The sequence below is a fragment of the Medicago truncatula genome, chromosome 7 (assembly GCF_003473485.1).
Source record: "Medicago truncatula cultivar Jemalong A17 chromosome 7, MtrunA17r5.0-ANR, whole genome shotgun sequence".
In the NCBI taxonomy this organism is placed as follows: domain Eukaryota; kingdom Viridiplantae; phylum Streptophyta; class Magnoliopsida; order Fabales; family Fabaceae; genus Medicago; species Medicago truncatula.
The window spans coordinates 43,248,378-43,309,325 of record NC_053048.1 but is presented as its reverse complement, the minus strand read 5'-3'; the positions used below and the strand labels follow the sequence as shown (position 1 = coordinate 43,309,325).

Sequence of the window (60,948 nt, the reverse complement as noted above, 5' to 3'; positions counted from 1 at the left end):
ACTCCAAATACTTATTTTTCGAGCCGGGTAGAAATATAATGGAAGAAAAAATTATCCATCAAGAAATATAAAAGTGTTGCATTTTCATGATTGAATATTTGAATTCAAATCTTAGACTTTTGATTAAACTGAAAGATATTTCTTATAATATTATTCAAGTGTTCTTAAGTCATTTGTTTCATGTATAAAATAAGTTTTAAATCAAAGGACAATACATGACCTTAAAAATATATATTAATTATGTCTCAGTTGTAAAAAATAAAAATAAAAATAAAATATTAACAAACTTGGAGAAACGTCACGGGCTTGCTTGAGTTAATAAACTACTCAGAGTAATCCGTATATTAATTTAGGCCCTTTCATTGTTGCCTGCCTCTCACGTTGCATTCCAAAAAGGGATAGCTTTCTTCACAATATTATTATTAGATCAATTTTCTGTCACTTTTTAATTTTGACAACAAATTTTCTGCTACTTAAGATAGTAACATATATTAAACTTCATATGAACGTGAATAATTACCAGTGGGTCCATTCTGTAAATGAGAATTCGAGCAAGGGAAAAGGCCACTTTATCATTGCATTGCATGCCTTTTCACACATAGTTTAAAATTATGAATTCTTTTAATAGAAAGTGGAGAGATCAAAAGAGAATCTCCCTACTGTATTTGCTTTTGTATCTCCTAAAAGAATATTTCATTGTTTGCTTTAGACATAAACTTATATTTTGCTTTTGTTAATAATTTAGAGTGTGACTTCTATCTTTGTACTATGATTCTAGTTAGGGTTTCGCTAGTCAATATCATAGGGTTAATTTGTTTGTAAATTCTTAGATATCCTAAAATTTGGTTAGGTATTGATACGTTGTTGTAGACAAATTTCATTTTATTTTATTGCTTTAAATAAATTAATATAAAATAATGACATGCAACTGAATAATTGGATGATGAGTATATACTCAATCAAATTTTATAGGTATCATTGTGTTCATCTAATTTTTATTTTTAAAAAATGTTGATCTAATGTACTTTCATATGGGTAGGAATGTTATTCCTTGGAATATTATTCCTAGAAATATCATTTCAAGGAATATAATTTCTTACCTTGAAACAAACCAACCCTTAGTTAAATTTGTATAAAAATATAATTGAAAATGAAAAAGTCAGCTCAAAATCATGTATATTTTCCTTTTTTTACATCATAGATTTAATGAATGATTTGTATTCTAAAATGTCTAACAAATAAGTTTTAAACAAAGAGTTAACAATTTTTCTAAAAGAAGATTATGGATCTGACAAATACCTCATATTAATATTTATTTTTGGTCAAAATATTAAAGTTTATTTTTTTATGCTTGTTAAAAATAGAAAAGAAATTAGAACACGATATGTGTTGGGCCTAATTTTAGCCTACTAGGACAAACTTCAAAATTGCAAGGAATTGTGTCTATGAGATTTGATTTTAAAATTTAATTCAAGTGAGGTCGTCGGAAGGTTAAACTGTTAAAGGACCATATTCTTCAAGCTTTTTGCCACTATTTTGAGTTTTAAAATTAAAAAAATGTAGAGTTTATGGATGTTTTTAAAACACTTTTTCACCTTTTAGATATAATTTGAAATATTGTAGGACGTGCGATAAAAAGTAGGATGAAATAAAAATTTCTCCTTTATGAATGGATAATTGGGATCAATTATTATGGATTATGATAAAGGTTCGACTTTGTGTTTGTTTGGTTTGTCGTGTAGGAATAATTGACATTGTTGTGGTCAATGAGCTTGCAAACTTGCTAATAATCTCACAAAGTTTGAATTGAATTTTTTTCGGTCTAGGTCAAAGGATATCCATGACCGGATATGGATATCCTCTTTTGCAGGTTCAGAGGAACCATCACATGAGTGCTTCCCTAAACCTCTTATCATAATCATCTGATTATAGTCGTCCCTTAAGGACAACTGTTGAGGTAAATGTTCAAGTACCAAAACCCTAAACCCACTTTATAAATACTAACTCATGGCCATTGATTCATGTACTCACACATATGACCCTAAATTATCTTATAGATCTACAACGCTCACTGACTTGAGCATTGCAATATCTTCGCAAATATCACTCTCCTCCATCCAAAAAGAAGGTTGTTGGCTAAAGTCTTATACTCAAAAGTCATTCACCATCAGATTTTAGACCCGACACAATAAAAAGAAGGCCACGTAAATGGCTTATATGTCACCTTGCCCAAAAAACTTATAAATCGCCTGTTTTGATGAACGAATGATGAGTAAATGTGCTAGGTTTTGATCTGTTGTATAAAAATATATGTTGGTATTATGTTTTCCTAAATCTTCTTTTGAGGGATGTTTTCGAAATTCTATCACACACATATTGGTGTTATCAATTACGTTAAAAATAAAAAGGTATGTACTCGTATGATCAAAGGCCGACGATAAAACTTGATCGATGACTTGTCGTGGGCTCGTAATTTAACACGTAGTGAAATTGAAAACCACCAAATACTTGTGTTTTTTCCCCATATAAATAACATTTGTATTTTGCTAAAAGAAGTATTCCACGTGATATCAATTCTATGAAATATGAAGTAGGTGATTTAAGAGAGATATAGTGTGTCCAAAATAGTTTTTTACAAACTAAATTGCTAACATTCTTCTCAAGTGATTGATATAGTGTGTATTTATATAATGGTTTTTTTTTCTTCTAGATTACCTTATATAATGGCACCAAATGAGGAATTATTCATAAGAATTTGAGTTTAATTTTTAGATCGAATAATTTTATATCAGATATTATTTATCTTTCGATCGAACTTTGAATTAGCAGAGCCTCCTTCTTTATAAATTGGAGGGTGAGAAAAAAATTGTGTGGATGAATATTATAAATTGTAGGATTTTTAATTGAATTCCTAAACCATAAAAAAAAAAAAAAAAAATCTAATGTAACATTAGATGCTTTGAAATATTCATTCAAAATATTAAAGCACCACTCCATTTGTCCATTTCATGCTTGCTTAGTGTTACTCCTCGTGATGGCTCAATCATTTGGTCCATGGACGAAGAATTTGGGTGGACTGAAGAGGCGGGTTACTGCTTGGAAAAGGAATCAAATTTCAAGTATAAGCAACATCCACAAATTATTTGGTGTGCCAAGATGAGTGTCTGTTCAAGTATATCTAATGAACTAGTCATTTGAATTGAGATCTCGTCATGTGCTTAAAATATAGCAATTGATGTTTTTGTTGAGTTGAAAACATGAAAACACTACCTTTAGCTTGGATTAAGATTCATAGTTGAATAGTGATAGATTAGCGAAACCTCAAAAGAGAGAAATGACTACCACCCCGATGAGCCTGATAAAGTAAAATCCGCAAAGGATGCTTACTCTTAAATAGAGTGGAAATGTTACGAGTTTCACATTGAGTAGAAAACAGAAAGTAGTATTTGATTTATGAGACTATCCTATTTATACGACTGATATTTTAGGTTGAACCCTCCTCATGGACCTATGTCGTAACAAACTCAAATTAGAACAATCAATGGTCAAATTTTTATAAATAGTATATTAGATTTGATTTTGACACTTATAAATTGTTTGTTGAATTTCGTATTAAGTATAATATGATATGATCATACACAAACATTTGAAAACTAATAAATATCATATTAGAATTTTAAGTGTGAGTGTCTCCGTGAACTTAATTCAATTGATATAGATTAATATGGATAATTCATTATTTATATAGGATCAGAGTTCGAACTTCAAACACCTTACTTAATCACCTTAAGAAAAGATGAATATTTAAGTGTGAATGATAACCTTACGCGGACTATAATTGTGTTAAATAAAAGATATAAAATAAGTGAATCATATACTTCATCTCCTACAAATTTTGGTGGATATGCGGTGGCAATGACCCTTAAGAGATCTCATAGATCTTTTTTAGTAGGAAAATGTCAGGAATTGATATGTTTAAGGAGGTGGACATACACGTGCGCGCGCGAATGTTTTAAGGATTTTTCGTGGTCAAGAACGTTCTCATTATCAAATGTTGGAGGCTATTAAACTTCTCTCTTTTTGGTGGTTTAAGGCTAAATTTACTGTATTTCCTTATTGTTTTCATGATTGGTTTGTGCGGGCATTGGTTGATTTTTGATTGTTCTCTTTGAACTTGTTTGTAACTTTTGGGCGGTCTTCAATGGTACACCTTGTGTCGTGAAGATTGACTGTCGTTTATATTATATTTCATTTTGATTTCTTCAAAAAAAAAAAATGATGAATTTGATTAGAAAAACAAAATATTCGTATTATTGTCAATATTAAAATATATATTTTTTTAAATATAATATTTCAGCTGTCACAAAAAAAAAATTTTTTTTACAATAATTGTTGTAACAATATTTAAAATTGCTCAAAAAACATTTTTAGTCACAAAAAAATTACTGGGTTACGTTGGAGCAGGGCCGGACCTTGGAGAGTGTAAGAGGCTCTACCGAATCGGGCCTTTAAAAAATATGGGCCTAAAAAAAAATTATAATACCCACCCTCACTTAAATTAAAAAATTACATTTTACTCTCTTTTTTCTTCAGTACAGGTATGAGTTTTTTCTAGGCTCTAGTTCTACTTTCTGGACATAAATTTGATGCTATCAAACCACTATCAATTTGTATAATCACTTAATCAGTCAATTTGAAAAACCATTTCATTGAAAGAATCACAACAATAATTTATTTTTCACATAAACCATTCGTTTTCCCTTTTCCTACGACGTAGGAGTGACATTCCAAATGACACCGTTAGGTAAATTTCACCTATCTTTCACTTAATTTTATTTTGTTTTGTTTCATGTTTAAAAGTTCTTCTGATTCTGATTTTTTAATGAAGCTTAGCTACACACAAAAATTGCATTTTTATTTTACTGAGGCCTATTTTAAAAATAGAACCGAGCCTCCTATTTCGTAGGTACGGCCCAACGTTGGAGACTAGACCGTTCTCTTTACAGTGTGACACATTTATAAAAAAAGTGTTTGGTATTATGCTTTGTATCACAACCCAAATTTGTGCAAGAAGACCGAGAGTAACAATATTATGAGGACAAAACAATCAAACTCGAGCACTCTAACTTCTGAATGAGACAATGTAATTGAAGCCAATTTTTCCGAATGGACATAAAAAGGTCAATGTTGGCTCGAAAATGCGTCAAATAGAAAAAGGGAGAAGATAGAAAACTCATCGATTTCTGATTTTTGGTGTGAGCAAAAAGTGATACCAGACACTCCTTTTATAAACGAGGATCCAAGATCAGTTATAAAATGAATGACTCTGATTATGTGACCGTTAAAAAATGGTTAAGGAGAGACATGGGGTGTGAGCTAGATTGTGGAGGGCCCATGCGTTGTCGTGTGCCAAACGCATGCTGGCGCATGAAAAAATCGAACATGACGATGGAGTGTACCAAAACCAAAATTAAAAAATAATTAATTAATTAAAGGTTTTGAGTTATTTAAAAAATAGGGTCATGCTAACCGGTGCCCATGGGACAGGGTTAAGGATACTAAAAAAAGAAGTTATTATCATAAAAGAAAACTATTTTTGACTTTTTATAAATTAATTAAACAATTTCAATGAATTACCTACTATATAATTACCTTTTTAGTATCCTTAACCAGTACCCTGTGGATACCGATTTACATTTCCCTAATAAACAACACACCACACAGTCTTATCTAGACCATTCGGTGTCGACGCACGTGTGGTAGTCATGTTGATTGTGTCGTCATTTATTTACAAAATCATGCACCCTCGTAATGGACATCCGGAGAGACCTACCTGCACTATATAAACACTTGTTTTGTATAAAGTCTCTCTTATGTGGGACTTTTAGGATTTTTTCAATTCACACACAAACACGCTTTTGTTCCAATAATCCGCTACTTCAATTTAAAAACGACTTGAAAGTTTTTTTTTTTCCTTTTGAAATTGTGCATAAGTAGAGGTGTCTTACGACTTAGACCTTTGCATGTGAATAAGATTCAATTTTTACAAGAGTGACTTATATTCTTCGATTCTTTCTGACATCAAAACACACACACACCCTTTCTTAAGTGTATTATAAAAGAAATATGCATTAAGGCCTTACAAATTTTGAATTTAGGCTCTGTTTGGTAAAAATAGCGGATAGCTGATAGCTTTTAGCTGATAAGCTAACTGAAGTGTTTGGTAAAAATAGCGGTTCAACTAGCTGATAAATGTAAAATGACATAAAGGGTATTCTTAATTCATAATAAAAATTATATCATTAATTTAAGTATTTGTAATTTTGTAAACTAATTTTTCTTTAAAAAAATACTTTAAATTTATTAATTTAATATATCCTATGTATTATTAATTAAATTAAATTTTATTCACTAAAATTTTATCTTATATTTATTATCATTTAATTGTTTCCACTTTATAAAAAAAAAAATAACATTTACCTCAAAAACAAAAAAAAAGGTAGCACTAATAGAGTAATACTAATAACAGAGAATAAAGAAAATAACACTTACCTCAAAAAAAAAAAAAAGTAACACTAATAGAATAATAGTATTTTGTTTCGTAAAAAAAAAAACGAAGGTATATATTTTTTCAAAAAAAAAAAAAAGGCCAGTTGATATATATACAAAAATTGAAATAAAGGGATAGTAGTCTTTATTACGTAGCTTATTATAAAAATTATAATGGATAAAAATACAATTTAAATGAAATAATAAGGGTAAAATTGGAAGAAAAAGTGAGAAGTTATAAGCTCAAACGCTATTTGGAATAGCTTCTGAAAAATAGCTTATAAGCTCGTGAAATAAGCTATAAGCTCATGGTGAAAAAGTGTTACCAAACATAGCTTTTTTGTCAAACGAGCTTATAAGATATAAGCTAAAAGCTAAAAGCTCTTTTTTGGGGTTAACCAAACAGACCCTTAGCGACTTTATATCTCTCTTCTAACTAATCATTCTCTCTCATCAAAATGATTTATTTTAATAATTCATTTATCAATTAGATGCACTTAAATTATCAATATCACCTGGTTAAATGTCACCTAAGTATTTTCCTTAACTTTAACTATGATCTTAGAAAATGTATACTTAATTTATGTAGGTACTTATACTCTGTGTGTAAGTGCCATATAACTTCATATACAAATGGTTCTTTTTACATTTTAAAGATATTTTGAATGCAACTAACTTTTTATGAGTTGCGACTAATTTTTCTTTTAATAGACAGAACCTTACATATATTACTCCGTATAGTGTCCTTATCAATTCAACCAAGTTCATAGAGACAAAAAAAACATCTAATTTAAGACGGAGAGTGGAGGTTATATCAAAGCAAAAGTTAAAGAAGAATATTTACTTCTTTTCAATTCAATAGTAGTAGAAGGATCCGGTGTTAAATCCAGTAATTAATTACAAAAAAGTTTTTTTCGGAAAGAGAATTACAATAGAGTAAAATCCAAAAAAACTAATAAAAATAACAATAAAGTAAAAAATTTCCTCTAAAAAATAAATGTAAAATTCCTTAAAAATTCTTTACCATTGTCTTCCTTTTTGTTTTTTTCACTTTTTCTTCATCTTCTTCCTCTCCTTTTCCTTCTTCACCCTATCAACTCTCTCTCTCTCTCTCTCTCTCTCTCTCTCTCTCTCCAACACATTGCTTCCTTTCTTCTCACCATTTCCTCGAAAAACCTTCACAATTTTCATTCTATTTTTCATCCTTCAAATCTAAACCCAACAAGCTTCAAAACAACACCATCAAACCCACCCCATTTTCACTTCTTCAACCCATACACTCTTCAACTTCGTCTTCATTCCCAACCAACCATCACACTTCAGAAAAAAAAAAAAACTTTTTCTTCATTTCTCAGTGTTCAGGTCTTATCTCCGTTACCCTTTTCATCCTGGGTGCTAAGAAAAGCAAGTACATGAAAAAGGAAGAAACTTTCCATCTGGGTCATGAGATTTGGTATGTTCAAGTTCAACATTCCTAAGCTCTTAGCTTATGCTTTTAATTTCCACTGTTTCCTATTTACCTAGATCTTTCTAACTAAGAAAATGTCAAGATTACTCTTTTCAGATGTAAGCAACATTATGCTAATTTGTTAAATTTCAGTTTTCATTTATAGTTAGTTTCATATTATAGTCCTGTTATTGAAATCAATTTGTGATAAATAACATTTTGGTCTAATTTGGGTCCCATCTTTGTATAAAGTTTCATTTTTTAGTACTCATATTCATCTCTCTACTGTTGTTTTAGACAATAATCAAAAGGGTCACAACACTGTTCAATTTGAAGTTCCTTTGTCAAATTCATGGTGGTAGCTTCCTAATTTGTTGCAAGATTCTGTGATATTCATGGTGGCAGTGTGTGTTGTGGCTTATTGAGTTTCTGAGCTTTGGACTAAGGTACCAAACTTGCTCATTGTCTTCTACTTTTGTTTCTATTTGGAAGTTTCTTTCAACCCCTTCAAATTTGACTTTATAGTTTACCTATTATTCTAAGAAAATGTGCGTGCTTTTGCCTTTTGAGCTGTTATCTTTGACAAAATCCTCTAACTTACCTTACCTCTTCACAGGTTTTTGGTGCAAATGTGAGTTGACTATTGGACTCATTATAACATATCTTAATTTGTCTCTCTGAGCTTATATAGATATGCTTCAACTGGAGTGTTTCCTTAGATTAGTACTGTTGCTGTATGTTTCATTTGGCTTCTTGCTACATCCTGTTGTAACAACTGTGATACCATTAGGTTCAAAACTTTCTGTTGTTGATAATAATTGTTGGGTTTCCACCAATGGCGATTTTGCCTTCGGGTTCTTTAACATTTCCGATGAACCTAACCAGTATAGTGTCGGCATTCGGTTCAATTCAAAGTCCATTCCTTATAGCCTACAAGAACTTGTATGGATTGCTGGTGCTCATGACAAAGTAAGCAACCTGTCCTATTTCCAACTCACTCCACAAGGGGAACTTATATTGTTTGATTCCTTACATGGAGTCACTGTGTGGACCAGTCACACAGGAAATCGATCTGTTGTTTCGGCTGCTCTTCACGACAACGGAAATCTTATTCTGATAGATGCAAAACAAAACATTATTTGGCAAAGTTTTAATAATCCTTCTGATACACTTCTCCCAGGACAGAGTTTAGCTGTTTACGATACGCTTCGTGCTTCAACAACACATCCCGAGACTAGTTACTATAGTCTTTACATGAATGCTTCTGGTCGGTTGCAGCTTCGTTGGCGGAGTAGTATTGTATACTGGACGAGTGAAAGCCTCTCTTCTACTGGAAATCTCACTGCATTCCTTACAACTGATGGATCTTTGCAACTTCGAGACCAAAATTCGAAAGCTGTATGGAGTGTGTTTGGAGAAGACCACAATGATTCTGTGAGTTATCGGTTTCTTAGGCTAGATTTGGATGGCAATCTCCGGTTATACTCATGGATGGAAGCTTCACAATCATGGAGATCTGTTTGGCAAGCTGTGGAGAATCAATGCAAAGTCTTTGCTACTTGTGGCCAACGTGGTGTCTGTGTCTTCACTGCTTCAGGTTCTGCCGAGTGCCGGTGCCCTTTTAAGGTAACTGAGACTGACAATTGTTTGGTTCCGTATGAACAAGGTTGCACATCTGGCACCAACATGCAACAATACAAGAATGTACATCTCTATGGAATTTATTCTTCAGATGATTCAGTTGTCACAACTAGTCTGCAGCAATGCAAACAGTTGTGCCTGAATGACTCTCGGTGCACAGTCGCAACTTTTTCCAACAATGGGGGTCCACAATGCTCCTTAAAGAAAACCAAGTACATAACTGGCTATGAAGATCCATCTCTAAGCTCAATATCATTTGTTAAGAGCTGCTCAGATCCATTTGCCGTAAATCCTGGTATCATGAAGTCGCCTCCATCTAAACCTTCTCCTCCAAGGATCTGTGTTCCTTGCTTGATTGGGGCAGCCTCAGGAACATTTGTCATCTTTGCTTTTGTCCAGCTGGGAATTGTTTTCTTCATCTGTAGAAGAAAAAAATCTGCTATGAGAAGAGTTACATTAGCTTTCACATTCCCGAATTCTAAAGGTTTAATGGTGTTATCCTTCTCAGAAATTAAGAGCATCACTAGCGATTTCAAGAATCGAGTAGGGCCAAATATGTTCAAGGGTGTGCTACCGAGCAACCGTCTGATGGCGATCAAAGACCTGAATGCAACCATAGAAGAAAGGAAATTCCGGAGTGCTGTTCTGAAGATAGGGAGCATCCACCACAAGAACCTAGTGAAGCTGGAAGGTTATTGCTGTGAGTTCAATCACAGATATTTGGTGTATGAATATGCCAAAAATGGTTCGCTGGAAAAGCATTTAGATGACTCTAGTCTATGCAAGAGGCTAACTTGGAGAAAGAGAGTTGAAATATGCTCAAGTGTTGCGAAAGCCATCTGTTATTTGCACTCAGGGTGTAGGGAGTTCTTAAGCCATGGGAATTTGAAATGTGAAAATGTGATGTTGGATGAAGATTCAATTGCTAAGCTGTCTGAATATGGATTTGCAATAGTTGATGGTGAGGCTACATATTGCGGCTTTTCAGCTGGAAAAGATGTAGGAGATTTTGGCAAACTAGTATTAACCTTATTGACCGGGCGTCGAGATGACGAACAAGTTTGTGAATGGGCATACAAAGAATGGATGGAAGGGAGGGTAGCTAATGTGGTTGATAAAAGAATTGTCGGTGGTGCTGATTTGGAGGAACTTGAACGCTCATTAAGAATCGCATTCTGGTGCGTTCAAGTCAATGAACATAAAAGACCTCCAATGGAAGAGGTAGTGAGAGTACTAGATGGTACGTTGAATGTTGATCCACCACCACCTCCATTTCATTTGCCATTTGATCCACAAGAAAATGGTTCAGAAACAGAATCAGTGGTTTACTAGTGTTTATTATGCTAGTTTAATTTTTAGGAGGCACTTTTCATTAAGTTTACATTTTCAGTTGCCTTCAGATTGAACATGTATAGTAGGACTAACATGTAGGGGAAAAATATGCCCTTTAATTTTTGTCCCTCAGACTATAAGGGGCACTGATTGTAAAGTTTGAATACCATGTTTATTTGAGATTTGTGGCATCTTACTTATTTAAGTCTCCATTTGAGCACTGACATGCTGAGCATTGTCTTTCATTTGGTGATGTGCAAATATTGCTTTATTTAGATGTAAACAATATGTTTAAAGTTAGATTAAAAAACAATACATGTTTAAATTGAATAGATAATAGGAAAGTATGGTAACTGGTTTCATTCAAAGAACATCAATGTGGGCTCCTATGAGGAAAGTTGGAACAAAATTGTCTATTACAAAATCTTGGTTGCAAAATAGATGGGGTAAGCAATAAATTCTAGTATCTTTTTGGTTGAACACAAATTCAATTGTCGGCCTAGACATACAAAACTCTCTATTTTTACAAGTTAAAAGTGATTTTACTTTTATCTTCCAAATGTAATCAATTATTCTATACTCTTTTTAAAAATATCATTACAAGATAAAGGTCAGGTGTTTTTTTTAACACCAATTATTTAAAAGTCAATTTTATTTAATGAAAATCTAAAATAGAAGTCCAGTTTCCAATTCTGGGACTGGTTTGTTCCATTCCGTGTTTACATTGAGAAAAATGTTGGGAACATTTTCTTTTTAATACTTTCTCTAATATTCACTTTTATATTGACTGAAGTTTATGAGTTTTATCACTTTATGTGAGATCTATATTCAAAATGTAAAACCCACACACGTTTTGTCTAATAAAAGAGTGTTAGAAAGAGAATCTTCTTAACACTTCTCATACCATACCATGATTGATGATTCCTAACTGAGGTAATACTATCTCCATAAATAAAAGATTCCACCGATTAAAACACAAGAATGAATTATTTTTAAAGGGTGAAATTCACGTTAATTTCTTTTTCTTTGACATTAACCCTTCAATTCTTAAAGAAAGAGGACCTTAGTAATTTCATGTTCAGCTTCACGAGGAAAATAAAATCTAGCCAATTAGACTTTTGATAAAGCTCAGTAATCATTTAATTTCAATTACTTGAATTAATTCACATTAATTTCAAATTTATTAGAGTTGGTCTGGCGATGTTATCTTGAGAACTTGGAGTGTATTCCTCCTCGATAAAGGAATGAATGTTTTTACCATTTACAAGATTTTTGTAGTTGGTAGCTTGCCTAGAATTTTTTAGTCACACTAGCTAGTTTCTGAAACGAGGTGAATAGGCGCATTCTCTTTCGTTTGGATCCAATGTCGGTAGTTGACTCCAAGGTATATTAACTGAACGTTTATTAAAATATATAAATATGCTTTTGAGTTAACATTACAACAAGCCCGTCTAGCTCAGTTGGTAGAGCGCAAGGCTCTTAACCTTGTGGTCGTGGGTTCGAGCCCCACGGTGGGCGAAAATTTATTTTTTATATTTATTTTTTGTAACATTTCAAAAGCATATGGATGATGATGATGATGATTCTAAAAGGACATGTTCATGCAACGTCAATATGACTTTTTTGACTTCAAATCTTAGTGGAGCAGATATTCTAATTCTACTGTCTTGAGACTACAATGCTAAGCTCTTACGTTTGAGTTAACACCTCAATTGTAAGAAGTTGATTTAATTTATTAATATACATTTTTTGATCAATGTGTTAATTGATGTTATCTAACAAAAGTTAAACTTCTGATATCACTTTTCTATGCTTGATAGTTACCTAGGATAGTGTCATCTCTACACAACATATAGACAAGAAAGGGTAAAAACAACTTTTGAATGTGGATCGAAGTGAATGCTTTTGAATATATACCATCTTCTGGCCTTTCATCATTTTAAATCCCTCCTTCTTTTAGTCACTATGATTTGATACATGAAATGCACTCTAGTCCACATATAATGCAGCTATAACTATAATCTTTAATTTTTATTATGATATGTACTATTTATCACTGCAAATACTCAGAAGCATCTAGACCACTTTGAAGGAATAATTAAAGTTACGTCTATCACACACATATATAATACACGAGTGATAGAGATTAAAATGAGGGCTATCATTATTATTGTCACCCTTAAATTTGACAATAGCTAAAAAAGAATAGAATTAAAAGTACAGCATCTACAGATGAAATATTTTGTTACCGAATATGCAACAAAAAAAGTGATATGAAAATGATGTTAGCTCTGGGTTCGTTACATGATGAGTTGATGACCAAAATGGTGTCCTACAATGAGAGGAGGGAGGGCACGTGAATAAGGAGAATCCAATGAAAACATCGTTCGTGTGGGTATTAACTTTTCCCTTTTCATACTAGACAAATTCTTATTTACCATCAACAAAATGTGTATGTAATTTACTCATGTTGTTAAACTATCAAACTAACCCAATTTAATCAACTGATACATAAGCAAAATTAGGCATAATTTTTATCAAAACCTCTTATTATATTTCACTATACAAGCAAAACGTTATCCATATTTAAATTCCCCTGACTTGTCGCATCAAACAACATTCTTTTTCTTCTTAATTTTTCACTCATTTTTACTCTATTGTTTATACTCTTGTATGACAAATACAAGACATATATGTGTCACTAGTATATAAAAAAATACAAAAATAAATATTTGTCATTTATAAATATAATAAAAAACACGAGATATGTAATTATCATTGATGCATAAAATCACACACACATAACGAGACCAATATTTATCAATGATACATAAAGTAGTTTTATTTATTTAGGTTTATGAGTCAAAAAATAATACTAATAAAGTAGTTTTATTTATGGGAATAAAGTAAGGGTTATACCATTGGACCAAAAAAACGGTAGGGTTACACATTAATATATAACCTCGAGTGAGAAGTGAGTTTCCAATTAATTGATAGATGGAAAAAGTTGGCTTAGGTTTTTCTAGAGGAAGTTGGATTAGGTTTTATTAGGATTTGGATTAAACTTTAGTTTCGTAGTGACCAAGCATAGTTGTTAATTTAATTTGCCTATATATACTCACCAATCTAAAAAATAGTGTGTTCAGTTTTCAAATTTCTTTGATAGCCGTGAGACCCTTTTAAGAAATTACCTTATGGATTCAAATTCTTCACCAAGATCTCCAATGGAAACAAAGCAGGAAAATTCACCGAAAAGGTCTAGTGAGCATGCTACTTCTCCGGGCTCGAAAGTAGAAGAAGTTGAGAGTACTACTACTAATGTTGAGGAGGTTAACGAAGAAAATATTTGTTCGAGTGATGGTTTCACTACACCAAAAGGTAAAAGATTCAAAATACCAGAAATCATTGATTGTCCACCAGCTCCAAAGAGGAAAAGAACATGGAAATGCCCACCATTTAGAACATCAAAAAGTTTTTCTTCACCAGAAATCGAGTTGTTCTTAACTACGATTAGAAAGTTTGCAAGTTGAAGTTGACGGTTGTTTAATTCCAAGGGTTTAATTTATATGAGTTTTATTTAGAGGTAACAATTTCTTTATAACTGATCTTTGAATATAGTTATGACTATTTTTGTAGTATATGCAATTCATAATCTAATTGTTAGGGATGGTATTTTTTGTTTTTCACCAGTAAATTGGTAATTTTTTATCTCCTTTAATTGCTTGTTTGAGTGTAGTGCAATTGAATATAGATTTACTAATCATTAAGGTTCGATCCAAGAAAGGTGGCTATTATTAAGGTTCAATCCGAGAAAGTATAGAGAATTTAGGGAGACATAAGGTTTGAAACATTATTTTAGTTTTCCCTCTCTCTCTCTCTCTCTCTCTTTTTGGTGTTGGTCGGGGTTCGAACCCCGACCTTGCATATTTTATACATTGTCCATACCAACTGAGTTAAGCTCACGACTCTCGAAATATGTTTCGTGGAAGTGTTTACTCTTCCGCTTAATAAAAACAAATAATATTTCTGTTTTGTTTTATAAGAGTTTTTTTTTTTTTTTTTTTGTGGTGTTCGAAGTTGGAACTTCATACCTTAGATATGTGCGACACATTAAATATTTCTACAATTTTTTAGCAATTTAAGAAAGGCTAATGAATGCCCTAAAACACTATTTAAGGATCTTAAAGTAAGTTTTTAAAGAATATCTTGGAGGCACTTGATATCAAGACCCTAGTTATATTTACGAGAAAGAAAAAAGTCATAACCAATTTTATTTTATTTTATTTTTTGTAAAAATTATACTCCATCCGTTTTTAATTATAAACAAATTTTAATTTTTAGATACATTCAATTAATGATGTATATGGTTCATGATATCTACCACATACATCAATCAAAGTATTTAGTAACATAGGGAGTACCTTAACTTTGATGTCTTTCTTGGAAATACGTGTCTTACATGTTTTAGTAAGAGTTAATATTGAACTGTTTTGAAATTTTGGTATCCTTTTTCAAAATACACTCTTTCGTCAAATTTGTACCTCTAATTATTTTACCTATTTTTTGAAATGAATAAGTAAACAATAAGAGTACACCTAAAAAAAAGTAAACAAAAAGAGTAAATATTGTCATGGGAAAGATAGATTCATTCTCTCTAATAGAGAGTAAACTTGTGAAAACAATAACAATTGTTTACAAATTTAATATGATTAATAACTTTGTTAATTTATGTGTTTTAGGCTGTGAGATCCTATATTTAGAGACAATGATAGGATTTGGCTTCATCAAAACAATATGCATTATATTATACACAGATTGGTTAATGTATATGTTATCTAACAAAAGTGAAACTTCTTTTTTTGAGGAAAATAAAAGTGAAACTTGTCTAATTTTACTTTCCTTTTGGATAATTTTTTTTTTTATAATACCATTTTTTTTTTTACAAATGATAATCCTATTTTTCATAGCTTTATTTGCTTGATAGTAACCTGGATAGTGTTATCTCTACACAACATATAGAAAAGAGAGGGGAAAAACAACTTTTGAATATTCCCTCTTCTGGTCCTTACATCTCTTTAAATCCTTCTTCCTTTTAGTCACTATGATTTGATACATCAAGTGCACTCCACACACAATGCAGCTATAAATATAAACTTTATTTATTTTTTTGTTTGAAATATAATCCTTAATTTAAAATATATAATTTTTTTATTTTTTATTCATTATATGTACTCTTTATGGATAATGGACCGCATATACATGGAAGCATCCAGTTCATTTTACAAGATTAAAGTTACATTCATCACAAAAATAATACACGAGTGATAGAGAGATTAAAATGCAGGCTATCATTATCATTGTCACCGTTATATTTGACAATAGCAAAAAAAGAATAGAACAATATAAATAAAAGTACAGCATCTGCAGCTGAAAAATGAGAATCCAAAGATAGATGCTTTATAACTTTATTTGGGTATACTTACACACAACTTAAAAAAAACAAAAACAATTTTAATAATATATATTTTGAAATAATTCAATCAAATATATTGTTATATATCTGTGTCTAAATGGTTAGTATTACTATGTAACAAAAAAAAAAGTGATATGAAAATGATGTTAGTTTTGGGTCTATATATGATGAGTTGATGACTGAAATGGTGTCCTATACACGAAGAGAGAGGAGCTAGGGCACGTGGATAAGGAGAATCCAATGACTCAAACAATGGTGGAGATTCAATTCAAGGACCAAAAATTGGTAAAATAATACCCTTTTATTTTTTATTTTTAGCAGAGGTAAATAATACTTCATCCATTTTAAATTCATGTCGCATATATTCTTATGACTTATTTTCATCATATATATTTTCATTGACATATGAAGTGGTTTCTCTCTGGACTTTTTTTTCCTTAAATTCATCAACAAAGATTGTCCTAAACTTGGTAATTAAGGCACAAGTTGCGGTGAATGTGTTTTTAGATATTCCCCGGTCTCAAAATAAAGGTAAATTTAAGATTTTTACACATTTCCTTAAAAAAAAAAAAAAAAAAATTACACATGAATCAACAAATTCAATAAAGTTGTTTAAATTGAAGGTGGAAACATGTTAGATCGTCCGACATGGGTCTACAACCTGACATGTTTAAAGTCTAGTTCGACACATTTAATAAAATAATTGAATTTAAACTTTTTTATAAACCCTATTTAATTAAATAGGTCGACTTACAAAACCGTATACTAAATCCATCAGACGAGCTTGTAATATCTCTTCCATTAGTGCTATATAAACCATATTTAATTAAATAGGTCGACTTACAAAACCACATACTAAACCCATCAAACGAGCCTGTTTATATATAATATCTCTTCCATTGTTGCTACAATTGTAGTTTTCTTTATAAACCTACACCTTTATATTATTTAGTTATTTAGTAAGAGGCCTATTGGTGATAGTAGGCCTTCACAAAATTTGGTTATATAGTACTAGATAGGATGGTGTGTTTAAACCGTCATAAGATTTTACCTATTTGGTAATAGATTTACATGTGTAATTAGATTTTAGTGTAGTGTAAAATAAACTTATAAATAGGTTTTCAGACTTTATCAGACATTTAAAAAGGTTAGTCTAATCCTTAAAAATGAGCCTATGATATGTAATTGGTCAAACTCATGTCTATAATTTTTGAAGTAGATCAAACTTACGCCTTATAAAATCCAACCCAACCTAATCCATTTTCACCCTAGTCAAAATATATGACACTTTCATCAAACTAATTTTATCAACTACTATTTGCGTGTTTCACACAATCATAAATATAATGCTTTGGAAAATAATCTAAATAATAATCTATCCGTCTCATAATAAAAGCCACTTTTGCATTTTTTTTATTTCTAAAAATAATTGTCATTTCAAAATATTAATTTAACATTTATTATTTTTTGCAATAATGTACCCTTATTTATTATACTTCAACTTCACGTAACTATTTCACTAACTACAATTAACAAGACTCTTTAGCAGATAATAATGATATAATTTTATCGATGATATCAATCCAAATAATTATTTCCTCAAGAATCACCCAAACCTAAGTAGGACACTTGATCTTCCCTCAAAAAACAAAAAATAAAGTAGGACACTTGATCTGAGATGGTGAGAGTATCAATTAGAGTTAGAGAGTATGACTGAAGAAAAAAAAATACTCCTACATGGAAAAGCGATAACATTTATTTTAAAACAAATTTCATTTGTTACAATGATAGTCATTGTTAAACACATAAAGTGTCAATGTTTAACTTTTAAGATCTCTGATAAATAAAACTGATGAGACTTTTTTTTAAACGATTCTTATGTTTAATCAATCATAAATTTTATACACTTATTTAACATTTTATTTTCTCTTTATTTCTCTTCCTATCACACCAACTACACATCATATCAAACACATCACTTTTGTTATATCATCTCTTTCAATGTGTCGATTGATTTTGTGTGTCTATCAATTTTTTTTCCTTTTCAAAAATTAACATTAAAGATATTAATAGAAATGAAAATTGGCCAAATCCAAATGAATTTGGTTTACAATGGGATCAGGAGGTTCAGATAGTAAATATCTACTAGGCTCCGAAATGGCATTCCTAGCAAGGTAATGGGCGACCGAATAACCTCTTCATCCTACAAGAAGAAATTTGCCTTTCACACATCTATGATTTTCTCTTTGGCATCCTAAACTGACGAAAATACTCTGGCGGCGGTTAACTTATGTTTGGAGAACCTTTAAGTCGGTTAAGTGTCTGTTTGGTACTGCATTTGCAAAACAGAGTTTGATGAAAATCACAGGGAAAAAAGTTAGCGTAGAAGCTACTTATTTAGAACTTCAGAAAATTATGACAAAAATGCACCAGGTAACGTGCAAATCTACTTTTGTGTGTTGTAAACGAGAAACCAAACAAACTCTAAAGTGACTTATAAAATAATCTAACAAATCTAAAAAAATATCAAACGACATTTAACTACCGTTTTATGACATAATTAAATGATACTTAAGTGTCGTTCAACCAACTGTAATTATATTTTTGAGCAATGAAAATGTATCTAAAAGCAACTCTCCTCCAAACATAACCCAAATTGAATAAAACTTTCAGCTCATTTGTAAACGAGTGAGCCACTTTCTTTGCCCAGGTAACAATTTTTATTTTTGAGAGGAAACCCAATAACTATTTTGAATAATTGTGAAACATCGATCAAGTTTATTTTTAGGCTAAATTACCTTTTTGGTCCTCTAACTATTTAATTGGTATTGGATTTGTCCTCTAACTATTTAATTGGTATCAGATTGGTCCTCTAACTAAAAATTGATTTATTTCGGTCCTCTAAGTTTCTCACCGTTATTACATTTAGTCCTTTCTGTTAGTTTTATTCAAATAAACGTTAGAGTTTGTGTTATGTGGGTACCTGATCTCCTGTTTCACACATACATATGAACCATAACAGTTACCGATAGTATCAGTCACTATTTGATCATAATACCTTAACCAGGTATAGGACCAAAATGATACTAATAAATAAAGTTAGAGGACCCACATAACACAAATCCTAACGTTTATTTGAATAAAACTAACAGAAAGAACCAAAAGTGGCAACAGTGAGAAACTTAGAGGACCAAAATAAATTAATTTTTAGTTAGAGGACCAATCTAATGCCAATTAAATAGTTAGATGATGTAATCAAGCCTTATTTTTAACTCCCAAAAATCAAAACATTATGCAAAACCCCTTGTAAAAAATGTTATCACAAAAATTATAATCAAATAATTGTAAAATTGTCATTAGTCTTTCACCAATTCATTCTCTTCAACAAAGCATGATAAGATCATTCATATGAACATGTATTGCTTGTTAACATCTCCATAAGTCCTCAACGGTCTAAAGAGTGTTTGGATCTGCGTATAAAGCTTGATTCTCATGTCCCTAGACAATTTTTTTCGTAAAAATAAAGAAGGTACAAAATGTAGCATCACTCTAAACGAACGTTTATTGACTTTCCACCGCTTCAACAAACAGAGGCTTATATATACATTGCCTCCGATTATATATATATATATATATATATATATATATATATATAATGAGTCAACAAAACTTGACTCAATTTTAGATAAATATATCAAATCTTATTGACTCAAGTTAATCTTATGTATAAGATTGGAGACCGTGTATTTTAGGAGAGAAAAGTTAATCTTATGTATATTGGAGAGTGTATTTTTTTGTTGTTGAACCAAAGCAAATTTATTGCATATTATTAATAATTAAGGGGTACATGTACCTCATAAAAAATATGGGAGTTAGTGTAGGATAAGACGGCTCTAGAAATACCATGATCTACCTTATTTACTTGCCTCCAAACAAACGAAACTACCTATTCGGGATATGTAACATCCCAGATTACTTTTAGCATTGTCGACTGACCCCACAAATCAACACGAGTCTTTTCAGTGTGTTTTGTCCTCACTCGCACACTTGCCGGGAAACTTCCTGGGAGAGGTCTGCTCTGATACCATTTGTAACATCCCAGACTGCTTTCAGCATTGTCGACTGACCCCACAAACCAACACGAGTCTTTTCAGCGTGTTTTGTCCTCACTCGCACACTTACCGGGAAACTTCCCGGTAGGTCACCCATCCCAAATTGCTCCAAGTCAAGCACGCTTAACTGTGGAGTTCTTATGAAATGAGCTACCGAAAAGAAGATGCATCTTGTTGATATAGGTAGTACCCAACAATTCTTATAAGCCTTCCTTCAACCATGTAGTCCCATACCTACAAGGCCTTAGGATCCCTCTCATTCCGGCGTGATTCGATTCCTCTAGAAGCTGTCGGGAGCCGCTCATTGTCGTGCCTTGTGCACCGGCGACCACTCCCCATCCTCGTCGGTCTTGGGTGTTACGGGATATCTACAATGAGCTGCCCCCTATGGAGAGTGTATATTTTAGGAGAGAAAGAACATATTTAAGCAAAGAATTGAATACTATATGCCTGCCTACTATATGGCACCTTATTAACCCTAGCACGTGAATTGCTGACCAATGAAACGCATCATAGTTGTAAGTGTAGGCAGAGAAGGACAACAGTGGCATGTGTCCCTAACTTGGTCCCGTGAATAAGCTCTTTCATGGTCCCCACACACAAAACAGTTTGGTGGGGAGATGGCAAGTTGCACATTACCTTGCTTTCCTCATTCATTCCCCCCTTTCTACGTTGGTTCAAATCAAAGTCACAACTACAACCACACAAGTCAAGTGCCACAAAATATTTGGTATAACCAACCAATATATACTTAAAATTAATTTCTTTTAAATTAACAAATAAAACACTAAACAAAATTTATGTATTGTTTTGCATTGTAGCTTTGTTTTCATCCCATGTTTCATTATATACTATATAACGAAGTGATTAATGAGTTTTAATTATACAATCAATCTGACTTGAATAATTGACGTTACTTCCTCCGGATACACATTGAATTTATCATTTTTCTACAAACATGAAGTTATATGTGAGTTGAGTCTTAAACGCTTAACAAGACTATTGTATATCTTAAAACTCAAACAGGTATTTACATATTACTCATCAATGAGGTCTCACGCAAAAAAACAAAAGTTGAACTCCCGTCTCTATGAAGTTTAAGTTAGCTCCTTGCAAAGTGCTCAATTGAAGAGGAAAAAGGTACTTTAATCTACCTTCCTAACTTTAGCATAATATATATGTGGAAAAATACAAACCTTGCAGTTGCAAGTGGTGCAAAAACAAGAGCAAGTTGGAATAGCATGCTCATCTACCCCACATGATGGACTAAACCAACCAGTATACATAGGATTTGATATTGATTAATGAATGAAATAGCTAACGGCTAGTTAGAGTTGAGATATGAGGGCATAGTTAAGCCAACTTTTAATTGTAACATCATCAACTCAGCAACATTCAATCCCCCTTGGTATTGGTTTTTAAATACAATTTTAATACGAAAACAATTTGTCTATTTCATAAATCTTTGAACTAGGAAGAGCCACATAAACAAAACTCTATCTCAATATTTTAACACTATAATTCTCATAGACCAGTGATCATTGTTCTTGCATTTTTTAGAGGCACATCACCAGAACAATGTGTAGGGCTAAAAGTACTCCCAACTCATCCTTAGACCTTCGGACGTTGGAGCACTGATGGCAACTGGCAAGTTAAATGTGGGGCAACCCTCAATAGTGAAAATGCGACCAACAAGGACAAATGTATAACTGTCAAACATGCATTAACAAAACATGGAACATGCATGCAGACACAACAAATTGAATTTATAATAAAAAGCATAACTTGAAATGAAGTATCAATAAAAAAAAATAAAAAATAAAAAAACTTGAAACACCTTATCTAGCCAGACACAAGGTGTACATACTCATACTAGGAGTGTTCAACAATATTATGCTTTCTATGTTGATGAAATATACTAGAGACACGAAATCACAAAAATCTTCTCATTGCCCATGCAGGGAATAATAATGTGTCATCACCAACACTACTCAAGTCAATTTCAATTGCCATAAATAATCAAAGAACGCTGGTAAGAGTGAAAAAAAATGTCTAATGCATAAATCTAATGCCTTTTCGAGCGTCGCATTTTCGCAAGTTACAATAAGAATGATGAAAAACCAAGTTAGTTGTGGCTAAAGTTCATAGAGTGTTAGCTAAGCTGATCCATAGAGCCTATGACTTGAAAATCAAGTCCTCTTGTCCTTCCAGGTGCACCCCCTTTCAGTGAGGAAACATCCAACATGATACTGTCAAGTCAAATGCAAGATCAGCAACTTACCCTCAAGTGCTAAAACAAGTAAAGAAAATTATAGGACTCGGGTAAATTTGGTTCCTGAAATTAACAAAATTCCAAAAGGTGATCCAAAAGAACTAATATGATGAAGAGGATTTTCACATTTAAGGATCATTTTGAAATTTCGTTAATTTATGAATCAAATGGTCCAATGTCTACGATTTAAGAAAGGAAATTGGTGATTCACTAGAGTATTATATGGCTATTCAAAAAAAAAAAAAAACTAGAGTATTATATGTTTAGATATCTTACGAATTCTTTGACTCCTTGTCAAGTCCAGAAGAGATGCAGCTTATGATGATTTTGTCATCAATTTTAGACACTGAATGATCTGTTGGTAGATTAATCTCTCTAGGTGCTGCTGGATTGACAGATTTATACATGTCAGTATTTATCTTCATGGCTTTTATAAACTGAAAATTTACATTCAGTTTGGCTACTTAAAAAAATTCTTACCTGATTTGGGTGAAGTTGCGACAAAACCATCAAGTCCCAGTAATTTCTGCACCAGTGAATATACGTATATTAGGATGATAAGAACTTTTTCAGGATTGAGGATGTTTTTGCTTTAGCAGGAGAGTTACCTTAAGTCTGTCATAACACTCTTCAAGGTTGTCATTGTATAAGATGAAATCAAATATATTCGAAGACTTTCCTTGCTCAATCTCAGCCTGAGCATTACGCAGTCGCTTCAGGATCTGTTCCTCAGTCTCAGTCCCTCTGATTTCAAAACATTAAGTTAAGCCTAGTTTTGGATAAGTTGAGAATTAATATACATCACTAAGCAGCCACTGCTAACCTGTCACGAAGGCGCTTCTCAAGCTCTTCCATTGATGGTGGACAGACAAAGATGAATATGGCTTCAAGAGAACTAGCCCTAACAGATCTTGCTCCTTGAACATCAATATCAAGAATGCACCTCTGGAATATTTAAAAATTAAAATATCAGGTAAGAAATTGTTGGAATTCAGATCCACAACAACGTAATGAGAGGTTATTCTGTGCCTCTAACAAAGCTAAAATCCCCAGTTCAGCAATAATTGCCCTTCAAGTCAAGTCATAGGTGTTTGTAAAAATCAATCAATTCTAAAAACTTCATTGAAAAAAAAAAATCTTTTTAAAACCTTTAGCTGAACTCAGAATGAATAAATGCAAGACTTGTCGAAATCTATGGTGATTTGGATAAAATGTCGCACACCAGCGTACCCACGATTTAATGTTCTAATATCCAAGCTTCAAATAAAATGAATTAGAATGATAGTCAAGTAGAAGGAACTTACTTTTCCTGCATCTGCTACCACTTCAACAGCCTCAACACTGGTCCCATACAAATTACCATGGACAGAAGCAAATTCGAGAAACTTTCCACTTTTAATCTCTTTCTCCATCACACTCTTCTCGGTAAAATGGTAATGGACCCCATCTTTCTCCATATTTCTCGGAGCACGGGTTGTATGACTCACAGAAAAACCAAACATCGAAGGGAATTCCTTCATGAGCATTGATATCAGTGTTCCTTTACCAACTCCAGAAGGACCACTAATAACAATAGGTTTCTCAGCATTGCCTATCACACCCTTACTCCAAGCAACCACCTCAGTCCCCAATTTTTTCCGCTGCTGCCTAACATATTCAGTGTCCACCTAGTAATAATAAAACAAATTAGCATTTAGAACTTGTTATATAACACAGAAATCTACTACATTTTTTCAAAGTTTTCATGCATTGCGATATTCTTTTCTTATAAACAGTCACCTCTAGAAACCATATCTGGTCATCTGATTTGGAACCCTTCTTAAGAACTAGGATCCGGTTTTCGAAAAGCACGGCTGAGTGTCCATTGCATGACAAGGGTTTGGTGCCTAGCACAGTTGGGTGAACCCTGCAATCCAAAATGAATATCAGCAACAAAAAGCCTTACAAAAACAGCTATGAGGTTAAGAAACTTCAAACTGACCATTCTCCAAGACTACGGTCAAAAATTTGAACGTCAATGGACAAAGTTCCATCATCAGCTCCAACAGTGACATACTGTCAAACAAACGGAGGCCCGGTTTTCGTTTTAGGCATAAATTGGCTAGCTAGCTAATCTAATTAATGAACAAATACTCATAATAATATGATCTTGAAAGCATAAAGTATAATATTACCGTTTTTTCGCCAACGACAGTAGTTGTTTTGCAAGTTCCATTATTCAATTCAAGACCATTAAGAGGTCCATCTTGAAGGTCATCAACAAGGAATGCTGGTGCTTCACCCTATTGATCACAATCGAATAGAAATTAAATCAGACACATAAAAACAAAACCACTTTGATCCACATTTGATCATCACAAATTCACAATCTACTACTAACATTCTCATTGAAACTATACATTTTTATAACTCAATAAAATAGCATGGAATGGAGGATTAAAAATATGCTTACCATAGAGAAATATGTGTCTATATTCCTCGATTAAACCCTGAACAAAAAAGCATAAAAAAATATATGAATACCATAACAATTATTAAGGGATCTAGCAATATATTCATAAGAAAACAAAATCTCCAACTGAAACTAACACACATTACAAGCAGTGGCATAAAAAATAATATAAAAAACAATATACAAAATATTCAACATGAGATTCAAATAGAGACAAACCCAGATTTCATCAACTTCCAGGAAAACAGGAGCAACACAAAATTTATCAAAGAAATCATCAAGCTTGGATTTTTATCCATTATATGAATCATTCTGATCCATCATGATTCACATATTATTAAAAAATTATAATAAAAAACAAAACATAAACAATGTAGAATTTTCAACCAGCCAAACTAGACCAACATTTAAAATTCAAAAAACAGAGAAAAAAAACATTAAAAAATGAAAATTTTCAGATGGGGTTATGAAATAAGAAGAGATTAGATCAACGAAAACAAAACCCAGATCGCAATGTGAAAAAAGATGAAATCTTGAAGAGGTTGAAGTTACCTTAGGAAACGAAGCAAGAACGAGGTGTTCTGTTCTTTAGAACCTTAAAAAAGATGATTTTGTTTTGTGGTAGAACAGAGTTAGTTGTTGTTGTTGTTGTTGATGTTATAAAGCAAAAAGATGAAAAAGGAAAAGAGGGTTTGAAGAAAATGTGAGGAAGAAATTCATATTTGTAGGCTCAAAAGAAAAAAGGGGGCGGCTTTGTTGAATTTACAAACCTTCAAGGGCAGGCAGGCAGGACCTGTTTATGTTTTCTTTGTGGGGGTGCTTATGAAGCTTCTTCTTTTTGTTTCTTATTCATTTTAGTAAAATAAATATTTCTCTTTTTACCCGCGATTCTCGGATCAGACGACACCGATATCTTCTAACGTAACCTAGCTTGGGATATTCTAATCCGAGTTTAGACATGTTTCAGTTCGAAGATATTATTAGTGATTAAGAGCTTACGATACTTGAGAAATTGGTCCATGCAGTTTTTATCCGTGATTCTTGGACATAGATACCTTCCAACGTAATTTTTTTCTCAGATGATTCTAACTTGAGTTTAGACATTTTTAGTTCAATGAGATTATTTCCGATTTAGATCTTACGATACTTGAGAAATTGGTCTCTACGGTTTGATCTGTTATCCAATTTACATCGAAAAATTTCGCTTTTTACTTTTTTATTTATTTTTTATTTTAAAATAATTAGGGTAGCATTGAGTCAAAGGAAAAAAATGAAAAAGGAGTATCCTATTCCTGATTTATGTTTCCTTGCGGTGCTAGAAGTTCTAAGAGAATTCAAGTGTTGAAGTTGGTTGCCAAGTGGGGATAAAAGAACCAAAGTGACGTAGAGAAATTTGTTTTCACAATTCTTATTCATTACTTTTTTGATAAAATACATACCCCAAATATTTAAAAATTATATACATAGATGTGGCAAATCTATACAAATGATTGTAAAAACATAGGAGCCTTATAGCCAAACACACTCTTGAGTGAACATAAACTATCCTACCATACGGTTTTGAATTTTGATCTCTCCTAACATAAATAAAAAAAAAAATAAAAAAAAAACTAAATGAGTTGAAAAAGGGCTCAAGAGCCCAATTATCATGAATCGTGCAGCACATATAATGCACTCAACAATTCTTTCGGTTATAATTTTTTTTTATCCTATAAATTTCTTTTACGTCCTATTCGAATTTTAAAATCCTAAATATTTCAACGTATTTTAAAGGTGTTTATGCCGTTCAAATTCTATAATCTAAAATTTTCATATGCCGTACGAAAAACTCGTAGAATGAAAAAAGAAACCGTCTTTTTTTATGGAGTCTTCCGAACATTCTCTAGAGCATTCATCGTAAACGTTGTTATGGGAAACCCTAAACCCATAGTGAAATTAAAATCTAATGCCGCACCAAGAGCTTATGCGACCATTACTAATTTAGATAGGTGAAGATTTTTATAAATATGACTATTAGTTTAGAATTGATGTTAGTGTAAGGATAAAAAAAAAAAAAAAAGAGCACTTCGTCCCATTTTTGAAATTTAAATAGAGAAGAAATTACTAGTTTGATGATGATTAGAACATACATAACCCTCTTCTAAATTATGTTTGGTTCCTTGTTCATCACATGACATAAATGATTGATGAAGCAAATTCTACTACTTTTTTTTATCTGTTTTGGTGATAAATTAATTCTTCTAGGATGGATGTTCAAAGAAATTAATTCTTCTAGCTAGCCAAAAAAGAATAATTTAATCAGCATTATAGAATCAAATGCTAAGAGGATAGGCTAACCAGATTAGAATAGTCCAAACACATTCTTTGATAGTGTGGTCAATGAATTCCACATGCCTATCATCCCTAGGATGGATTAGAATTTAGAGGGCATGAAACCCCTTGGAATTTTAGGTAATTTTTGGTGGGAACAACTCTAAGAAGCTCAGTAGGATTGATAGTTTGACTAGAGAAAGGACCGTCTCATGCTCTCATTTTTTTCATGTTGAATTTCAACCTCTCATCTAACATGTTGAATAATGCAATTATGTTTCAAATCAAAGACCTATCGGTATTCCATAAATCGAGTGTTACGCAAACTCGTTTGAGTTTATGCTTTTAAGTGCCAAAAAATTGTTAACTCGGAGATAAACTCGATTTTTAGTGAAATCGGAAAATTTGACTGAGTTAACATGTGTTAAACTAGGTAAACTCAGGTGCCGTTTAAGTAGGAGACGTGAATAGGTCTTCTATGATAGGAGATTATATAAAAGACTGTTTTTTTTTTTTTTGCTACTAAAATAACTTGTGTTTGGAGGTGGTTGTACATTGGTAACTTGTTGTTGGAGGTAAATTCTATTTAAATTATTCATTTAAGTGCAGGGCAATCTTGGAATATCGTCTTAAATAAAAAAATTGTTTTTCCACCAGATCTGTAATGATTACAACATCGTTGCTATTCCTTTGAACGCCATTAATATAATGACTTCATTTTTTTCTTTAGAGAAATATAATGACTTCGTATAATGAGGAAGTTGAAAATATATTCACGTTTTTACTATAGATTGAATATTATGAAATTTTTTTAAAAAATAATTGAATATTATTAATCGAATGGTCAATAGACAACGAGACTTAAATAAGTTTTTAGTCCCGATAAATATATTGAATATTATTTTTAGATCTTAAAAAAAAAATTACATGTTTTAGTCCCTATAAATTAAAATTTATTTAATTTTGCTTAAAGATTTTAATTTTTTAACACTTTTTTACATAAATGTTAAGAGCATTAAAAGAAACTCTTTTATAAAAAATTAGATTTTTTTCATGAATTAAATTAGAATATTTCTAAACTCACTACCAAAAAAATAAAATTCTAAACAACAAAGTTTTAAGATTAATCTTTGGAAGATTATCATAGAACAAGTGTTAGTCTTTTGAAAGATTTGTATAGATAAGAAGTTTGTCATTGAAAGATTCTCATAGAACGTGTCTTAAACTTTTGAAATATTCTTATAGATAAGAAGTTAGTCTTAAGAAGATTATCATAAAACGTATGTTAATCTTTTAAAAGATTCTCACAGATAAGAAGTTAGTCTTTGAAAGATTATCATAGAACGGATGTTAGTCTTTTGATAGATTCTTATAGATAAGAAGTTAATGTTTGGAAGATTCTCATAGAATGGATGTTAGTCTTTTGAAAGATTCTTATAGACAATAAATTAGTGTTTGGAAGATTCTCATAGAACGAATGTTAGTCTTTTCAAAGATTCTTATAGATAAGAAATTAGCTATGAAGCTCGGATACGAGATACGATACGAATATGATACTGCACTGATACGTCGATACGGGAAAATTTCAAAAATCAAGATACGATACGGCTGGGATACGTTAATAAATAAAATTATGTAATTAAATGAACAATATAATTATAACCATTTTTTTTAATATGCAAATATATTAACAAACAAAAGAAATCAGTCATAGACTCGTAGCACATCAACATAAATATAAATAATATTGATGATTAAGTGAGTGATGCTTAATCAATTACATACACAATATATCCTAAAAAGAGCATCATCGGTGTTATACTATATCCAAAAGGAACATTGTTAGTGTTATACTATATCGATCAAAAAAGAAGCACTATACTCAAGAGTTAAGTTATTTTAGTAAACAGTAATTGGAAAGTATTGGGGCAATTAACCTTTTGAAAGATTCTTATAAATAAGAAGTTAGTCTTTGAAAGATTTTCATAGAACATGTGTTACTCTTTTAAAATATTCTTATAATAAGAAGTTAGTCTTGAGAAGATTCTTATAGAACGTATGTTAGTCTTTTGAAATATTCTTGTAGATAAGAAATTAGTGTTTTGACGATTCTCACAGAACGGATGTTAGTCGTTTGAAATATTCTTTTAGATAAGAAATTAGTATTTGGACGGCCATAAATGTTTAGAATATTATAAAGATCTCACAAAAAAAAATTAGAATTTTTAAACAAAACATGAATTAAATATAAATTTTTAACGACCATAAATGTAATACATGTTTTGTTAAAAATTCATTTTTAATTCATATTTTAACGACCATAAATGGGAATATTATAATATTTAATTCATAAATGTAAAAGATTCGCATAGAAAAGAAGTTAGTCTTACTAAGATTGTCATAGATAAAAATCTTACTTCTTAAGAAGATTCACATAAAACGAAAGTTAGTGTTAGTAAGACTCTCAATAAGAATATTACTCTCTCCGTTCCTTTTTAAGTGTAGTTTGAATGTGAATTTAGCGTTCCTATTTAACCGTCATTTTGATATTTTAAGGGTACAATTTATCAATTATACCCTTTGTTTATTACTCTTATCTTTTTCAAAAAACTAATTAATGTTATAAATTTGAAAAACTAAAGTTTTTTTTTAAAACAAAGTTTGTTTCTTGTTATCTTTAAATTGACAACTGTTTGGTGTTAATATTTCAAAACGACACTTAAAAGAAACATAGAGAGTAGTTCTTGGGGAATTGTCATACAACGGAAGCTAGTCTTGGTAAGATTGTCATGTGTAAGAAAATTATAATTTTTAAATAAAACATGAATTAAATATAATTTTCGTTAAACAAGTTTCAATCAATCGCTTTTTTCTCTTCTTCTTCCCTTCTCATAGACGTTTTCAATTTCAAAGTTTGTGGGTTTGACAAATTCGTGATTTAAATAAACTGGGGACATGCAAACAATTGAGAATTTCATGATTTAGGGATTTATGGGTTTCAGGATGACTGCGTAGTTTGCTTTGAATTCGGGTATGGGGATTTGTGGGATGAAGATGAGTATTGAGTTTGTGGCAGATTCCTTTTCTGGATTTGGGGATTCATTCTGGGTTTAAGGATGATTTTCAGGGTGGATAATTGGTTTGTGGATGAGTTTATTGGTTTATGGAAGATGAAGCTACTTGAATTTCTCAATTTCAACCCATAAAAAGCTATATAGAATTTGTGAAAAATAAATTTAATCATGGTTGGGAATAATAAATTTAATCTTTGCTTCCCATTCAGTGTGGTTTAAATTAGTGAAAATATTTGTGTTTGATTACTAGATAATTTAGTGATTTTCTTTCCTAAAAATTGCTGTAACTGTGAGGTATATACTTTAATGATAAAAACTAAACTGCCATAAATGAGAATCCTGCATTTTTCAATAATAATTTGGTTCAATGACTAAATCACCCTTTGTAAATGATACCATCAATTCTATAATATTTTCCAACAATATTAATTTAATCAGGTCACCTCAAATGTAAATCACTACCATCCAATTAAATAAACTACATCCTAAGGTCCATATCCATTTTAAAAAGGAAAAAAAAAAAAAAAGCTCTCTCACGGTAAACTCATGTAAACTAGTCCGAGTTTATGTTTAATTTTTTTATATTTATTTTAGGCCATTTTTTTATCTCATTTTCTTTTAAATCCAATTCTTTTTTCAAGTACAAGGTACTCAAATGTTGCTTTCACAATTAACATAACTCGTTTTTTCCATGCTTGCTATGCCTAGAAGCTATGCCAATGTGTGACAGTGACATACATTGAAGTTTAGGAAATGCATTCAGAAACTTGTTATTATTGATTTGAAATCATTCAAATATATTACTTGCTCAAATATTTAAATGAGAAAATGGAACAATTGAAGTTAGAGTTAGAAATGAGGATTGAACAAAGTTTAAATGTATTGAACAATTTTGTTTAATATTGTTAAAGTTTATTATTTAAATGTGGTTAATTGGTTATGTATAATAAATTGAGCTTACATATAATAAATTTGAAGGTAAAAATGTGTTAATTTGAAGGTAAAATTTTAGATAAACTCGTACAAATTTATGATTCGAGCTTACATATCTAAAATGAGTTGAGATAGATGCTCGAGTCGTAAAACTTTGTCTCGTACTCTCATAGTCATTATTAAAAATAAGATAAAATTGATTAAGAATCTTTTAATTTAAGTTAAAGTTTTGAAGTCGTTCTTTATCTTGTTCTCTCAAGTTAATCTTTTAAATATTAAAAATTTACCATTTTTTATACTTTTATTTTGCATGAACTTAGTCTCTTCAGTATAAATAAATATTTGGTCAAAAAATTACTAAACAATATTTGGTCAAAAAAGTACTAAAAAAAAAATCAAATCAGTCTTTTTATGTATTAAAAGGTTAACGTGCTATATGGAAAAATTATCATAGTCAACTGTCATTATAATTTAATATTTAAGTGACTAACTTGAAAGAAGAAAGAAAAAAAAAATTAAATGACAAATCTGAAAAATTAAAATTAAGTTAAGAGACCTCAAGTTTACTTATGTAAAAGAATAACTTACAAAAAAGAAAAAACAGATACATTAATGAGTGGTGACCACTCCAGTCCAGTCCCCTCCTTTCACACACCTGGCCTAATTATGTTGATCATTTTGAAGGGAAAGTTCTGCTTTTCTATTGATGTTGAGTTGGTAAATGGTCCTTATACAATGTTCCATTGATCCCTTGACCAGTGCTTAATATTAAGCATCTTTTATTTCATGAAGGCAGAAACATAGTACCGTTCAATTTTTCTTCAATGTGGTAGGTAAGTCGGCAGAACCAGTCATTTAAATTCTAAGCAAGTGTCAAGTGTGTGACCAAGTATTGGATTTTTTTTATGGGTTAAATAGTTACTATAAATATTCATAATTTTATGTTTAGTCCTTGCAAAATAAAATCGCACTTTTTAATCCTATATAATTTTCCTTCAACATTTTTAGTCCATAAAAAAAATTTCCATCAGCATTTTAGTCTCTGTAAAAAATTTTCATCAAAATTTTTGATCCCTAAAATATTTAAGAAAAATGTCATAGAAACTAAAAAACGTGATTTTATTTTGTAGGAGCTAAAAACAAAACTGTGAATATTCATAGGGATTAAACACTTAATTAACCCTTTTTTTATTAATACGTTTGACACAAGAAAGCTACAGAAGGATTATTCTCTTTCAACATGAACCCAAAATCAAAGGAGTTGTATTAGTTAGTTAAAAAATGTTGGTAACCTTGGAGAGAGTCCAAAGGGGCATATATCATATTAAAGCAATCAAGGTGCCTTCAATTTTTTATTGACTTGAGCCCTTCAAATACGTGGACTTTTATTCTACAGTACGTTTTGCTGATAGTCAAAATAGCACTTGATAATGGAGTGATTGGTGGAACAAGCAAAGGCAACTACATGACTTCATAGATCAATCTTTCAAGTAAATGAATAGAATAAGTGGCAAAACACTCAAACTTTAGTATTGTTGAATCCTCCTATACCGGAACTAAGGATGTACAAATGACGTTTTAGATTGGGTTGTATGTGACGAATCCGGTCTTCACATTAGATCAAGTTAATTTTTAGACTCAAACTTGTCCATGAATCTGATCAATAAAGACAAGACAATGCATATATTTTTCAAAGAATCAATTGATAAAGCAAATTGCAACATTGTTGTGCCTATTAAAAAGCAAATCTTTAGAAAATCGTCAATTATAGCAAAATTTGGAAGACAATATATTATAATAGAGATTCGCTTTATACTTTGTTGCTTTCTCAAATAAATCCTTTCACTTTTCATAAAGTTTATTTTCATATTCAAATTGATTCTTTCTTTCTTCCATTCCATTGGTCTATCCTATCAAATTGGATTTCCACCCCGGTCATAGTTCAAAGTCTCGAGGACCCCAGCAAGAAATGATTGCGATTTTTTTCAAATTGAGAAACCGGTATGTAAGTGGATGGATCATAGAAAAAATTTCGACCAGCTGACAAAAGTTTTGGCTAAAGTTAAACTCATTTTCAATACCGTGCTATTCCCTGCGCTGCTCTACTTTCCACAACTACTAGTGGACACTGATTGCATGCGTGGCTTGAACCCTTCTTGGATTATTGCATTAAACTCATTATGTGGCAAATTTTAATTACAAAAGAAAAAAAGTGGGTGAAATGATTATGAAGGTTACTACTTTTGGCATGATGTGTACACGTCTTAAAGATGAATTCCATATATTTTATCAAGTAGTTCAAAATAAAAATCTTTCTTTTGAACGACTCGATGTGTGTATGATTCTTGGTGTTAGGTATTTTTGTTGGATAAGAGTTTTATGAAATGAGATTGGGGCTGAGATAAAATTTAATGACTATTACTTTTCACCTTAAGGCCTTCTCCCACGTCCTTTAAAATTTCTAAAAATGCCTTTGTGCATTTCGAATTTTAAAATTCGGATTATGTTTACTATTTCAGATTTTACAATCCGGATAATTCTTATGTATAATCAGTTATCAGACTCTTTCACATTTCAGTAGTTTTGAGTTTTGCTTTTAAAACCAACAAAAAAAACTACGTAAAAAATGCTAAAAACTAAGTAAAATCATAAAAATATAAAAATAGCACCAAAAAAATTCTAAAAATCAAGTAAAACTAATCAATTTTTTTCGGATTTTTTTGAGAATATGAAAAATTTAAAATGGATCTAACGATGGAATTTTGGATTTTGAGGGGCGGACTCCCGTAGAAGTCTCTGAATTTTGGTCCTTGAATTTTTTCTGATTTTTTGGAGAAGTTTCGGAGCAATCCGATCAAGTAGTCCGAAAACCAAATTTTTGACTAAGAACACGTAACAATGACCCAAAACAGAAGAAAGAGAGTTAAGAAGATTAATATTGTCCCTAAAATTACTATCCATGTTACAAACATGTTTAGAATTTGTGCTGATACAGTTCGGATTATATAATTCGAACTGTTTTACCTTGAAAGATGGTGTTTATGAGGTTTCCGGATTATGTAATCCGGAAACATCATGTATCGCGCCTTATTTTTTGAAGTTTCTGGATTACAAAATCCGGAAAAATCCGTTACTCATTTTTTTCACCCTTTAACAAGAAAACACCATTTTAAATTATAAAATCCGAAAACTCAAGAACATTTTAAAAAAAAATAAGGCGCGTGAGGAAAACCATGGGAAAAATAATTCCCAAATTTAATTGCTCTGATGAGCTACCATTAAATTGAGGTTGCACCTTAATACCTAAACGCCATTCGAGGACCCAATCATTTTAGAAACCACAGATTGATAAAGTCGATATTTGCGGTTAACTAATTTCATATAAGAATAGGTTGTGGATGCATTTGTAAGCAGCATGGTCTACTTCAATTATGATTATGTTTCGTAAAAATAGCGGATAGCTGATAGCTTTTAGCTGATAAGCTAGCTGATAGTTGATAGCTGATAAGCTAACTGAAATGTTTGGTAAAATTAACGGTTCAACTAACTTATAAACGTAAAATGACATAAAAGGGTATTTTTAATTCATTATAAAATTTGTATCAATTGATATTTAAAATATTTAAAATTTCATAGTTTAAATATATTAATCTAATATGTCTTTCATATGTTATTTTTAAATTCATAAATTGACTAATGTTTTATTTAAAATTGATTTTATTTCAGTTTTTAGACTTTATAAAAAAATTAAACAAAACCTTTAAAAAAAATTAATTGTTACCCACTAAAACAAAATTAAACATATTGACCCAAAATAAAAAAAAAAATTGTTTTAGACTTAAAAATAAAATTAAACATAACGTAATATGATTTATTTAGGCAAACGTAACATATATTTTTTTAAGAAAAAATGTAGTTTTTATTTTTGTAAACATGAGTATATATTTTGTAAAAATAAATAAAAGCGTGAGCATATATATTTAGTTAAAGTGAAATCTGGGATTAAAAGTGTTATGTTTTTCTTCAACGTAGTTATTTATTACAAAGGGTAGATATGAATTTTTGTTAAATTGATAAGGGTAAAAATGAGACAAAAAATGAGAAGCTATAAGCTATAAGCTCAAACGCTACTTGGAATAGCTTCTGAAAAATAGCTTATAAGCTCGTGAAATAAGTTATAAGCTCATGGTCAAAAAGTGTTACCAAACAGAACTTTTTTTGTGAAACGAACTTATAAGCTATAAGCTAAGAGTTAAAAGCTCTTTTTTTGGGTTTACCAAACATACCCTATGTCTCTATTGTATTTGCAACCTTAAAATAATTAAATACCTAATCATTTTGAAACATTTCCTGATAGAGGCCAATAACTTATAATGGATGAGATATAAAGATTGTGAAGATAAAGACTTAAGTTGTTTAAACTTTCATCTCGGGCAGTGCTTTAGATGCATCATAAGATTTAAAACTTTAATAATACCTCCGTTTCTTTTTAACTGTCACTTTTTGACATTTTACACAAACCAAGAAGACACTCAATAAATGTTACTTTTTCTTATACAATAATTTATACTTTTACTATAATAACCTTAGTCATTTAATATCTTATTTAATATATTTCTCTATCCGCAATAAATAACTAAGGGTAATGTTGGTAAAACAACATTTATTGTTACATTGAACTTTGAAAGTAACAGTTAAATAAGAACAAAAAATTTCTTCAAAAGTGACACTTAAAAAAGGAAAGGAGGGAGTAACTCTCAAGTACTTCATGTTATCAATATCAGCAAAAACTTCCATATAATGTCCTAAATACTACTACTTCTACTATCATAATCATCATACTAAAGAAAATTTTAAAAATGCAAATTGAAAATTAGTGTAAGGAACCCAACCACTCTCTTATATGGTACTACAACCAATAATACCTTGGTAATGAAGGGGCCAATTTTATAATAAAATTAAGCCATAAAGTAAAATTAAAGTATTAAACTAATATCAACAAAAACACATCTGGACTTTAGAGTTCAAATGCTCCCTATACATGGTTTGAATCTCACTTGGGTTGGTTTGACGATGTTGGATTGGGGCTTTGGAATGTACTCGTCTCAATGTCTCAAATTCAATTCTCATGAATAGATAACTCCTGTTCCTAAGCAAAGGTAGATAATTACCGTTGGGAGTTTTTTGATCAGTTTGGTTGCCTGTGAGCAAAGAATAGATGTCTAAAGAGCAATTTTCTTATACTTAAAAGCATAAATAGCCCACTTCGGGAAAGTCATCTTTTTGTTTTCTGGGTCCACTAATTTCAGTTGGGCTTGATGTGGGTTTTGAGAAGAAACAACTATACAAAAGCCCCCCAAATACAACTATACTAGCTTTGTTCTTTTTATCATTTCACTTTTTACACCTTTGTTTTTCATCCTTATTTTCCAAATTTCACCATTACATCGGAAAATTGAATAAATTATTCCGGTATTCACAATCAAACATGAAAGCTCAATTTTTGAAATCATTTTCTTAACTTTGTGAGAGATTTTCCAGTCAGAAATAAAAAACCAACCAGAAACGATTCGTAATGATTTCCAAAATGAAAAATTAGATCAGAATATTAGGAAAAGGTTTCTGGTATTCACACTTACTCTCTCGTTCTCTCATTCGCCAACCGGAAAGGATCCAAAGAATTTTAGAGAAAAAAAGAAGTAGAAAGTGTTTTAAGTTAATATACAAGGATAAAATAGACAGTTCATATAAAATGTAGGAGTGAGGGTACTCATAAATAAAAGAGTATATGGTAAAACTTTCTAATAAAAAAAAAAGAAGATACAATATATAACAGCTCTGATGAAATTAGATCCCTTATTATGGTAATTGGGTCGACAATAGACAAATATTACTAAAAATTGTGACAACGGTTGAAAAATAAGCAATCTACGGAGGAGATTTATATGAAAAATGATTAATGATAGAAAAGTGATGAACAAAAATATTATTAATGATTTGATCACAACAATTATTGTCCCAAACATTTCACGAGATAATATGTACTCGGACAATATCTCTAAAAAGAAATAACATTGTTGTAGTCTTCATAAGATATAATCTATTTTTCTTAATTACAAAAACAACCTGCACTATTACATCTATTGATATTAACTCAACTCTGCATTAAAATGACAAATTCAATTAACGTGAAAAAGGAACCGCACACGAGGCCGTGTTATATTAGATGATACAGCCTATGATGTCATCAGTTGCATACTTGTACTTGCATGAATGGAAGAAAGAAACATAGCTATCATGACACTATAACCAATTAACTATTGCCACGAGCCAAAGATCTACTTGGATTCAAGTGTTCAACATAACACGTGTAAGTTCCTAAATACTTCATTTTTTGTATTTTGGTGTTTCATGATTCAATCAGAATTTCTAGCCGACACAACAGTCAATTTATCCAAACACAAGAAAAATGTCTGAAAAAGTCCAAAACAATACTCCCTCCATGCCCCAGTAGATCATCTATTTGAAAATGTGCAATTTTGATCTAACGTATTTTGATTGTATTTTTCTACTAATATAGAAAGATAAATAATATTATATAAGATGTCGTTAGATTCGTTTCGATGAATATTTTCAAAATATCAAATTTTTCTAATTTTTTCTAATATATTATTCAATATATTTAAGCTCAAAGTTATGCATTGACATGCGTAAAAAAATCAACTGTGTCAACTATTATGGAGGGAGGGAGTACAATTTTTTGATGTTGCGTTCTTGGTTTTACATTATTTTCACTTTTTCTAAACTTGTTTACGGATAACATTTAGCCTATCAAATATTTATTAATGTGATCATTAGCATGCGTTTTTTTTTTTTTTTTGGTGACTTAATAATGTAGGGTGAGTATGCAAGCAAGACATATATGAATGATATTATCAACAAAATAAGGTGAAATGACAGAGACCTAACAATATAAACATAAATTGATGGAGTAATTATAATTTGAATATTCCATTCATATTTAACACAACGTGTCACATTAACACATTAAAATGAACAATATTAACCAATATTTCTGATAATGTTTTAAATATTGTAGCAAAAAAAAGTTAAATAAATTAACATTCCTATTAATTATGACAATATAGAAGATAGAGTCTGATAGACCCGAGACAACTATAAAACTCAAAGTATGGATGGTTTAAGTGTGGATAAACCGTGGACTAAGACTAGCTTCATACTTGATTCTAAAGATGAGAGTTTTATTATAAACAAGATAGCTTGACATACCGACAATAAAGATGATTTAGGTCAATAAAATTAATACAAGAAAGTGAGTTTAAAATCTACTTACGATTAAAAATTTGATTGATTGACTCAACTTTCTCTTATCATCAAAATCAAATTCACCTAAACTTTTTCTTACGTAAAAAAAAAGAATCGACATCCACACAACATCGCTTAAACTAAAAACAACTTTTGGTTGTTGATATTGTGTGTTTTTTACTTGGCTTTTGTATTTGACTTGATTTTATGAAGCTTAAAATCTTAACTTCTAGTAGACGTGTGTCTACTACCACTTCTATTGTGGAAAGAGTTGTTTTTGTTCTTCTTCCTCCTTTAAATTGGTTACGATTTGGATCTTTCTTACTTGAATACTTCTTGTACTCTTGTATTGTGGTTTTTTCAACAGTGATATTTGTACATTTGATATTACCTAATACTCTTTCAACACTTGATTTTATCTTTCTCTTTCTATCAAGTTACAAACTTATCACTTCTATAGCTTCATTCATTTTATATACTTCTCTCGAGATGTTACACCATATGATATGTACACCAATTATTATCCTTATTTATTTTTATAAAAAATCTTGATATTTTCACATCAATCCTAGTCTGCCTTTACTTTAATTAATTATTGTCATTGTATTAAGTTGTACAATAATAATGTAGACTTTTTATATTTCTTTAGAGCCTCTTAAGTTTCCTTTTCCATCTTTCTTTGTGGTCCAAACTCTTCTCACCATTTCCATTCACTAACAACCTCAAAACACACACACTATCACTATACCATGCTTGAATGAAATCTCTTCACTTTGTTGTTTCATAACAAACTTTCCCTCCGTACTATTGAGATTGTACACATGTTGAATAATAATCTAAATACTTCCACCAGCCATATATCAGAGGAAAACCAAGAAGATGAACAAATAACAGAAATAAGAGAAATCCATGCCTTAACACCACCTCGTCTTCCACCTCCTCCACCACCAACCAACCGCGGCAGCCATAGCCACCGTTCATCATCTCTATCCATGGCTAGCACAGATAGTGAAAACTTCACAACTATAAGCAGAGAATTCAATGCTCTAGTTCTAGCAGGATCAACTGTTGACCACAACAACATAAGTCCTCATGAACATGAAACAGCTAACAACAACAATAACAATAACAGCAACAATTTGAGGAGGATTAGAGAAGATGATCATATGATGGAAGAAACCAATCCTTTGGCGATTGTGGTAGATAACAGCCCTTTTGATCCTATTCCATCTCCTACTAGCAGAAGAAATATGGCTAGTGGAAGTTCACGTGCAAGTGGTCAAGGTGGTAGTGAAGAACATGTGTCGGTGGATAGGGTGAAGAAGGAGGAAGTTGATGCAAAGATATCAGCTTGGCAGAATGCTAAAGTTGCTAAGATTAATAACAGGTTCAAGAGAGATGATGCTGTCATCAATGGCTGGGAGAGTGAACAGGTTCAGAAAGCTACTTCATGGATGAAAAAAGTTGAGGTAAGTGTTTTTTATTTTTTTTCTTTCTTCTTTCTCACGGTGTTATTTGCATGTAGGTTGGATTTTTTTAACCGTTGTTATGTCTTTCATGCTGTGGTAATAATTAGTAGGTTGATTAGGCTTATTTGAGTTAATGATAAAAATAATAGGATTTATTATTTAATTTGCTACCAACTTTGAACTAATCAATACTTGACAAAGGGTGAATGTGAAAATAAAAAGAAAAATACTTAGTATTAAGATTGCCTAGCTTGAACTACTGTGGTAATGATTGTTTCACTATTAATTTATTATTCTTAAATGGATTTATATCATGAAGATAAAAGGTAAAGAATTACTTTCTTGTAATGGTTGTTGAGGAACCTAACTGAGGTGTAGGGGCCGGGAAACTAGCTAGTTAGTATTGTTTCCTTCATTATTGAATGAATTCTATAAATAATAGAGTCAGCAGTACCCTTTATATCTCTCTCTGTTGTATTTGCATTGCATGCATTGGTACAGTAGTTGCTAGAGCTTGATTGTACCAAAGGTTTAACGTCTAAATCATCACAGATTGAATGAGAATGATGTTAAGCCAACACGGGAAACATAGCCAATTAACCATTACAAACTACAATCAAATCTTCAAGAGACACCTCTATTAGAATTTAACTTTTAAAGGGAATTGTGTAGGAGGTTTGGGGTTAAATATACCTTAAATATACTCATTACTAGTATTTTTTTCATGTGAGATGAAAAGCTGTTTTCCTCGTCACCAAAAATTGATATTATTTTTTTATACAAATGTTAGTTTGTTAGGAGATAAAAATAATGTCTTTCATTCTCTAACAAACTAACATATTTACATGTTATTTTTAATTTGTCTTTAAATAAACATTTTTTTCTACCCCTAACAAATTAATGTTTGTCTGAAAAAAAAGTAATATCAAGTTTTTATGACGAGGGAAACAACTTTTGATAACACACATGTATAAGCATAACAAATCATGGATATGTTAGATTATTAACATCGGTTGATTTTCTCATTAACCGTTGAAATTACTTATTTTATCCTATAAAGTAAATTGTTCACTTTAGATAAGTTAAATCCACGATCATTTACTAAATTACTCCTATAAAGTAAAGATAATCCTCTTTTGCATTGCATTGGAAATTTGAAGCTAAAAGCCAATAACCTCATTACCTGGTGGTGGAATTTTGTGACAACAAACTCCTATAGCTATGGCCTGCATTATTGTCTAATTATTGAATATTAAAGTATCCTTTACATTGACAGCAAAAAGGGGTCCAAACATGTTTCTCACCATCTAGCATTTTGTTTAACAACTTAATTTTTACGTTAAGTACTCAATTTCAACTTACTTTACGTTACCATTGTAGTAAAACAAAGCATTGACTAATAAATAAATCAGGTTCTGTACATTAAATTATTACAATTCTTGTTCATAACAAACCCAAAAAACAAAATCACATGTCATGCAGAGGAAGCTGGAAGAGAAAAGAGCAAGAGCCTTGGAGAAGACGCAAAACAAAATAGCGAAAGCTCGAAGAAAAGCCGAAGAGAGGAAAGCATCAGCAGAGGCAAAAAGAGGAACTAAAGTGGCTAGAGTTCTTGAGATTGCTAATCTTATGAGAGCAGTTGGAAGACCTCCTGCTAAAAAATCTTTCTTCTAAGTTAGTTTTCATATTTTAAAAATTGAAAACTTTTTTAGGCACAAAAAAAAAAGGATAATAATTTTTCCTTTTTAATTAGTTAAAGAGTGCAAGATGGATTGCAGTGAGAAGTATATAATTAAAATAGCAAGATAAGGTGATATGTATCAATCATATCATATCATATAGTTTATAAAAACCAATTGGAGTGTTTATAAGTGATAATAGATTAGTGTTTGAATGTGATGAGTGTACTAAGTGGTTTGGTGACATGCTTAATTATTTGATCATTGTGGTTGTTAAAACACTTTGGTGTTTTGTGTACATTGCTTTAATTAATACTTCTTGGAAAGCATTTGTAAAGTTGCAACAAGTGCCCACACCACACCAAACTGTTCCTAATGCTTACCTACTTCTAAATTTTGTCTAAAATATGAATGAGATAATGGCTTACGTAACAGTCCCTAACAAATCCACTTTATCACTTAATAATGGACAGAAACAAAATTTGTTCAGCTTATGGATTGCAGAGAATTAAGATTGTACATTCACATTTTAACTATGTGTCTATGTGTGGGGAGAGCGCAATAAATCCAATTTTTTAAGTAGTTAATAAACCATAAATAACATGTGGGGACTTAAGTAATGAAATACTATTAAGATGCACTGTAGTTTGCACAAAAATTTGTAACTTGGTCTCCCTCCTTTGAATCAATTATCATTGTTGTGTGGCTATTGCTCTTTCACAACATTCTCAATAAATGTTGTCATGTCATGAGGCCAACTTATTTGTGCATGTTTGTTGTAATGTGTAAGTATGGACATCACATCCCACATAACATCTATTCACATTAAGACCAAAACTTCAAGTGCAAATCCAAAGGGCAAAATCTCTAAATAACATAATTATTACAAAGTCACATTAACTATTACTACAAATACTAACATAAAAGAATTTTCGGAAGCCACCATTCTTACCACTAAATGACTATATCAGTAATCCCTCCGTTTCTAAATATAAGTAAAATTGACTTTTTATGTTCATTCATTCAATTATGTATGTGGTTAAATATTGACCACATACATCATTGAATGAATGAACCTAAAAAGTCAATTTTGCTTATATTTAAAGACGGAAGGAGTATATTGGTTAGAGTTAAATTTGGCTTGGATCTCTTAATTAAGGTCTCTAACTAAAAACTTGCGGATAAAAAAAAGGGAAATATTGGTTCTCGCGACATAATGTATAGCGAATAGTTCACAAGCATACATGACTTTCTGTAGAGTAATTTTTTTATTCAATACAAACTGCCATGTATGGTTAGTGGGTGCTTATTAATAGTCTACATTGTTCGTGATTTTTTTCTTTATAATTTTTTTCGCTATATATAGCACTGTTTAAAAAAAAAAGGTGTTTGAGCAAGAATTTAGGATTTCGAAGATCCCTAATGTCTCCTCCCCTCCATATTGGAGCAACGGTTATGATACCCCATCGTTGTCCGTAATCGGACGGCTCTTTTGCCTTGATTCGATGAAGCTCCGCGGCGCCTTCACCTACAAAAAGTTTTTGACCCTTCATTGTTCTATTAGGTATAATTCCTTCTAACTCAAATCTCTCACTCATGCTCTCTTACTAGCTTGAACGTCCCAATGTTTGTAAGTACCCCCAACTTACAATCAACGCCGTAAAGTTCGCCGGACGTCATTTTCCCAATACATCATTATTTCACTATCTTTACAAACGCAAGCTAGCAATCTAAAAAAGAGAACTAAAGTTAAAAACAGTAGAAAATGTGATTTCTGGTGCACCAGGAATCATCAGTGGAAGGCCTTTTTTCCGATCATTGCTAATTGCTAATATTGAAAAGGACTTGTTGCCGACACGGGACACATCATCTCAAGTGTCCACATAAATAACATATATGGTAGATAGATAGATAGAATGTCTTCCTTTGGTAAAATATCTATCAACCAAAAAGGAAATCACATGTATCATCCACTACCACCGCAGTTCTTCTCAATCATATGTGATTGGTGAATTAATACATGTCATTCTTAAAGTTTCTATTTCCTCCTTTAATTTTTCATGATCATAAAAGTGAATCTTTAGTCACTTTAATTTTGTTTTTTAGAGGTCCTTTTTTAAATAGTAAAAACATTACCTCAACAAATGTTTTTGCCAACCCTGAACCCATGGTGTCGCTGATATGTCAAGTTGTCCAACAACATATTTATGTCAAGCAGTGTACTAAATCAATAATATTGTATCTAATTTCATCCAAGACAATGCTATAATATTCTTGTTTAACTCATCACTCTCAGGAGCCGCATTTAACTTTTGAGAGTAAACAGTTACTTTATAGTCTCTAAATGTATGAGATGAGATGGTGTCATTACATATATATGTGTTGAATGTATAAAAATTATTAAAATAATTAAAAAGTAGGTTCTAAATAAGAAGTTATAATGACGTTGTTTGTAGCACCGACACTTCTGATTGAAGATGTGTCAGATATTTGATATGTGTCAGATTCAGACACCGTTAACGTAGCGACACAAGTAATTAGAATGATTTATCATTTTCTAAATTTATTATCGGTCTAGACGTGAGTGTATCATGTACAATGAATATACCCGAGCGCTTCATTGAATTGACGCTCCTGGGTGTTAAATGGGGTAGCTTCCGGTTCGAAATTTTCACATTCTACTCTTTGTTAGAACTTAGAATATCTTGATAGACAGAAACTCCAAATCCTTGAAAGCAAAACTGTTAGGGAAAAGCAATCCACTTGCAGATATACTGCATAATTAAGAACATGAAATCTAGTTAATGAACAAAATCAAAAGCCTAACAAAATTGTCACATAGAATGTAAAAGCAGCTTTGGTTTGTTTTATGTTATTTGCTTCTTTAAGCAGCTAGCTGATTAATACGTTAATGTTCCACTTCACCTGGAGAATTAAGACCTTCATGCTCAGTTCAGGTAGCTTGTTTACTTGATGCAATGATGCCTATATATTCAAAGAGTGTCCTGATCAGTTTTACTTACTTTAGTATCATTTTGATCAATGAATTGCAAATTAAGCATATTGCTATTCTTCTTTTTTAGTCAATTAATCTCAAGTTTTGGATCAGTATAAACAACCACCATTTAAGTAAAAACACCCAATTAAAGATGTTTATATTGAACTACATACAACCTATAAACTGGTACTCCCTTCCCTTGACATAGCTCAAGTGCCAACTATTATTCCTTGTATCTAGGAGGAAAGTAATGATGTTTTCCAGATTCAAAGTGTTGTTTGTCGAAAAATTCAAACATATATAGTGTATGTCACTAGTTGAAGGATTGTACTTGTTTCGGTACTAGACAAGTATGGTTGATGCCAGTGTAATCACGGTACCAATATTATTGCAACGGCAGTGTTATACAGCAGGAGAGTTTTCATAGTGAATTGCATTATGAATTAATCGTTGTTGACCAATACACTCACGCTCTTATTGAAAAACACCGTGGTTATGGGATGTAATTGTGATCAAACTTTCACCATGTAACGATAAAAAGCCTACGTGATCACGTCGTGAATTTTGTTTTCGTTATCTTAAACATTACCATTGTTGTATAAACCCCAAAAATATCTTGACTCTGTGATTGCAATTGATTGCGGACATGAATTTAAAACATAAGCATTCTTTATATTGAATGTAGTGTGACTTGTAAAGGACAAAAATAGAATTATAAACACTAAACAGACAATTTGGATTGTGTAGTGAAAATCTAGCAGAAGAACTTATGCCATGCCAATTCATTTAAGAACAATCAAGTGCTATTCTATTTCTGATATTTTCTTCGGCTCCACATGCCATGCCAATGTCAAAAACAATCAAGTTCTTTTTATCACTGCATATGAACAAACACAAACGAAATCCATTATAATTACATGATTGCATATGTATAACAAAGCATAACAAATTAACTAATGCTGTATCATCGTGCCTTTCTCCCACAGGGAAAAAATATACATGAACTTAGGTCCTCAAGACATATCGTTGACTCAAATTCTTTGTTACTCCGAAATCCAAATTATATAGTACTGATTTAGTTTTTTAATATAATAATACCAACTACTTGATCTATAACGTGTTGACTAATTGACTGCAAAATTCCTTGAGTGTTGGGAATCCATTTGACCCAGTCACACCCAAAATTACATAAAAGATCATAATTGTAATATTGCAACTTGCAAAATTTGGGAGTAGACCCACTCAATTTAAAATGACATTAATCATGCATAATTTTGGACCCTAGCACCCCGGAGACAAATTTCAATTTTAGTAACTACCAATAGGGTCCAGCTCGAGAATCATTTTTTAGAAAAAGAGAAAGTGTCCACAGTGAATGAATTTCAACGGCAATACGCGTAAGTTAGACTCCATTTGATATTTCAATGTTGCTAATAAGAACCTTTTTGTCAACAGATATTAGAGTATTTAGCTAATGTTTGAGTAGGATATGAAGATTTATTTTTTTGGAGTATATATATAACATCATAGACTATGTCGTCTTCACTCTCGTCTGGTAAACTTTGGTTTAATTAATTAATGTTGACTTTATTGGTTTAGACGGTTTCTACTTTCTAGAATCAAATTAACCATCATGGACTATTCTTTGTTCTAAGTATATAGACATGCAATTGTTGACTTTTTGGTTCAATCCTCACGCAAGTCATTATAAAAAAGAAGGGTCATGCAAGACATCTAAGATAGATACACGATAGTGAATCTTAATCATCAACTACTAATCATTTGAAAGAAGGTACTTCTTACAAACTACGTTATCTTCTGTCGATCATTTTCTTTTCTGGTCGACTTAAATTTCCATTATTTTGCATGAATATACAAGGCTTAAAAAACCCAATTTTTTTCTTTAAAAAATTATCTAACGAGTCTCTTATGAAGATGATGAAGATTGATGAATGTTGTATGTAGATGAAGATGTGGGAAGAAGATGAAGAAAAGTATAATAAATTAGATGTTGGTGATACACTGTTAAATCTGATGGATCTCCTTTATCCAACCGTCTTTTTTTTTAAGAGAGTTAAAATTAACAAAATAGGACTAAATTGACAGACTTAAACACATATAAAAGACCAAATTGAAACGTTTAAAAATTATAGGACCAATTTTAAAAAAAAAATTAAATTAAAGGATCGGGAGTTCAATTAAGCCAATATATAATGTAAAACAGAAGGAATCATTTTGTGCAGCTGGTTGGTAATTTATGAAGCTTGTTAAATGTGGGAATTGGTATAAGTGACTATATTAGAGAGTTGGAGTGACACTTATGGTAGAAAACTGGATAGAAATTAGGTTTAGGTGATTTGAATATGTAGAGAGAATATTTATAGATGTTGCACTGAAGAGAATAAAACACATGGATAAGTTTGATCTAAAGAAACAATAAGAGAAACTAATTTTATTTATAAAAAAATTCGGTATCCAATCCAAGAATCGACTAATCCGAGAGGACCAATTCCACTATTCATTTGTGGGGATCCATTTAAAGTCGGAGGAAATCGAACTTGAGACCTTGAAAGGAGCACATTATAAGATCTCAAGCCAACCACAAGTCAACCCCAAATGGGTTATAAGAGAAACCAGTAAAAAAGATCTAAAAATTAATGGGTTGGATCAAAATATTGTTTATAATATAACATTATGACATAATTTGATACATGCACCCGACCTCATTTAAAAAGATTTTTTTTCTTTTTTGAGTAAAACCTCATTTAAAGAGATAAAACTTGGTTGTTGTTGTAGAGATTGATATGTGACCTTCTAAAAATATATATCTTAAGATTCGTGTGAGTAAAAATAAGATAAATTAATCATACTTTATCAGTTTCCAACAGTAAAAAATAATGACCTAATCATTCAGGAAAAATAGTATAAGAATTGTTGTTGAGAAATTGCATAAGGTTGAGGCACATAAGTAAAACACGATTCTGCCCTCTCGGAAGTTAGCAGTTAATTGCCGAAGAATTCACAAACCGACTGCAATTAAGTGCCGAGGAAAACCTCGGTAGTTAACTACCGAGGATCTTCTGCTACAAATCTGGCAGAAGCTCTCTCATCCGTTATTAATCTCATCTTTCAAAAAAAATTCCCAAATCTCTGTCATAAATCTCTCTAAAAAATCCAACCAAATTTATTCAACAAAATCACAAGTAAGTAATTATAATATTAACTTACATTTTAGTTGTTATAAATATTTTTATTTTTTATTTTTTGAGTAGATTTATTTTATTTTTGTTTTTGAGTAGATTTACATAGTATAATTCTTTTTTAGAGTAAATGTTAGTTGCTTAATTTAGTGAAAATGTTTGTATGATGTTTATGTTATAGTTTAAAATTTTAGGGTTATATTTTAATTTGGTGTTTTATATTTATTTTTTTATTTTAGTTTTTAATTAGATTTACATGTTATAAATCATTTTTAGATTAGATGTTAAGTAGATTAATTTAGTTAAAATGTTTGCATGATGATTATGTTATAGTTTAAAATTTTAGAGTTATATTTTAATTTGGTGTTTTATATTTTTTATTTTATTTTAGTAAGAGTATATGATTTATTTTAAGAGTAAATATAAGTTGAATTATTTTGTTATATTTTACGTTTTAACAAAAAAAATTATGTTAAACATAAGTTGAATGATTTATGTTATAGTATATGATTTATAATTTTGTGGTTATTTTTATGATTTTTAGAGTCTATGTATAATTTGCACATCAAGTGTTTGATGAAATGTTTGAATGAGTTTTTCATTGATTGTTTTTAATTTCTTATTGTGTAGATTTGAAACAATGGTCGGGTGGATCGACATTCATGCACAATTCAACGGCGGGGAACCTCAGAGGTTGAAGGTTCGGTGTCTTGGTGTAATGTTAAGAGGTCTCAAGGATGAACTGACTGAATTCAACCAAGGAGTCAACCCCAAAGACACAAGGAGGGTGGAACACGTTCGGTATAAACGTCCAACACTCGACGAGGGGAGAATATCATTCACTTGTGTGGAATTAACGAACGACGAAAACGTGACGAGCATGTTTTGGGAGCACAATATGTTCCAGTGGATCGATATGCGGGTGACGTTGCTGAGATCAACTGAAGATATCATCAAAAGTTTGATTCCGCCATAAGATCTTCATTAGGTACTGAATGAATGCACCTTCCAGCTACGACAATTGTCTTCCTTTGAATGGGGTAATTCAAACTTGCCAAACGACAGGTTTCCAATATTTGACCGGCATTCCCGTTGTTTCTGTCAAAGATTAAATTCTTGTTAGGCTGGTTTAAATGAAGGTATTGAAGTGTCAAGGAATGGACCTCATTCTTTTGACATTTGAATACCATCATTTAATCCCAGCCTAACAAGAATTTAATCTTTTGAATGGAACACTGGGAATGTCGGTCGAATATTGGAGTCCTACATCTTGGCAAGTTTGAATTTACCCCATTCAAAGGTAACACAATTGTTGGAGTTGGGAGTTACAAACGTCCAACTGCAACAATTGTCTTCCTTTGAATGGGGTAATTCAAACTTGTTAAACGGCAGAAATCCAACATTCGATAAGCATCTTGAATACTGGCATTGAAGTGTCCAGGAATGCACCTTATTCTTTTGACACTTGAATACCATCATGCAAGATGTTGATCGGATGGTGGAGTCCTGCTGTTTAGCAAGTTTGAATTTGTCCCATTTAAGGGTAAGATAATTGTTGCAGTTGGAAGGTACATTCTGGAATGTAATGTAATACAATGTAATGCGATAACATATATAGTTGAATATGTATAATACATTTTGTTTTGAATGGAACAATAATTATCTTATTTATTCACTTTTCGAATTTATTTATTCATTACACAATTTTAATTAGTTGAATTCACGTTAGATTTAATTAGTTTTTATTCGAATACGCAATTATTCAAAACGTGACTTTAATCGAAATTATTACAAATGCGATTTTATTCTAAGTACCATAATGTCAAACAAAATGTGCGCGACACAAAAATAAAACATAAGAAATCCAAAACAATTAGGCATTAAAAGAAATTACATTAATTCTTCCTCGTCACACAAGTCAATCGGGTTGCCCGCTACAGTCCCTGAGGCACCTTGTTTTGGTTGAGGACCAAAATAACATGTCCTCCCGCTCCTCCTCAACCTGGACTGATTGTACAATGGCACCTTCGAACCCGTTTTTTTTTTCTTTTTTCGGAACCATCACAAACAATTATGTGTCATGTCATAGGCGATTTTTCTTTGTTCTTCTCATCACCCTGAACGTTACCCTGATTCTGAGACATATCTACATTAAAAAAATGGCTATCAAAACCTAACTAAACAACATGGCTATCAAAACCTAACTAAACAACAATGTCATAAAACCGTAAAATCAAAACCTACACCTAAACCTAAACTATCATCAAAACCTACACCTAAACCTGAACAATTCTACAACGATTCATCAAAACATAAACCTAACAATTCAATAAAAGTTCTCTAACAATTCTAACCATTCTAACCTAAACTATCCTAACATATCATAAAATCATAAAATCAATAAAACCTATATAATCAAAATTTAACAAAAAAAACAAACAATTCGACCACAAAACAACAATGCAATAGGATTCTAAAAACTTACTTGTTTTTGTGATTGAAATTGGCTTGGAATGACTTGAAATTGCTCAAAATCGCACCTAGGAGATCAAAAAATCGTAACAATGGAGTTTTGGAAACTCCTATGTCTGTTATGTACTTATAACAAATTTTCTGCAGTTAACTTTTGAGGTTTTCCTCGGCAGTTAACCGCAACCGATTTTTGAATTCCTCAACAGTTAACTGTCGAGGGGGCAAAAACGTATTTTACTTGTGTGCCTAAGCCTTATGTAATGTGTCAACAACAATTCTCAAATAGTATTATGTCATAGTTTCTAACAGTAAAAAATAAGGATTAAATATGATTTTAGTCCCTATAAATATATCAACTTTTAAACCCGTGAGCTTAGCTCAGTTGGTAGGGATATTGCATATTATATGCAGGAGTCGGGGTTCGAACCCCGGACACTCCACTTCTCCACAATTAAATTGTGTGAGCTCTAGCCACTGGGCTACTTGACCAAAATTTTTTTTTATCAACTTTTCGTTTTAGTCCCTCTAAAATTTTCCTTCAACTTTTAGTCCTTATAAAATTTTCAATCACTACCTTTGGTCCCTATTTTTAAATGAAATTGTGCAGAAATATTAAGAATATTGTAAAAAAAAAAAATTCCCAAAAAACACTAGAATTTTTTTAGCAAAACACAAATTAAATATGAATTTTTAACCTTCAAAAATATAAAAATTTATATTAAATTCATGTTTTGTTAAAAAATTCTAAATTTTTTTGGGAGAGATTCTTATAATATTATGAATTGTTCTGGAAAATTTCATTAAAAAACATTAATTTTATATATGAGTTTAGTTTAAAAGAGAGACCAAAAGTGAAGATGAAAAAATTTTAAGGGACTAAAAGTTGAAGGAAAAATTTAGAGGGATTAAAATAAAAAGTTGATATATTTATAGAGACTAAAAATATATTTAACCCAAAAAATAATTGAAGAATTATTTTATCTAACACTTTACGGTTTTAAAAATTTACCTAACCATTCATAAAAACAATGATTATTTTCACCCAAGTATACAAATTTACCTAATAACATGAAATTCTAGTAAGCTAACCACTTAGTCTCTAACTTTGTAAGACATTACAAATAGATCCTTAAAATTATAAATATGTCAAAAATATTTCCGACTATTTTAAAAAACAAGTTAGTCGCTATATTTAATCATTTACATTAAATACGTCCCATACATTTTAACAAGTTACCATCAATTTAATCATTATATTTATCAAATCACTATCAATTTTGTCCTAAACATATTCTTTGAGACTAGTATGAATAAAATTTAACAATTTGGGGATCTTATTAAATTATTAATAAAGTGTGTGACCTTTTTAAAAACACCCAAAAAAAATAAGAGATTAAATTTGTCGTCTTATCTTAAAAATTCATTTAAAAGACCGTTTATTAATGTGAAAGACTATAGAGAATTGTTTTTTTTTTTTTCGACATTCATTGTTTCTAAGAAACATATGAAAATGATTAAAAACACCACCGTTAGCTTATAACTAAAACCCCAACGGTAACTAACTACCGTTGAATTTTTTTTATCATTTTCATGTGTTTCTAGAAAACACTAAATGTCAAAAAAGCAAGCCTCATTTGATTAGCAAATAAAGGCCCAAAAGCTTACAGTATGGAATCCAGGCCCATATACATGGAACCACTTGTTGGATTCATATTTTTTACTTTATTATTTTATAATAAAAGTCATTTTGGTAAAAATTGTCTTATTTATTTGTGGTTTTAAAATATAAATAAACAATTTAATTTATTTTTTCTATCATATTTCCTTGAAAGAAGAGATCATTTTTGGCTGGAAATAAGAAAAAGAAGAAGAAGTTAAAGAAGCAGAGTGAGACGAGAAAAGAGTTTTAGGTATGGTGTTTTTCATTGTTTGCCTGCCTAGTTGTTTGGTGAGAACTTAGAAGTTATCCTTCATACTTTAAGACATTCTATCTTTGTTCATCTTCGTCTTGCTTTTATTTTTTATAGGCAAAATAGAAAATATAACAAATGAAAAGAAACAAATACAAAGACCCGGGACATTAGATTTGACTGAGGAATAACTCAAATGGAAAATACATCGTGAAAAAAACAGTCCAAGTGGAACAACTCTAATTTATCCTAAAAAAAATCCATTAATCACATGCGTAACCCAGCGAACCCGCGTACGAGCGCGAAATCAGCTTACAAAAAAATAGTGAAAAATGGACATCCGTAGAGAACAATTAAAGTTTAAAAGAAGTAAATGGATTGACGTCAACATGGTAACCAAACCAAGTGCCAAGCTCCCTGAACAACAACGAGCATAAATTGCTCCTTTGAGCAAACAACGTGTAAGAACCCGGATCGAAGGATGAGTCAAGTACGTCATCAACCAGACCCTTTGAGGTTTTTGAAACACAACCACTGCAAAAAGATTCTCAATCTAAAGCCTGCCAATCCATGTATGAACAAACAACAAAAAACAACCTGTCGGAGAACCACAACAACAAAAGCCCCCCGACGGCAAACAAACGGCAACCGATGAAAACGAAACACAACCGACAAGTAAAAAAACAAATATCCCCGTGAGCTTAGCTCAGTTGGTAGGGATATTGTATTTTATATGCAGGGGCCGGAGTTCGAACTCCGGACACCCACTTCTCCACAATTTAACAAAAAATCATCAAAGGAGGTCACCCACTTCTCCACTTCTCTAACCACCAGGCTATTTGACAAAAAAAAAAAAAAAAAAAATCGCCGTGAGAAACAAACAACCAAGGTGACAACTAGGGTACCCATGGAAGAATGGTGGGTAATTTACCCCAACCAATACACATTAGCCACATAAGCACATTTTTAAGTGGTATCTATGAACTATCTTGACCCCACCAACAAATTGCTCATTTTCATTGGTTGGTGGGTAAATTACCCACCATTCTTCGAATTTTTTTTTTTTCTGACCCTTTTGGCCAAAAAAATTTCAGATCTGACCCCCTTTGAAAAAAAATTCCCAAAATGACCCACTTTTGATTTTTTTTTTGTCCTTTTGTGCGTTCCCGCCGTTTGAAATGGCGGCCAGGTCTGACACGTGTCACATCGTGACAGGGCAGTTTTTTTTTTTAAATTTTTTTTTGTCATTCCCGCCATTTGACCGATTTTTTTTTTCTTCGTTTTTTGCTTTTTTTAATTTATTTGAGAAAAAATTTCAATTTTGCACCCAGGGGGAATCGAACCAGGCACATATGGGTCATTGCCATTCTGTGTTACCACTAAGTCAATGTACATTTAATGTTAATTTTTGCATCTAATAATATATATACCCTTTTTAAAACCAGTTTCACACACCATGAGGCATGAACCATCCAGTTTTTCATTTTTGTTTTTTTTATTGGATAATTTAGGATCTCCGACGAATATATATATAATTTATCGGTGAAAAATTATCCGACGAAATAATTTTTTTTTCATCGATAAATTATATATATATATTATTATTATTATTATTATTATCCGACGAAATATATATTTTTCACCGACAAATTATCCGACGAAATGATATATATATTATTTCAAGATATATATATTCAAAATAAAATCTAGATTTTGTTCATATTCGAGTAATTTTTCAAAATAAAATATAGAATCCAATTAAAATTATAAAATCTCCTATATTATTTTTTTGTCAAATAGCCTAGTGGTTAGAGAAATTCACCTTAAAATCTAAGCTCATGGGGACCCTATATTTATTTTTTTTATAAGACTTATATTAAAAAAACAAAAATGATTTTTTTTGGTCATTCCACAACCACTGCACGAAGCCCACTCCCTCCCACCGTGAGCCTTGCCGCGACCCAACAAAAGCTCGCCAAAGGAGGATTAATTACGTCGGAAGGAAAGGAGACAACAACCTGAAGGAACCCACTACAAGAGCTTCATGGCGGCGCCCAGAAGTTTCACGGCGGTGCAACAAAGAAAACACCCGATCCACAAACAACAACCTGCCAAAACCTAAAACAGTAGATTGAGGATTTTATTGAGGATTTCGGTTTAGCCTACCACCCTTTTTATACTTTTTTCTTTATTCTAATAAAATATTTGTTAAGAATACAACAGCATGCAACCTGCCAACCTCTATGTATCCTTTTTTAGCATAATATATATATATGTTTCTATTTTTCTTCTTCTCATTTCCGTAATCTCTCTTCCCCACTCAATTTAAAATGGAGTTAATAAAGAAGAATTAAATAATATTCCTTTTTTTCAGGATTGATTGATATTCTATAAATAAATTGTTGCAAAGAACCAAACATTTTATCTATAAAAAACATTGTTTGACCAAACCCAAAGTGCCACCTTTCAATTTTTTTATAATAACATACTCTGTTGGGGGTCAAAATCGTCGAGTTTGACCAATACTACGCCAAAAAGAAATTGCATTTTGTAGGTACTTGTCTTGGAGAGAGTTGGAGTTCATATTCTTTTGGGTGTCAAAGTCGTCAGTGTTTGACGAGTAACGTCGCCAAATAAATTGGATTTGCATTTTGGAAGGGCGGCACCTAAACAAAAAAAAAACACTTTTTGAGAATTGTTTGAGATATAATTTCTTTTCTTGATAACTATTTTAAAATCAATAAAATAAGTTAACACTATTTTTTTACTTTGAAATTATTTCAAAGTTGAAATTTGTTTGGTGCTGAGTTATTACATCTATTAGCTTCCCACAACATCAATCATATGCGTGATTATTGACTTGGATATGAAGAACTATTATGATTTACGTCTATTGATTCGTCTTAAGTTATCTTTGTGTCATATTTATCTCGTATTTATTCAATTTATTTCATGAAGATTTCCACGATCATTCATATATGCTGTATGTATTTACGAAAGACATCAAACCATTAATGAGTAATGAAATGCATTTTTTTTTAGATGACATGCATAGTCGTACTTAGAGAGTGATGAGAGAAATTAAATTGGAGGCTAGAGACTTAAAAACAAATGCATGAATAAAACAAACAATAGATACAAATTTGGTGGAACTTCTTACAGGGATAAAAAAATTGTGGAACAAAATAATTTTATGAATGAATTTTTAGATAGAAAGCACATTTCAACTGACATAGATAACACAAATTACATCCATGTGACGCCAAATTTTCAGCCAGGTTATATCCACATCATCAATTAAAAGAGACATTTAATGTTTGGAAGGAATTGTTGGTCGGAAAATATGCATGAAATATGCGAAATTTCTTATAGATATTTATGAAGTAACGTACTTTATAAAACTAAAAGTAAATTAATCCTTTTTCTGATTTTTGTGTGGATAAAACGGGGATACCCCACAACAGAAACAGGGAAAAAAAAAAGGTAACTTTGAAAGGTTATACCACTAATATCAGCAAATAAAGCAAAATAAGCAAAATGTGGAACAATATTAAAGAGACGAACTGTTGAACCATTTGAAGTCTAAATTTTGAAAGAATCAACCACGTGGTTAGTCTCACAAAAGATATGAGAGATTTTGAACCCTAAAAGTATTGCTTTAAACCCATTAGTTTTGGTCACAAAACCATAGCAATGGTGTCTCGTATTACCCCCTTAATCTAGAAAAAAACAAGAAAGCAACAAAGCTTACAAATGAGAATAAGAAAGATAAAAAATACCTTAAAAATACAACTTCAGTGCGAGACGAATTTCTCTTAACTCAGACCTTGTTTCGAAGATCCAAACAGTGAAAAGGTAGACACCAATGTTGTGAACCTGCTCTTCTTTTCTCTCTTTTTGGTGGTTACTCTTCGCACAAAAACACTCTCTTCTCAACCCTAATATGACATCTCTCCACTTATATAAGTGAGACATAATGTACTAACATACTTGAGCTTTTCTCCATGTAGGAAGAGAATTTAACAACTATTTTTTGGACAACTAGATATATACAATTAAATGAGGTATGCTATTTGAAAGTACGATTGAGAGAATTTGCAATTAAATAAGGTATGTTATTTGAAAGTACGATTGAGAGAGTTGTCTCATAAATTGTCATAAAATAATTCTTTAATCACCCTCTTATCAATGTCATCCACCATCACATGTACCACAATTAAACTATCACAAATGATGAATACAAGACCACAACTTTCTTCACCACCTTCTCGAGACAAAAAAAGAATCCGTTAATCTTTCAACAATAATATTTGGACATCTAAGTGAACATTCATCAACATATCATATCTATCACATTACTTTCTTTTATCACTATCTTTTTAAGGTGTAAAATCTTTTAGGATAGATGTGTTCAAATTTAAACCGATCTAAAATAAAACCACATACCGATAAAAAAAATAAAAACTACAAAAACTAAATATTTTTAGATGCACACGAATATTTTTGGTGGGGGTTCCTAAATCTTTTACCATTATTTTTTTTTCTTTCTCATTTTTCACCACTTTCTTCAATACTCTTTTTTTTTGTCTGAGATTCGAACTCATGACCTTGCATATATTATTATGATTATGCATTATCCCTAGCTAAGCTCATAGGATACCTTGTAATTTTGTTTACTTAAAATATTTTTTAAAGATACCATGAAATGTAATGTATTAATTAATAAAATTATTTTATTTTAGAAATAAGCAACTTTTAGTTTTAATATCTTAACAAATGTTTACCAAAAACAATCTTAACCAATATTCTGAGCACACCCAATATTACATACCTTAAAAAACAAAAAGATTATATTTAAAATAATTTATATTTTTCTCTATTACACCTTACATATGAAAATGATCTAAACCCCCCACCAAACCACTTGACTCTAAATAATATATAATCCATTTATATTTTATACTTTAATAACAAAAGCTAAATAAAATTCAACTTTTAGGTAAGTGATAATAATGGCCATTGGCTGCTAAACTACATTGTTGACCTACATTCCCATAATCTGCAATACCCAAATTACCCAAGTGGGAGGATTAAGTCCAAAGAAAAAGAACTCATGTGAATAATTAATTAATAATATAAATTGAAATAAATAAATTATATATTTCTTGAAAAATGATTGCGCATACAGCTTGATTAAAAAAACTTAACTATTCTCAGCTAATGACTTTTTTTTTTTGAAGAGAAATGACTTAAAAATTAGCAATTTATTTTTTACACATCATAAATTGGTTTAAGAGAAATGATATTTGATTTTAATAAAAAAAAAAACAGAAGCTAAAACAGCAATGATGGATAAAGAAACAGCATTATTGAGTTGGGTTTTTGTTACAGAAAGAAAATTAGAAGAAAAACAAAAATGATAAAAGTCATAAAGAATAAGAAGAGAGAGAGAAAAACAAAAGAGAGAGATAAACGACGAGGGACGAAGTCTCTGCGAAACAACAACAACTTAAGTTTTGACCTTCTCAGCTTATAATCATCATTCAAATTTCAAACCCAAACACGCCCTTAAATTCATTTCCGTTTCTTCATTCTTCTCCAAAACCCTCTTTTCTCTCAAATCAAATACAAATACAAGAATTTATTTATACCCATTTTACCCTTGGAAAATTCTCAGATCCAAATTCCAAACCCAGATCTCTTCTAAACCATGGGAAATTGCTGCGCTACCCCTGCTGTAGCAGGCGAAGAAATAACGAACAAAAAGAACAAGAAGGGTAAAAAGGAAAATCCATTCGCAACCGATTATGCATACAACAACAACACCACATCAAAACTAACCGTTTTAAAAGATCCAACAGGTAACGAAATCGAAACTCGTTACGAACTCGGTCGTGAACTCGGTAGAGGTGAATTCGGTGTAACGTATCTTTGCACAGACAAAGAAACAAGAGAAGAACTTGCGTGTAAGTCGATATCGAAGAAGAAGCTTAGAACAGCGATTGATATTGAAGATGTTAGAAGAGAAGTTGAAATAATGAGACACATGCCAAAGCATAATAATATTGTTACGTTGAAAGATACTTATGAAGATGATAATGCTGTTCATCTTGTTATGGAGCTTTGTGAAGGTGGTGAGCTTTTTGATCGGATTGTTGCTAGAGGACATTATACTGAACGTGCTGCTGCTGCTGTTACCAAAACTATTGTCGAAGTTGTTCAGGTCTTTTTTCTTTCTATTTTTGAATTTTTGTTTGGATCTGATGATTTTTTATTTTATTTGATTGATTGCATGATTGATTTGAATTATTGTTATTGTTTTTGGTTTATATATCAAGATTTTTATTTGATTAGAACTTTAGGGATAAGTTAATTTAAACTTTATATACTTAGTATTAATTAATTATTTTTTTTAAAATGTTTAATTTATGTTTTTTTTTTTTAAATAATTTATCAGCTGGAGTTTGAGTTTTTTTTTTTTAATATTTTTTTTTAATGAATATGGTTTACTAATTTTGAATTTGTGATCTTTAAAGTGAAGTTGAATCAACTTTTATGCTAGTTAGGTGTTTTTTCCTTTCCTATAAGGTAATTTAATTAATGGAGTCTACTTTGTTATTTTGTGCTAGAGAGCTGTTTTTAGGAAATTTGTGCTAAAGAGCTGTTTTTGGGAATTTGTTAATGTTATTTTGTAGTTGAAATAATATTATGTGAGAGTAAATGCATCTTATTGGTTGGTTCAATTGGGAATTTGGCTGTGTATGAATTATTATTTTTGGGGTCTGTAAACGGAAGTGACATACACCATTTGAAACTCATGGACGCACAACGACGTGGTCCTGAGTTGAATCCGAGTGAAGGTGTTCAGTCTAGCAATATAGGCATTTGCCAGTTGAGCTAGACTTTAGGGATGGTTGTGTATGTGTTTGTATGCTGTGTGGATTCTTTGTTTTTCATTTGCATTGATGTGTTTGGACTTGTTCCAATTTTTTTATGCTGTGGTAAAATGGGAATGTGGTCGTGAATCATGATTGTTGATTGTTTCAGATGTGCCACAAACATGGTGTGATGCATAGGGATCTCAAGCCTGAGAACTTTTTGTTTGCAAATAAGAAGGAAACAGCGGCATTGAAAGCTATAGATTTTGGATTGTCGGTGTTCTTTAAACCAGGTAAGGATTTTGGATGGCGATTATGTCTGCATTGTTGCTTGGTTTTCATCGTATTGCTGGTTTCATTGGTTTCCAATTTGCTGAAAGGTTGTTATTTTATACAGGGGAGAGATTTAATGAGATAGTTGGAAGTCCATATTACATGGCTCCTGAGGTCTTGAAGAGAAATTATGGCCCAGAAGTTGACATCTGGAGTGCTGGAGTTATTCTATACATCTTACTTTGCGGTGTTCCTCCATTTTGGGCAGGTTAGTTTTGTCTTGTGATTCTGTAATGATGTTTGTCGACTTCTTACAGAACGAAATGTTCAGCAGTCCAATTTTAAGTCACTGTGAAGCTCATGCAACTAATGTATTATATTATGCTTAAGTTAATTGTTGACATAAAAATCAATGCATGTCACGAATTGTTTTTCTGCCTGATTTTCTAAATCTTGTCTCTTTCCCTCCTTTGTAAAATGAAGAAACTGAGCAAGGAGTTGCACAAGCAATCATACGATCTGTTGTTGATTTCAAAAGGGATCCGTGGCCAAAAGTTTCCGATAATGCAAAAGACCTTGTAAAGAAGATGCTAAATCCTGACCCAAAGCGGCGACTTACTGCACAAGAAGTGTTAGGTAGGTATCATGCAATTCATATTCTACACAGAAAATTGACACTATTTTTCTCTTAAAATTTTTCTCCACGGAAATGGTAGGATTGTAACATTACTTTGTTCACTAAATGCAGATCATCCATGGTTAATAAATGCAAAGAAAGCTCCCAATGTTTCGTTAGGAGAAACAGTTAGAGCAAGGCTAAAGCAGTTTTCCGTAATGAACAAGCTTAAGAAAAGAGCTTTGAGGGTAATTTTCTTAACATTGTTAATATGTATGGCCATTTAAATGAGTCACACATGTTCTTTCTACAACTAATATCTCTTTTGCATACAGGTTATTGCAGAGCATTTGTCAGTAGAAGAAGCTGCCGGACTAAAAGAAGGATTCAATCTTATGGATACAACCAACAGAGGCAAGATCAACATTGATGAACTACGAACAGGGTTGCATAAACTAGGCCATCAAGTTCCCGATTCTGATCTCCAAATTCTTATGGAAGCTGTGAGTTTTACTTTCACCCTTTGTCTGGA

The 60,948-nt window shown here is 31.3% G+C and overlaps 4 protein-coding genes and 1 non-coding gene across 8 annotated transcripts in view; 4 read left to right on the top strand and 1 right to left on the bottom strand.

Moving 5' to 3' along the window:
• The first annotated feature begins 7,601 nt into the window (after positions 1-7,601).
• LOC11427290 (G-type lectin S-receptor-like serine/threonine-protein kinase SD3-1) lies at positions 7,602-11,193 on the top strand. Of its 2 annotated transcripts, none has more exons than XM_003625108.4 (3): positions 7,602-8,002; positions 8,294-8,442; positions 8,613-11,193. In XM_003625108.4, the coding sequence occupies exon 3, from the start codon at positions 8,690-8,692 to the stop codon at positions 10,967-10,969; it is 2,280 nt and encodes a 759-aa protein (XP_003625156.1). In that variant the 5' UTR covers positions 7,602-8,002; positions 8,294-8,442; positions 8,613-8,689; the 3' UTR covers positions 10,970-11,193. The 2 variants fall into 2 exon arrangements, with proteins under 2 accessions (XP_003625156.1, XP_024627144.1); XM_024771376.2 differs by having other exon boundaries at positions 7,602-8,115.
• A 1,221-nt stretch (positions 11,194-12,414) lies between these two features.
• TRNAK-CUU (transfer RNA lysine (anticodon CUU)) lies at positions 12,415-12,487 on the top strand. Its single transcript has one exon. It is a non-coding gene; the product is annotated as a tRNA-Lys (tRNA).
• Positions 12,488-22,382: 9,895 nt separating this feature from the next.
• LOC11433812 (guanylate kinase 2) lies at positions 22,383-26,098 on the bottom strand. Of its 3 annotated transcripts, none has more exons than XM_024771239.2 (11): positions 25,831-26,098; positions 25,279-25,315; positions 25,001-25,108; positions 24,808-24,881; positions 24,606-24,732; positions 24,131-24,493; positions 23,650-23,771; positions 23,435-23,570; positions 23,307-23,352; positions 23,103-23,211; positions 22,383-22,803 (listed from the first exon to the last, which is right to left on the bottom strand). In XM_024771239.2, exons 2-11 carry the CDS (start codon positions 25,279-25,281, stop codon positions 22,707-22,709), a joined length of 1,185 nt encoding a protein of 394 aa, XP_024627007.1. In that variant the 5' UTR covers positions 25,282-25,315; positions 25,831-26,098; the 3' UTR covers positions 22,383-22,706. The 3 variants fall into 3 exon arrangements, with proteins under 3 accessions (XP_024627007.1, XP_024627008.1, XP_013449633.1); XM_024771240.2 differs by having other exon boundaries at positions 23,103-23,208; XM_013594179.3 differs by lacking the exon at positions 24,808-24,881.
• A 13,421-nt stretch (positions 26,099-39,519) lies between these two features.
• Positions 39,520-42,378, top strand: LOC11428187 (remorin 4.2). The gene is made up of 2 exons (XM_003625101.4): positions 39,520-40,390; positions 41,873-42,378. The coding sequence occupies exons 1-2, from the start codon at positions 39,743-39,745 to the stop codon at positions 42,062-42,064; spliced, it is 840 nt and encodes a 279-aa protein (XP_003625149.1). The 5' UTR covers positions 39,520-39,742; the 3' UTR covers positions 42,065-42,378.
• A 15,710-nt stretch (positions 42,379-58,088) lies between these two features.
• LOC25499042 (calcium-dependent protein kinase 32) overlaps positions 58,089-60,948 on the top strand; it is a 3,938-nt gene continuing 1,078 nt past the window's right edge. Inside the window, exons 1-6 of the mRNA XM_013594177.3 lie at positions 58,089-58,872; positions 59,697-59,820; positions 59,925-60,068; positions 60,284-60,436; positions 60,549-60,664; positions 60,752-60,919. Coding sequence (XP_013449631.1) covers positions 58,360-58,872; positions 59,697-59,820; positions 59,925-60,068; positions 60,284-60,436; positions 60,549-60,664; positions 60,752-60,919 — 1,218 coding nt within the window. The 5' untranslated portion in view covers positions 58,089-58,359. The remainder of the gene's footprint in view (positions 58,873-59,696; positions 59,821-59,924; positions 60,069-60,283; positions 60,437-60,548; positions 60,665-60,751; positions 60,920-60,948) is intronic.

What these genes read in the sequence shown, in the direction of transcription:
- LOC11427290 (XM_003625108.4), top strand. Translation starts at nt 8,690, where the DNA reads ATGCTTCAACTGGAGTGTTTCCTTAGATTAGTACTGTTGCTGTATGTT.
- LOC11428187 (XM_003625101.4), top strand. Translation starts at nt 39,743, where the DNA reads ATGTTGAATAATAATCTAAATACTTCCACCAGCCATATATCAGAGGAA. An exon ending in CATGGATGAAAAAAGTTGAG is followed by an intron (nt 40,391 to 41,872) that starts GTAAGTGTTTTT and finishes CATGTCATGCAG; the next exon opens with AGGAAGCTGGAAGAGAAAAG.
- LOC11433812 (XM_024771239.2), bottom strand. An exon ending in AGTGTTATGACAGACTTAAG is followed by an intron (nt 23,353 to 23,434) that starts GTAACTCTCCTG and finishes TCACTGGTGCAG; the next exon opens with AAATTACTGGGACTTGATGG. An exon ending in CGCAACTTCACCCAAATCAG is followed by an intron (nt 23,212 to 23,306) that starts GTAAGAATTTTT and finishes CTGTCAATCCAG; the next exon opens with CAGCACCTAGAGAGATTAAT.